Genomic DNA, 72,089 nt, shown 5'->3' with positions numbered 1-72,089 from the left:
TTGCAATTTATATGGACTTATGTACTTCTATTCGTATTTCTAATGCTACATGGTCTTCTATGATAAGTATACTAAACCAAACTATATGCTTTTGTTTTTATTTGTGATTTATTCTATCATTCTATATCGAGAAATATTCAAATACTAATTCTTCATTTTGATTACTCTTTTTATAGTATTCATTTGTAAAATTATTATTGTTCGTTTCAATTGAAAGCTGGTTTTGATTATTATTATAATTATAAAATATTTAAATATGTATATTGACTTCATTTACCTTATAAAATTAATTGCTCTTTGTCTATTATAATATGTAATACCATGAAGTATAAACTATTAAATAATGTTACTTTTTAGATTTTTTTTCCTTCTTATTTGCGTAATTAATAAAAAGTATAGACTTAGATTAGTTGTCATTTAGTTGGTACATCAATTCTTTAATATTGATTATGTTAATAATTAGTAGAAATATAGAATATAAAGTTTGAAAAGGGAAAATCGCTATATGTGATAGCTTCCGCTATAGCTATGCTATTCGCAATAGCTTTTTTTTTTTATCTCCCCGCTATGCCGCTATAATCGCTATTTAGAATCTTGCACGCAAGTCATAATATGTAACTGACACGTACCGTACTATTATGTAACATAACGGGGTCAACTCCGACGTCTAATTTTTTTGTACTCTAATTCTATTTTTTTTTTTTCCTAATAAACTGCCCGTATCTTTTTTTTTTTTTTTTTTTAAAGAATAAAGTGCCCATAGACTGGTGACACCGTGTGGGGGCAAATCGTGACTCGAGAGTCTCAGATCTATGTATATTGCATGTGATTCGCTGACGGTTACTCTTAGTCAAATGTAAGTGGGCCCCAAATTCGAATCATTAAATCATTCATTGGCTAGAGAGTTTGTCTAGGATCTTATCATGCACTAGAAATGCCCCTCTCTTGTATCAATACATGTAGCTATTACTTGCTTCATGGTAGCATAGTGACAATTGAATAATTCGGATTCGATTTGGCAGGGTCAAAAGTTTGTGATTCGGAAAAATAATTCGGGTATAATTCAAGAATATTTCAGATTATCTAGATCAAAAATCCCAGTCCCACAAGAGAGCAAAAATAGAAAGAAAAAAAAAACAAAGAACAAAAAAAATTGTTCTCGGAAATAATTCGTATAATTCGGAAAAAAAAATCATAAAATTCACGAATTATTGGCGAATAATTCGGTCAAAGTTTGCATAACCGAATAATTTGGCGTTCATTTTGCCATCACAAAAAATGAATTATTCACGAATCTTGTGATTATGCATGGTAGACTACCTATTGAAATCAGGTGATTTTTATAACCCATGGTCACTGAAATTTGTAAAACTAATGATAATGAGCCATGAGCTTGTAAAAAATGTCACTAAATTTATTGTTCGTCGTGTCGATCTATTATTAGATGAGTTTTAGAACTAACTATTTTAGATTGATCATTCCTTAAAATTCAATGTGATATAATTAAATTTCCATCACTAGAAGGCTGAGGCCACAGTAGATCTGGTCAAGAGGTCACTTGGGTCAAGTGGCATAATCCAGCTCACCGATGCTTTTTCTATTCTTTGACTTGGTTTGAATTCATTCCTATTAGCGCTCACCGATCACGGGCGTCCATTCTCACCACTGTTCTAAATAACGGCAAGTGCTTGTCGTACGCATGGAATATTCGATATGTCGTTAATTAATAAAAAAAATTGTGGATAATTTTATATTTTTATTGAAGTTATGTGGATATATTTATGATTATTAAGAATAATTAATTTTACTTATTAATAAACTTATTTTAATTTAGTTTCATTGTTAAATAAAAAAATAAAAAAATTGTCATGTAGAAAAAGACAAGACAACATAAAGTATAATACATATAAAAGATAACTAAAAAAAGAATAATAAAATTAACGAACCAACTAATTAGCCGTATAAATGAAAAAAATGATTAATAACGGTTTGATCACTGCCAACGAATTAATCGATCTATTAGTCGGACTAAACAAACCTTTTTTATAACATTGGTTTGAAGTTGAAGGTTTATCCAGCTAACTCCGAACCTATAGCGCTGGTTTTAAGTTTAAGTTTGAAGTTTGAAGTCGAAGGTTTATCCAACTGGCCGGTACTGATAAATTTAATTAATGATTTGGATTTATATTTTTGCGTTTAAAGTCTAAATTGTTAATTTGAATCATATAACATGCATGATCTTCATATGAAAATGTACTTGCATATATCATTTGAATCATTTTTGTAGAAATTTTTTTACTATTTTTTAGATAGTTCGAAAATCATTTGATTTGAAAATACCGGACCATCCAAGAGCAGATGTTCTCTATTTTTCTAAAAAAATACCCAAAAAATCTTAAAAAATCATGAAATTTTCTCTCGAAATACATTTTCATATTGACTATTTAAATATTAAAAACAAAGATATAAATTTATTAAAATAGTCGATCTGTAATATACATATTACCATATTACCATAGCCTCACTCAACCATTAATTATGTTCTCTCAAAGAAAATATTAATTATCAAGTGATGAAGAGATGTGATTACACATAGTACATCGAGTTACAAGATAATGCAAATGAAACAATGAGGTTTATTGTCTCGAAAATATCAAATTAATCAAACTATGAAAGTTTATTGTCTCGAAAATATTAAGCTACAATAAGCTATCACATTGCATTGCTCCAAACGGAACAAATTAGCTCACATTACGGTTGAATTATATATGGAGCAATTAAGAAATAATTCTTCGAAATTGTTAAGCAACTTGAATAAATTAGTGAATTGAGTCAATTTTAATTTGAGGGAATATGTGTTAATTTCTATATTTCTTCTCCTTTATTTTGCTTACAATATTATTAGATAGTAAATCTCAGAGACGAAACCGAAAATTTACTATATCATAGTCTGAATTTAATTCAAAATAATATTCAGTAAGATATATCTTAGATCAAGGTATATTTGTTGTTTTAATTAAAAATAATCGAAATTTTATTTAAAAATAATAAAAATGACACATTAAATTTATAATTATTTTAACTAGAGGACCTGGTCACTCCTGGCCCTTTAAATCGGCTCCTGATAAATTGAGTAATTATACATAAATAATCAGTATAAATAGGTAAAACATATGAATATATGTCTAAGTACAAATAGTCAAAGACATCATCAAGTCTCTAATTTCGACTAAATTATTAATTAACAATCACTAGCATAACTAGAGGTATAACATCTCAAAAAGTCTAAGAACTGTATTTTATTTCGTTATGTAGTATTGCCAAAATTTCTATTTATACCATAATAAAAAAATAAACCAAAACACCTTGATTTGGGGGGATTTTCAAAACTATCTAGACTGCCAAGCCAATCTGCAGCTCCAAAAACAAAGAGCTGCCAAATGTCCCTGCCTGAAAAATGTTTCAGAGTCTTTCTAGTACATCTAAATTATAAGATGTTTTATCTATTTTATTTAAATTTATTTCTAACATATTTAAATTATTAATTATTCTTTCTAATTCTGAAAATTATTAAACAATTATTATTTTCATTTAGATCAAATTCTGAGGTTTTTTGGGTTTTGTCGAGATTCGCAACGCCATTTTGCGGCACCCATTTTTTGAGCGACAGATTGACTTGGCAGCTTGAGTAGTTTTCGAAATCTCCTAAATTTTTTTTTTTGTTTATTTTTTTGGGAATATGGTATAAATAAAAATTTTGGTAGTATTGACTTAATTAATTATAGATAATCACCTCTATAATAAGGAAGTGTCTAATTGTCCACAGCTTTTTGTCCACCATTTGTCCACAGCTTTGACTTGCGCGAATACTGTAAAATTACTTCTACATGCTGTATAATTATACAATATATCACATAAAATATATCAGTTAATCACAAAACATCCAGCAACTATTTGAACTGGTCCCATGATAGTTAGAAAAAGATTGCAACTTGCACAACAGGACAAAATAAATGTACTTTCAAACTGTACTTTCGAAAATTACAGTTATAGAAAGTTATTGGCAGTTAGAGTTAGTTATTAGCGGTTATTGCTAGTTAGAGTTAATTATTAGCGTCCGCACTGTGTTGAATCTTGTATACTGTAAAATTGAATCTTGTATACTGTAAAATTTAATCTTGTATACAGTAAAATTTTCAATTGAATCTTATATAATGTAAAATTGAATCTTCTACACAGTAAAATTTACAATTGAATCTTGTATACTGTAAAATTGAATTTTGTATACAGTAGAATTTTCAATTGAATCTTGTATACTGTAAAAATTAAATCTTGTATACAGTAGAATTTTCAATTGAATCTTGCATACTGTAAAATATATACTGTAAAATTGAATCTCGTATACTGTAAAAAGACAATTAGATGGAAGTGGATAAGGTTGTGGACAAATGGTGGACAAAACCCAGTGGACAGAAACCTTTTCTCCTATAATAAAGCTGCAGTGTAGAATCTCTAATGAAGACTAATTAATTAACAATGCTCCGACTTCACAAATTGCAGATCAAATCTCACCTTCTTAGTAAGGAAAAATATATAATCACACAAAAGCCTCCCCAAGGTGTGAACATGGGAAATTATAACTTTAGAAGAAAGAAAAAAAAATTACAAAAGGAGATGATAATGTACAAACAAACTCAATTCCCTTTAAATTATATATTCCAAAATTGATGGTAGGAGAAGATTGCTTCTTCGGCTATATCACACATGCACAGAATTAGGTTAGAATGCTCCCAAGTGCCAAGTTGCTCATAGGATATATAGGACCATTTTGGTCAAACAAGCATCCAACTCTATTGTGGTTTGACCTTTGTCAATTAATAATCTAAAATAATATGCGTGGGTTGTTATGAGACGACAATTTAATGTATATGTCCCCAAAGATTGACATGTTTAATGTTTTAAAAGTTGTGATCAGCAGATATTTAGACTTAACTTTCAGAGCACGATTATTAAAGAAAATAAAGCAGATGAGAGGCGAGTATGAGCGTAACCGTACTTAATCGATGCTGATTACTTCAAAATTTTGAAGGGGAGTTAAGTTGCGTGTATAAAATTAATAATTTTTATAATACTAGATTAGATTTTATGAGAATAAAATAGTAAATTTAGAAATTACGGTCATTTGACCCATTGTAAATACATTTCTTATCAATAAAATTGTTTCTTGGTATTAAAAACCACTAACCTTAAAAAAAATTAATAATTTTTGTTCATTTTCAATTCAGAATGTCACGGAAGTAAACTCTTGTGCATCTCTCTTCTTTTTTATTCCATTCCTTTTAATTTGTTACGCAACTGATTGTAGAGAACAATCTTAGTATATTGTTAGCTTGGATATGATTAAATGAAATTTGATCCATTTTTTTATCTTGCTCATCAAGGGTAAACGATGATATATAGCTTGTAAAAATTCGAGCATACAAATTAATTGTATATTAGTTCCTATCAATGTATTGATGAGTTGGGATTGAAATGCTTCCGAGCATAATGAAATGATAAAGGTTGCAATGTTCCTATTGTCGCAATGACAAATTGGGTCCACTGAAAATAAAGAAAAAAATATCCTTCATAAACTTAATTTGATATGTTCAATTTCAATCGGACCGTTATAGATCTACGATGGAAATCATATCAAATTCAACTTTGGTCTAAAGTAGATCGGAGTCATCTGATTTGCATTAAGATTCGAACATACAACTTTAAAGTTCATGTGAATGAAATACGCACAAATTTTGATGCAGATTGAACAGCTTCGATCAAACATCAGACTAAATTTGATCTGGTGCCCATTAAACCGCCTCCACTCCACATGAGTATCCCTTGCGGTACTGTAGACGATAGAATACTGCCAGCCAAATCAAATTCACTTTAAGAGCCGTTCAGCAACAAGGGATTAAGCCTCCTTAAGACTTAATCCGCTTTCTTTAGCTTCCTTATCCGCTTAATCATGCCGGCCTCCGAACACTGGTTCATTAGCGCAGATTAAGATCACCTCATTTAGCCTCATTTTGCTCGAATTTTAATTCTCTACTCAGACCTTAATGCATCTCCCTTCCTTTAACTTTCTTAGTTTTCACCTACGGATCAAGACAACTAAACATTGGTTCCTTAGTGCTCCTTAAGCTCCTAATCCCTTATTGCTGAACGGCCAGATTTGAAATATAAGAATCAGCTTTAATTTCTGTGCCAGATTAAAATGGATGATTCAGATCTCATTCAGGTATTGCACTGGATCTGAATTCCATTGCTAGTCCTCATACTATAATACTATATATGTCATAGAAAATATGAAATTGGTACAGCTGGTCAACTGGTTCTGTAGCATCTGAGTCATTACCACTAAGAAAGACAAAAGAACCTGACCATGTAAATAAATTAACAAGACAGATAGAGATATTTATTTCCGATAGAGAGAGAGTAGAGAGAGAGAGAGACAGAGACAGAGACGGAGAATAGAAAAGAAAAGAAGAAGACCGTTGAAAAACGGCCACAAAATCCAACCAAGGGCTGCCTTAATTTTCAACTCCCCTTGTGGAAACTGACCCATAACCTCTGTTTTCTGGCGTCTCCGCCTCCGGCCGCTGCCACCATTGTTTTATATTTTCATACCATTCTTATTTGCAACTAACACCCTGGTTCTAACTTGTATTTGCAAATCAGTCCTTTAAACATGTTCATAAAAGATGAATGCACATACAAATCTAATTTACTAAAAATCAATCTGCAAACAAAAATGGCATGCTCTCTTCATATTTAATAACTAGACAAAACTCAAATAAAATGCTATTTTTTATGTAGAGAAAGTTTGATTTGGCTGTGAAATCCGTACATTTAATTCTATTTGGTTCTTCATCATAAAAAAATGATGAAATGGTACCACATCGCCACTGACAAGGTGAGGTGTTCCTCTTTATTTTATAATTTAAAAATATTATTTAAACAAAAACTATAAAATTATAACTATATTTTTCGTTATATATAGCTGAGGCTTTCCTTTTTATTTTATAATTTAAAAATATTATTTAAACGAAAACTATAAAATTATAACTATATTTTTCATTATATAAAGGTGAGGCTTTCCTCTTTATTTTATAATTTAAAAATATTATTTAAACAAAAACTATAAAATTATAGCTATATTTTTCATTATATAAGGAAGGCGTGCCATATTTCCAAAAATAGATTTTTTTTTTTTTTTTTTTTTTGTAAATGTTAAAGTTGTGCAAACAAAATGCACACTGCAAAAGTGTTCGGGAACTAAACCGAAAATAACAGAAACAAGGGTGTAATTGCAAAAGAAAAGCTTCTAGATTTGTCAACGTTAACTACAAAATTGGAGCATTAACTAGTAGACTAAACCAATAACTATGTTTTTGTGTTATTAATCTATAATTTAGAAGCACGTGAACTTCTAGAAAAAAAGGACCAAGATTTGTAAGCGCTAACTACTAATATGGAAAATGATCGTAGTTTTTTTTTCTTAAATTCTAGTTAGCAATTGTTAATTATATATCAAGTGACTTTACACTGAAATTCTACACAGATGCATTAACTATGTATCTAATGCTACCTCGATGCATTCCTAACTCGATGAGACATCTTTCATTATCATTATCAAAAGGACTTTGATTTATTCGACTTGTTTATTTATTATTATTTTTTAACAAAACGAAGTCTCTTGATAGTAGTGATACTGTAAGTTTTTTTTTATTAAACAATCAGCGTTTTTTAGTGTTAATACCTAGAAGCATTTAAAATATGATGAGATTTACCGAAACATCGTTCCATGTTCTGTTCCAGGGCAGTTATGCATCGCGAATTTGGGATTGTATGGAACTGCTCATTACTCGTGCTGATTTGATGTTTGAAACATGGAACAAATCATGGAATAGATATAAGCGAATGGTGAATGAAATTAAGGGGATTTGGATAACAAGATTTATGATGGTACTGTGGAGTATTTAGAAGCAGAGGAACGAGACCATATTCAAAGGGAAGATAATGTATCCGGTGGTACTGGTAACCAATATTCAAGGCCGTACTGAAGATGTTGAATGGAGACAGTTTGAAATGGGCAATACTATGTGGCAATACTATGTGGTGTAGTAAGATTTTAGAAGGATGTTTAGAAGTTTTAAATACATCTATTTATTGTAATTTGGTATTTGATAGCTGCTGTCAAAGTTTTTAACAAAAAAAAAAAAAAAAAAATTGTTTTTTCCCTTTACGATCGAGAGGACCTGATATAAAGGAATTGGGGGGGGGGGGGGGGGGGGGGGGGGGGGGTCCGGGGGATCTGTATTCTCTCAGGTACCTAATTCAACACAATTGAAACGGACAGTCCAGATTTACTTTCAGCCAGTTCTTTCTCGAGATGGCGCAAGGGACAGTATTTCTTGTGCTTTGAGATTCGTGCTAAGTTAAAAATATCAATTTTGGACCTTCCAATTCAATAGTACTCAGTCTGGTAACTTGAGAGGATGTGAATTCGGTGGTCTGGATCAAACTCGTTCGATTTATATCAAAATCGTCAGGGGCGGATCCAGGATTTTCGTCAAGGGGAGCAAAAAAAATATCGAATCGGGTTTAAATAGCTTATCAGATTTAAACTCATTAACTAATTGGGTACTCGATAAAAAAAATATATATTTTGACTTATATTTTCTAATATCATGACTTATAATTTATGATCATATAACTTATAATTAATATTACCAATCATAATTCAAGAAATTTATTTTGATTTTAACACTAAATTTAATCCAAATTATAAATTAAACATCTAGAGGGGGCAAAAAAAATTTCAAGAAGAGACAAAGTCGATCGGTACTAATAGATCACCACTAAAACTCGAAATCTAGAAAGACGGCTGCCCCCCTCTGTGCTACAGTAGATCCGCCCCTGAAAATCGTGTCTATTTAATCCGCATAAAATCGGATGACTCTAACATGATATGTGATTGAATTTGGTTCCATGCCCATGAACCACACCGATATGAATTTCCTTGGCGCGGGTATATGATCCGTTTGTTCAGCTTTCCAAAATATAAGCATTTCAGACTTTCAGTATTCGATATAAAATTTTCTTGTCGTAGGTTTATGATCCGTTTATTCTCTCAATCGTGTTTGCAAGTAAACTTTGATGACGTGTCTATCTCCAACAATGCATAACTGTTTCTCCTCCTTATTAGATACTATTTCCTTTTTCATGATTTTACCTGTTTTTAGTTGTATCAAACTAACTAGGATTTAGTAACAATTGATGGTAAACTCGAAGATATATTATTTTTCCGGAAGAAAGATGAATCAAAGTTTATGTCATTGTATTATATTTTTCTAGATGAGATGAATCAAAAAAATTAACTTCAATTGAATTTTGAATATACAATCTCTCAAACAAATAACATTATTTGGGATCAAATTAACAACCTCGATATGGCCAACAAGTTTTTTTTCGCTCTTTCGTTGAAAAGTCAAATAAGAAGGGTTTGGAGACAGCCGCGTCACCCCAATTCCCCTCCTCCCTCCGTCTTCAACTCCACCATTCATTGTAGTCTTTATTCTTGACACAACATCTCCCCTCTCTCTTGGTTCTACCTTCTCGAGCAGAGAGGAGAATGAGAGGGGGGAGGAACCAGAGCCAAGCGAGCCGATCAGAGTTGGGAGTGTGGTATCGTCGAAACTCGGAGCGTACGTAGAGTTCATATCTCCATAGAAACACGACGGTGGATAGATTCGGTTGTTGTCGGAGCGCGGCGGTGGTTGAAGAAGCAAATCCGGTTGTGGAGAGAGATAGCGTTAGGGTGATCAATATCTCGATTGAAGTGCGACGATGAATAGATCCGGTCGTTGTCATAGTGCAGCGGTGGTCGAAGAAGTAAATGCGGTAATGGAGCAAGATGACGATTAAAATATTACGGTGGTCAACATCTCGATTGGAGCGCGACAGTAAGTAGATCTGATTGCCGTCGGAGCACGGTGGTAGTCGAAAAAGCAGATCCGGTTATAGAGCGAGATGAGGATTAAAATACTAGATTAGATTTTATGAAAATAAAAGAGTAAATTTAAACATTACGATCATTTGATCTATTGTAATTATGTTTCTTATAAATGAAATTGTTAGTTGGTATTTAAAACCAGTAATCTTAATAAAAAATAACATTATTTGAACTACTAAATATCAGACTAGTTCTCTAATGTCTTATTTATTCCATTTTATTATATTCTTAATAGATAAATGCGCTCAAAACAGAGCTCTATATAGTTAACTAAAAACACTGCTCTGTTTTCTACTCTTACTAACAATAAGCAGAAATTGCTATTTGACCTTTTATTTTGCATCTTTCATTAGTAAAAAGAAAAAGAATAAGAAAACCCAAACAACCCAATTGATCAGGTCTACCTTCTCACCTCTTGATTCCTTAAAAAAATGATGGATGTTGTTACACAAGTCTAATTACACACAAACCCCACTAATTAGAGAGAGGTCAAACTTCAAAGGTCTCACGCTGTTTCCGAGTTAACAAAGCGGATGCCTCCCTTTTTTTTTGGCTTTAATAACACTGGATCACATTAAACTAATCCTCCCCATTGCGGGCGTGCTCCCTCACATGCTTCATTCGTTTTATTTCTCCTCTCCATTTTTTACTCACTGGAGAAGTCCAGTTTTACAAACAGGATTCTGGAAGTATCCATTTTTTAGTTATAAAATGGAGAAGATAAGAGAACATTTCTTTTCGGCTTAGATCCCTTGCTCTATAAAAGCCCCCTCAGATCTCTCCCGCCAACATCACATACTCCCAGTTCCCAATCCAAAAAAATCAACCAATCATCAAACAAAAATTCTCTCTTCAATTTCTCCTTAACTCACTCTCTCTTTCTCTCATCAAGGACAGAAATCAGAGAGAGGTCAACACTAGAAAGAGATGGACTTGATGGGAAGTGAAACTATTTCTTCAATGGATGAGTTCTTAGGAAGTGAAACTATTTCTTCAATACTAGATGTTGATGGAAGCACCGCTACGTGCTTCAAGTCGCCGACGCCTCCACCGACTGATGACGATTCGGATTTGCGAAGGGGGCCATGGACAGTTGAAGAGGATTTAATTCTCATGAATTATATCACCGCTAATGGCGAGGGACGATGGAATTCACTCGCTCGCTGTGCAGGTACCGATCGAACACATACCATCTCGTTATGAAATTATCTGTCATTAATAATTTCATTGAAATTTAATGCATGGAAGTCATGCAATTATTCCATGGATTTTAGTTCAAATAATTCACACTTGAAAGTCTTTGTCAATCAAGTTCCCATACACACTAGACTAGCTTTTTCTACATGTGCTTATATTGACATAAGGAGAGAGAGTTGGAAAATCTAACTTATACAGTGAGAAAGCACTAGCTGTAGATAAAAGCGCACAATACAACAGAAATGGTTTAAGCAGAATATATTCTCTTTTTATTTTCTTCTTTTAGAAGGCATTCCTTTCTATTATTGTACTGCACTTATAAATATAGTACTTATGTATAATTGACACTTAACTTCATTAAATTTTTTTTTTATATATATAGGTCTCAAAAGAACTGGTAAGAGCTGTCGCCTCAGGTGGCTAAACTACCTTCGCCCCGACCTCCGCCGTGGCAACATCACCCCGCAAGAGCAACTCCTCATACTTGAACTCCATTCACGCTGGGGCAACCGGTAAGCAAATAATTATCCATAATTATTTAGTTATTACATATCAGATACTTAAGAACATAATTGTTTTAGAAACATGTAAATTAAAGTTATGTTTTATTTTTTAATAGGTGGTCAAAGATTGCACAACACCTGCCGGGCAGGACCGATAATGAAATTAAGAACTATTGGCGGACCCGGGTGCAAAAGCATGCAAAGCAACTCAAGTGTGAGGTGAACAGCCAGCAGTTCAAAGATATCATGCGGTACCTCTGGATGCCTCGCTTAGTCGAGCGCATTCAGGCGGATGCCAGTACTGCTTCCTCTGCCAAAATCGACCCAAGCACCAATTTACTGCCGATGGATTCAGCAAATCATGAGTTCGACCAAATGAATCAGAACTTGAACCCTAGCCCTGAAATTTCAACCACAACCGGCTCATCGTGTGACTCGGCCGGAGTTCAATTATGGTCAGCCCCCGTTTCAAATTCATGCTTCACTGACAGTTGTGCCGGTCAGACGATTGAACATAACTACGGTTACGGGGCCCAGGAAACACAGTTCACCGAGAGTTGGTCGGATTCGTTTACCAGTATGTGCGGATACAACGATATCGGGTTGCCCGATTTCGAGATGGCAGGTTTGGGGGACAATTTTTGGAATGTGGAGGATATTTGGTTAAGTCAATAGATTCAATCATTGAGATTGTAAAGAGTATACAAACACATAAAAGGAAAGAAAAAGGTTATAAAAAAATAGGAGAAATGGGAGGGTGATTGGATAATTAACTTTTGTAGAAAAAAATTTATCTCTGTGTTTTTTCTTTTGTATTTTTGGGAGGTTGCGGAAACGGGGTAGACCGGTTTCCTTTACTTTGTGAGATCATTAACGGTCTTTTACTAAATTCTTTTGATTAGATGTGTTCTTTAAATTTGTAATAAATAGCCTGGAAAAGATTGATTCGGATAATCTATTGATAGTTTCACAAAGAAGACAAAAAAGAAATGGTGCAATTTTTGTGTGTTTACGGCTATTAATTCTTGATGGTACATGATAAAAGTATATATGACTACTGATGTAGACTGAAACATTACTCAATTATATGAGACCACAATTTGTTCTTTTTAATATATGTTTTTCATCTAACAATATTTTAACAAAGGAATCTCAATTCTTGTTTATAAATTATAACCAGTTAGAATTGTATTAAAATTATTTTGGCCCAAAAATATCCTCAAGTTACCACAAGAATATTGTAGAAGTTAGATTCGCCGAGGTAACTTTAAATTTGAATCTAGATCGTCCGATCATAATCAGCACAAATATTAAAGGGATCTAGTAAATTTTAATCTGAATCAAATTGATCCGAATTTTAATCGGATGGTCCAAATTCAAACTCAAAGTTTGAGTTACCTTAGAGGGTCTGGAGCCAAGCTTGTACGGACACAACCAATTGGATAACTCAGATTTTCCTCTCTTTTTTCCACATTTTTAATACCTGTCAAAATTAATAATTTCTAAAAAAATTTAAATAATGAGTTCGTATTAATTATTGGAGACTTGGAGTGTTTTATTAGCGCAATTGGTGGAGGTCTCAATCAATCTTACTGTGTACATCATGATTGGGCGCATGTAAGTTGTCTTTATTGTTTAATATAGGCTAGTTGTTACTTGTAGGTAATGGAAAATGGCAACTTTTGCCTTTTATGCGTTAAAAGTTTCCTGTTTAATTTCTTGTCACAATATTAGGTAGATTCACAAATGATGTGATTAAGAGTTTACGAAAAAACAGTTTGCTATGAGATATTGATGGAAAAGCATTCCATAGGATGTATGTGGATTATTATTATTATTATTATTTTTTAGCAATCTGGACATACCAAAATATCTTCAGATAATTGAGAATTTATTTATAATAACTTTTAAATACCTCTTTATTAATTTGCGCTTTCTATTTGTACATATGGAAAAAAAAATTAATTAATAGGCTAATAGCTTTTTAATTTATACGAGGGATTTGAATCAAATATTTTTATGGTCAGTGGCAAAATGAATCAGACCTGTTTAACATTTATTATTAAAATAATAATAATGATTTGCATCCAATTATTCATCATATACATATTTAAACGTACAATCAGAATAATATATAGTTTTCAATTATTAACGCACTCAAAAGTAATTTTTCAATAATAAATTAATAATTATAATAATAGCATTAAATTGAGTTCTTTTTTTCATATAACGAAGAGTTGTGTCACAATCTTTGATCGCTGAATTAATATTTAATGCAAATTATATTTTCTTTTCCGAAAAAGTAAACCGGCAAATTATTTATTTCTATCTACTAAAATGATATATTTCTTAATTTTATATTTTTAATCGTAAGATGTATATACAAACATAAATGCATGTTAGAATTACTTTAAATTTGAAATGTTAAAAAATCAAAACAAATATTAATACCATTTAAAAATAATAAAAAACCAAAATAACCCTAAAATTGAGGAATTCCAAAAATACCAAATTGGGGAATCAGTATATTACATTGCATTTTTTGGTTTTTAGGGAGGGGCTCCAATTCAATTTGTGGCCCTTCAAGAATGAGACCGTGGATTGAATTGGCGGCTCCGATATTTTTAGAATGTTTTTATTTTATTTTTAATATGGTATGAATACAAATTTCGGGTTAAAAAAAGAACAACAATTAGACATTAATTGCCGGAAACCAAGTCAAGTTAAAGTCGTTCCATTTACAAGCAAATGTCAATTGATTGAAAGCTGGTAATTTGGCATCTAACACAATCAAGTACGATTGTAATGATGCTCTCCATGAATTTGTTTAGTATAAAATTGATCCGCATAAAATTTTGATGGGAACGACCTTCAAAAAAAAAAAAATTTGATGGGAACATTTATGAGCATATCTCTGTTGAAAACCTTACATTTAATAATTTGGTGCTTAAATCTTAAGAGCTAGGGATCATGATATTTCCTTTCTTCAGTGTTTTATAATGCATCTACTTTATTTAAAATATTTGTTAACAGAAAATTTCAATAGTTAAATATGAAAATAAATTATCAAATATACTACGTATTATTTTACCTGTGAAGGTTAAAAATTGAAAGGCTTTTTTTTTTTTTTTTGCTTGGTTATGATTTGAATCAAAAATATAACAATCCTAAGAACCACACTTAGCACACTGATTAAGCATAGGTGGATTTAAGTTATAAGAACAGAATCAATTGACCTCTAATTTTTTGTATTTATATATAATTTTTTATATAATTTAGAATAAAATATCATAAAATTATAAAACTGATTCACATTCTCAGTAGAAATTTTTTATATAATTGACATTCATGGTTTAAAGGTCTGACTCTGTCCCTCTGTAAGGCATTGTTTTTTTCTCGGAACCACACTAAAAATAATTTCAAAACTTGAATTCATATATTATTCGAAAAAAAATTCATAGAACTTCCTAATAGACGTCAAAATGAAATTAAAAAGTAATCGTCTCTTAAAGAAGTATGCAAAATGATATAAACAACATTTAACTATTCTAATTTTTGACATGTCGTTATATAAATTTAAATTATATATATATATATATATATATATATATATATATATATATATATATTTAAATAGAACTATAGTGGAAGTTAAAACTTAAAAGGATAAAAACAATGGAATGGAAGTAAATTTTATAACAATTATAACATATTCCCAAACCTATCTTGCGGCCTACGTTGGAGTATACAAAATCAAACCGTATCTATTTCAAAAGGCTTCTAATCTTATCCCTTAATGGTCAAATACTAGGTATGGTTTAATTTAATATCTTTTCTGACCATTACCTCTGATTTCTACTTAGAGAAACATTATTAGAATTCATTGAAGTCGGTGAATTGGCCGAGTAGCACATGAAATTTCTCCAAAGGGGCACAAAATATCAAACAAAGATAAAATGATATTTTTAGTGTACCTCTTCTCTGTCTGAACAAGAAAAAGAAGGAAGATTTATGTAATTGCGGCTGTTTAGTTTTGTACTTTTGTTATCATCTCCGATTTTAATCTTGACTTTGTCAAATATCAGGGGACTTCACGTGCCAATGGATTGATTATAGTCACAAGATTTGCAAATTATTTGTAAATAACTCGCAAATTTTACAAACTATTTCCGAATTATTCAAATTATTTCTGAATTTTTCCTGAACTTTTTCCAAAACATTTTTTTTTCTATTTTTACTCCCTTGTAGGTATAGGATCTCTAATCTAGATAATTATGAATTTTTGATCCCGTTGGATCGAACCCGAATTATTCAATTGTCATAGTCCACTTATTATTATTTATTTTATCTTTTTACCTAGGTCCATAATCAAAGAAACAACATCAATATTGGTTATCTTGAGTTCGTCGCGTGGCATCCTTTTATTTTATTTTATTTTGCAAAAAGTTCTTGTAACTTTTCAGATATCAGATAGTTAAGGTTTAATGGATTAAAAAGAGCCACATGCAATTTCTAAAGAGTATGGCACGTCTCTCATGTGGAGCCTCATGTCGCAGGTTTATGCCTTTTTTTGTATAGGTTGATAACTATATCTTTCATCTTCACATCTTATATGCATTAATATTTATTTAATTTTATATATTTAATAATAAAAATATTATACATCACGTCATAACAAAGTATTTAACTTAATTTTTTTAATAGTTATTACGACGAAACTACAAAAGTGACAAACACTTTGTGTATTAGGTATAAATATTTTCTTATAAATTCATATATGAATAACTTGTATATTGTTAAGTATAAATATTTACAAATATAAATAAAAAAGGTGCAAATAATAGTGCAAGAACAATTTCTCTTTTCAATGTGTTGCATCTCTTGTAGGGGTGAAAACTGTATGATAATATCCGATCTATATTCGATTCATATTCGAAAAATTAGATATGGATATTCGATATCTGAATATTCGTGTAGATAAGGATACTGATTTATTTTTATGTTTCAATTATTTATATCCAAATAGTAAATATATACCATATCTTTTAAATATATTATGAAAAAAATTATGTTATTCGCTATTATAATTAGATAAATATTATGAATTTTAATATTTTTAATACTATTTTATATTATTTCAACAAATATTCGATCTGATTTGAACCCGTATCTATATCTGTCTGATATCCACTCATCCATATCCGATAGATGAAAAAAGAATATGGATGTAGTTTTACCACTATCCGCTCTGTATTCGCTCTGTTTTCACCCCTAAATCTCTTTAGTTGTGAGAAGCTATGTTGGTTTTGTCTAAAAACAAAAGGCTAAGATGTTGCACCATAGTCACAAGATTCACTAATTATTCGCAAATAATTTGTTTTTATTGTGATGACGAACTTCGACCGAATTATTCGGTTGACTGAACTTCGACCGAATTATTCGCTAATTTTACGAATTTTTCCCGAATTATACAAATTATTTCCGAATTTTTCCCGTAACATTTTTTTTTATTATTTTTGCTCCCTTATGGAACTGAGATCTCTAATCTAGATAATTCTGAGTTATTTCTGAACTATACCAGAATTATTTCTGAATCACTAATTTTTTATCCCGCCGGACTGAATCCAAATTATTTAATTGTCATTATGCGTTGCACATCGTTCAGTGTATTCCAACATGCAACACTCATGGATGTATGTGCAATGCAGCAGAAAATCATGCAATCTGTCTCTTCAAAATCAGTCAGACCTAATACACACAGTGTTTGAACTTTCCATTATTTATGAACAAATTGCTAATTTACCCCCACCAATATCTCCAACTTTTCAATTTCCATATTAAAACTTCAAAATACCCAATTTCTTTATTACAATTTTAACATTTATCGCTTTATCTTATTTTTCATTTATTTTAATATTAAATTTTATTACTATTTAAATGGACTTGTTTGCCGTTCCTCTACAACATACACAATATGTTTATTAGAAATTACGCATAATACTCTATTAATAAATAAAAAATTCCACACCACAACAAATAGAAAATTAATACGAGTGTGTTCAATAAATGTATTTTTAATGCAGTATCTCTTATCATGATCAGTTGAAGACTTGGAAGTTCTTCTATGTATAACGCAATAATGATATTGTTGATACTGCTTAATTAATTAAGACATTCCCTGTTTATAAATCTCTATGTTTTCCTTAGTCTTGTTTACAGGGGTGGATCCAGGATTTTCGTAGGGATGGCAAAAAAATGTCGAATCGGATTTAAACCCATTAACTAATTAGGTACTCAATAAAAAAATTATGTTTCAACTAATACTTTCCAATACTCTTATTTGTAATTTATAATTCTCTAACATATAATTCTAATTACCAATCACAATTCAAAAAAATTATTTTTATTTTAACCTTAAATTTAATCCGAATCCCGCCCCCCCCCCCCCCCCCCCCCCCCCCACACACACACACACACGAGTCCGCCCCTGGAGAATTACACTCTTAATGTTGCATGTTATTTGCATTTAATTCTTCCATTACTTTAAAAAAAATTACCTCAAAAGATTCATATATACTAATGTAATTAATCTAATGTGTCAACTCATTTGTTCCAATTTCTCTATAATAGAAGTCCATTTACTATGCAAAACCATGGGTTTTTCACGCTAAAGATATGCCTCTATAAATGAAGGGATATTGGTCCTTTCATTCTCTATTAAAAAGGGTAATGTTAGAAAAAGTGAAGAAAGGGATGAAAAAATATTTAATTTTTATGTAGAAATTGAATATTTTAATGTTTTAACATAAATATTAGGAATTTTGAAATCCTAGATGCACACACTAACAACTAACCCTTTATTTTTTTCATAGCTTTAAAAATAATCAGAAAAACAATAAATGTTCTTTATGAGTGAGATATACCTTGCGCATGATTGGTCCGGACTATGAATTCATACTTATATATATAGAATCTATAGTCGATCCGAACAACTTAATATGATCTCTATGAAAAATATACTTGCGTATCAAATTTGACAGTTTTTCGGATGGTCCAAAAGTGAGTTCCCACCTATCTAGAAAACAGTTAGAATATTCTAAAAATACAAAATTTGATCTCCAATTAAATTTTCATATAAAAATCATGTTGAGTGGTTCCAATTTTGAACTTTAAAAACAAAAATATAAATTCATAACATAAACTTATGTGTACATTGTAAAGTACCATAGCCTCACCCCTCATCCCTCACTCATCATTTTTTTCTACTTTCCCAAAAAAAACCAAATGTTTATATATTGATCTACCGAGTAGTATTTTTTTTCTCTATTTAATCGTTCAATATAAAACGTACAAACTAAATTAATCCAGTAAAATTATTAAAAATAACCAATAAATGTAATTTATCCAAACTAAATTAAATGGTCTAAACTTTAAAAGGAAGTCTCAGATGCTCTTTTTAAATTGGTAGTGAAGAAAAGGCGTGATATGACTCACATGCCATCACTTGATCACATCACATTATACGATAAAAAAAAATCATGTCATGTGATTAAAATAGTAAAGAACGATCACATTACTGGAATAATCACATGATATGACTAATCATTAAAATAGTTAGTCTATTGAAAATAATAATAATAAATTGTAAAATAAAATTAAAATAAAGAAATAATGTCGAAAAAACTAATCACGTAATCTGACCACGTTAGTTTGTATAGTGTATCGTATCATGTCACTTTCGATTAAATATAGACACATCATACCACATGTGACTCCACATAACTAACACACATAACACGGCGTACTATGTCATATCCTTGATATATCATAACAAAACTGATAATAACTGACTAATTGTTTTCAATATAAATTATCACAGTGACATTGTCTGAAATTGGACGATAAAGTTTATAATTTTGTTGTGGGCAAACATTCCCTTGTGCTTTTGCTTTCCATGGTTTTTGACTTTTAAGCCATAAAATGCTATAGATATAATCATTGCTCTTAAAATTGGAAAAAAAAATCTCAGGCAGGAAAAGGGCTTGGGCTGAGGTTTAATTTGATCTGCACTGTTTCTATTATATTTAAATTTGTAAGATCCACATTGCACAACTAGTACACATCTCTAAAAGGGCACTTGGTTCTAATCTAAGTGGAATGATGGTAAATGGTAGGTAATTTGGATAATTTCATTGGTTTATGTCGTTTGGATAAGATTGGAATATGCGTGTAACTATATAATTTGTAGTGAAGAAAAAAAAATAATGTGATGTGAGTAGAATTAGGGTGTTCTTAAGCTCATCAAGGTGTTTGGTGAGCTTAATTTCAAAATCTATTAGATTAGCTTCAAACAATAAATTCAAACCGTTGAAACCGATTTACTTCACTAGTGATAAATTTACATGTAAAATTTTTAGAATTTCAACTTAATTTTGTATAGAGTCAAGTGGTCAAAAAATATTAGAAAAATGAATGCACTAAAATTAATTTATAAACCTTCTAATTTTGACCGCTTAACTTTATACTAAAATAATTTAAAAACTTAAAATCTATGCATGTAAATTCATCACTTGTGAAGTAGATAGATTGCAACGGTTTAGATTTGTCGTTTAAAACCAATATAATATATTTTGGAGTTACATTAACCAAATGCTCTGGTGAGCTCAAGAACACCCTAGTTTTACTCATGTGATATAACTAATATGTTTGACTTAGTTATGTTAATTTCGTGCTCAAAAACTGGTTGCATGACATGATGTGATTAAGACTTGTTACATAAACAAACATATTATACGACAAGCAAGTCAAAGTCATGTCGGTATACATGACATGATATGACATACAATACCATATTAACCAACAATGAGGTGAATAAATTGTTTTTGCTAGTACAAGTTGTGTTTGATTTTTGTCAAGGGGGGATGTTTCCATGTGAGTTTTAACATGTTTTTAGTACGAGGCTATGCTTTTCAGGTATGCTTTGCTTTGCTAGTCGTACCGACTCATTTGTCTGTATAGAAGTTGTGAGTATTGTACCAATAATTTACAACAGAGACATTTTGGAATTTATGTGGAGGCACGCGGTGAAGTGTGACAAGTGTCCCTAGGACCCTAGCGGTATTTAGACCGAATGCCAAGATTGAAGAATTTTTCAAGGAATTGAGGAGATTAGATATAATGTGGAATTAAATAGCATGTAGCTTCAAATAGGGCTTACTAGATATGTTTCTTAGAAAGTGTTTGTAATGCATCCAAGTGTCTTGATCCATTGGTCAACAACAAATTAACATCCAAGGAAATAAAATATTTAAGAGTAGGAAAATTGTGTTGTGATCAAATTCATTTTTTACATGTGATTAAATATTGAGAGGTGATTACGGTACATGAATAATTACGTTACGTGAGTTGCGTTGTAATCAAATTATTTTCATAATTAGACGTGTCATGACTAAATGTGACGTAACCCGTTACGTTTTGATTGCATTTGATTATTATTTTTTGTAATTTTAATTTGTTTATTGAAAAAAAAATATTAAAGTATTCAAAAAAATATGGAACGATTCTTTGAATATTAAAATAAAGAATTAATGTTAGAAAAAATAAGTGTTGAAATTAAAAGTGTTGTTTTTCGTGCTGTGCCGTGTGCCCGTGTTCAAGGCAATTTTTGTGCCGTACTGTGTTTTTTTGTTAACAATTAGTTACGACACACAAATAGTTACAGTAAAGGACACGTGAATCATGACACTTAATCAACACACACAGAACCAGAGGTATGTGAGCACAATGAAAGTCAATTGACCCCTACTTTTTTTTCAAGAATAAGTAACGAAACACAGTTTTTTTTAAATATAAATTATAGTTAAATACTATAGGTATTCCAAATTGAACACCATATTTTTATGAAATGTTATATAAATGATCCTCATAATTTTTTGATCAATTGATTTGGAGACTTGTAGTATTTAAAAAAAAAAAATAATCAAAAAAATTGCTCAATATTGCGTGTGTCTCTCTCTCAAGTCCGACCAAAGCAAGCTCACATGATATCCAAATACATATCATATTGAATAATTTTGGATCAATTATTTAGATTTAAAAAATGGAAGCAGCTAACAGTTCTCCAACTCCAGTCTCCCAAAAAATCTCCGGATATTTTCAACTAATTATGTAAACATCAATACTAAATCCTGTAAACTAATTCAACAAATCCTGTAAACATAAAAACACGTGAAAGCTGTTGAAAACGCGTGACAGCTGTTGAGGACCACCTTCTGTGAACATACACATAATATTCTGTAAACATACACATATTATTCTGTAAAGATACACATATAATCATATAAACATATACATATAATTCTGTAAACATACATATTGTACTTGAAATTATAGCAGTTGAAATTATGGCAGTTGTGGCAGTTAAAAACGCGTTAGAACTAAGCTAAAAAGAGAAGGCTTTTATACACGGGGATTTTTTGGGAACTGTAGCCCGGGGATATTACCTTTTCTTTTTAAAAATAAAGATAATAATATTGGAGCATAATGTATCACAAAATCAATTAGGCATTTTAACCCTACTCAATTAGAAATTTACAAAACAAATCAATAAAAAGCGGATAGTTTTAAAATTCACAACGGACGATTCGAAATCTTACTACCAAACTCAAACTTTAAATTGCTGCGGATAATGCAAATTCAGATCGGATTGGATTTGAATTAGGTCAGATTTATTTTAATATTTTATCATCCGATCTGGTATATTCCAATACAGATCAAAATATCGTGTCCCGTATCTGTTCCGAAACGGATCACAGGTTGGCTCTACCCATTTAATGTGACGACTTGGTAATATACTAATAAGGTCCCGGGGCATTATTTATTTCATTACAACTTTGGTGTTTTCATTTTTCTTTCTCGGTTTGGTTTGTAAAGCACAATCACCTTAGTCTTCTATTTCATGTTAATTTTATAATGTTATTCAATTTAGTCAAAAACAATTAATTTAAGAAACGCACATGTCAACCTTTTTCAAAAAAAAAACTTTGGATGTCCCTTCCACTTTGCAAGTGTTCAGGTGGATAGGCTAGATACATTGCATTATCTTCAAACACCATCAAAATAATACCAAACCAATATATTTTTTCTTTGGTCTGAATTATAAAGACACCTCAGCATAAAACTTAATTAGACAAAATTATTTTAATGATCTATTATTAGTTGGGGGTGAAAACGGTGTGGATAAAATTCAATCTATATTTGAAAAAGGAGCCTGATAATTGTACTCCAAATAAAATTTCCGAACATGTTCCCCAAGTAATTTAACAAAAAAAAACTTTCAATGTTATCTAACTTCATTTCTAACTCTAATATCTAAACATTTAAAGCTCTGTTTATAACATTTTACAATGCTACTAGTAAACATTTAAACTTCTATCTGCAAGCATTAAAATTCTAAATCTGTATAATTTTAAATCTTAACTACTTTTGTTTTCAAGCCAAAAATAAAAAGATTCATTTCACCCACTTTTTAAATTTTTTTCTCTGATCATTTTCTCAACGATCTGTGATAAATTTTGTGAATCTAAAAATATGAACGTTTTTTTACTCAATTTTCTCTTTCAAATGAGATCCATAAATAATAACTTTCGAGTTATATTTGTGTCGTAATTTTTTTACCACTTTAAATCTTTATGACTTTCAGTTTTTCTTTTTTTATTTTGCTTCAAAATAATTTATACATCTGTTTACAAGCAAATAAACCTTATGTACAAGCATATAAACCTCATTAATAACACTTTAAATCTCTAGAATAAAACATATAAACCTCATGTACAAAGAATTTAAATCTCAACAATAACACTTCAAAGCATATAAACCTCAATAATAACACTGCATTTACAAAGCTCATTTACAAAGCATATAAACCTCATGTACAAAGCGTTGAAAATTTTAATGGTTGTAGACTGAGATTTAAAAAATTGAAAATTGAAAGTGCTCATGAGTTTAATTTAAAAAAAAACAAATGACTTTAAAATTACTCAAAAGTATTTCTTCATATATATTATTTGAAAGATAAAATCGAATAGAAAACGTTCGTATTTTTAGATTCGTAAAATTCATCACAGATTGTCAGAAAAATAAATTATAATGATCAGAAAAAATAAATAAAAAAGAGTGGGTGAAAATAATTTTCATTTTTTAGCTTGAAGATAAAAGTAGTTGAGAGTTAAAACTATCTAGAAATGCTTTCAAACATAAGTTTATATTCTTGCGAGTAACATTTTAAAATATTATAAACATAGCTTTAAATGTTTGAATATTAGGGTTGGAAATGGAAGTTAGAAAATATTGAAAGGTTTTTTCTGTTAAACTACTCGGGGAACGCGCTCGGGTATGATGGCTCAGGGTATCAAAACATTTCTCTTTGAAAAAATAGTGTGGATATCCGATATTCGAATATCTGTGTGGATATTGATACAGATATGGTTTTACATTTTAATTAAACGTATTCGAATAGTAGATATATACCATATAGTTTAATATATATTATGAAAAAATATTATTTATTATAATTAGATAAATATTATAAACTTTAGCATTTGTTATTAATATTTTATATTTTTTAATATATATAATATATTCGATCCGATTCTTATTAATATATGTATCCGTCTAATATCTAATCCGTATCCGTATTCAGAAAATTGAAAAATGATATGGATATAATTTTACCACTATTCGCTCTGCTTTCAGTCCTAAATATCAGTATAGTGAGGCTAGTTGCTATACAAATTAAGTGCATATGGATTTATGCAATAGATGTATAGCATATCTCCATTTAAAAAAAAAAAATAGTTCATCAAAACTGCTCAACATGTGGAGATTAGTATTGAGGCTAGTTGCTATACCAATTAGGTGCATATGGATTTATGCAGTAGATGTATGGCATATCTCCATTTTAAAAAAAAAAATAGTCCATCGAAACAGCTGAACATTATCTCCACGTGAAAATGTATTTGAAAATCAAGTTTCCACAAATTTGAAATTTAGAAAGTGAGGGATGATTCAAAAAGCTTAAATTAGATAATTTTTTATTCATCTAAAAAATAATAAAATATTCTAAAAATATTAATTTTGATCTTACTATTAAAGAGTAAAACTAGGGTGTTTTTAAGTTCACCAAATTTCTTGGTGAACTCAAGTTTAAAACTTATCGAATCAATTTTAAACGATAAATTTGAATTGTTGAAACATGCCTACCTTACGAGTGATGTGTCTACATGTAAAAAAATTTAATTTTAAAAATAATTTTGCATAGAGTCAAGTGGTCAAAAAAGGCTCAAAAAATAAATACATTAAAATTAATTTATTAACCTTCTAATTTTGACAGCTTGATTTTATACTAAATTAATTTAAATGTTTAAAATTTTCACATGTAAACGCATCAGTCGTAAGGTAAGTGCATTTCAACGGTTTAGATTTTTCATTTGAAGTCGATTCGATAGATTTTAGACTTGAGTTCACCAAGCGGCTTGATGAACTTAAGAACACCATACTTCTACTCATCTTTAAATATATATTCACTAGGAGATTATACTAAACAGTTGGCATAGAGTATTTAAACTTTAACAATAAAAATATAAATTTATAATAGAGATCAATACGTATTATGTGTTGTGACCTCTGGATCTGTAGTTAATCGGGTTAGTCTCGAAATAGACTGAACCAATTAACTCGGATGGAATAAAATATTGGGTGGGGTTTTTGTCCAAACGGTTTTGAACAAAGTTCCATCTAAAGTATGATCTAAATTGTCCGATCTGCATTAAAATTCGTATAAACATTTAGATTCAAAGAGTCACTTAAATTTTTGCACGAATCTCAATGCAAATCAGATGTTTAAGCATGACTTTGAATAAGACTTTGTCCAAAGCCTTTGTACAAAATCCAATCCCTAAAATATTAGCACTCGCAAGTCCTAAATATGTCTATTCGATATTATATAAATGTGAGCTGATAATAGTACCCGCGCTACAGTACTCCACACTGTACCCGCAGGGGGACCACCAAAAATTAAATGTTAAAATATAACTTTTTGTGGGGATTGCAAAAACTGCACAATTCGAATTTTTTTTTCCTAAAGTATTAATACCTATGAACGGAAGTATTTATACTTATGATGTGAACAATTATTTATTATGTGGATTATGTAGCGCCAAGATAACAATACCCGCGCTACAGTACCCGCACTGTACCCCGCTACAGTACCGCACAGTACTCGCGCTACAGTACCCGAGGACCATCGAAAATTAAATGTATAAATATAACTTCACATGGGAACTACAAAAACTCCACAATTTGATTTTTTTTAAGTATTAATATTTATGCAATTTTCTCTTTCAAATGAGATCCATGATGACGTACTTTCAAGCTCGTCGTCACACAAGTGTTTATACCTCGCCGTACAAATATTTATACCTACATTTGTAAATATTTTTTACATATGACACTGAAAGTATTAATATCTAAATATTGAAAGTATTTATACTTATACACTGAAGTATTTATACCTATGAGGTCAACTATGTTTATTAGAGGAAAGTTGACGCGGGAATGATTGAAGAACTCGAAAAGAGATTATCATAATAAGTTACGCATCAAAGTATTAACATCTTACTTTTTTAAGTGTTAATATCTTATCTTCTAAGTATTTATAAATATCTAAGTATTTTTTACATATGACACAAGAAGTATTAATATTTAGACACAGAAAGTATTTATTTTTATGAGATCAACTATTTTTGTTAGAGAAAGGTTGACGCGAAATTAGTGCCGGAATTTTAAAAGGGAAACCATATAATTAGTGGGGACCATAGAGAAAGAGTACGGCTGGAATTTTAGAATAATAATTAGTTGAGATTATATAATATATTTTTAGAATAATAATTAGTTGAGATTATATAATATATTTTTAGAATAATAATTAGTTGATATAATATAATTAGTGAGAACTATAACACATTTATTTTTTAACTCCGGATACTGTAGCATGCTACTGTAGTGCGAGTAAAAAAATAATTATTCTATATAAATACCCCTTAACACTTCATCAGGTGTCTTTCACCATAATCAATGAGAAATTACCTCCAGTTCTTTTCGAAATGGACAAGACCAGTCCTTTAGCTGTCGAGCACTAAGCGGCGGAAAATGCGGAGTGCGTCAGAAAAATGACACATGTCAGTCAAAAATGAGCCTTTTGAGTCAAAGATACGGACCCCACCTAGAAGTGGAGCGGTCCATTGGTCTTCGGTCTTTGCGTAGGCTGCGGGGAGTCAAACAATTGGGTCAACGAGACGAGATAAGATTTTAATATTAATTTATCTCCCTCGTGCGGCATTTTTCTTCGCTAGAACGCGTTTAAGAGATAATTATTTGTTACGTAAGCCTAATTGGCCGCACCTCTATTACCTTTGACCACCTTTGTCTTACTTAAATTATTCTAATTCTAATTACTTGGACTAATTGAACTGCTTAGTGATCAAGCTCAGCCTAGGCCTTCTAGCTAGGCTTGTAGATCAAGTTTGCAATTAGTATCGCAAATTTCGCATTTAATATTTAGGTTCTATTCAAAGCAAATTCCATCAAGTTATTACGTGTGCCTTTTTGGATTTATATTAGACTATCCTTTTTGTACATAATGTTGTGCCAATGTAAAATCAGCACTTGTTGCGATTAGATTGAATGCAGTGTACGACTTCGATATTTATTCATTACGATGACTAGATGTTTTGCACGTAGTTCATATCATCATAGAAGGCATAGACATGTTTTCATCAATCACCTTTTTCTATATACTAATTAAGTAATTAACTATCACATGTTGTAATCTTCAATTTTTAAATTGATGTTTGGTGGGTACTTAAATTTAAATTCAAATAGGATTAAAAGTGCGTACTCTATTTTACTCTTTATATTTTGTCAGAAGGGCTCAAATGTCTCTATTTTTTGTGCCATCATCGTACCTTCATTTTTAAGAACTTTAATAATTGAAAATTTTACACTTAAAAGTTAAAATAAAACTGTTAGATATGATCTAAATCATTTTTATCAATGCATATGTAAAAAAAATTGTGACATTTAAACTTTGTTTTGATTGTCATCAAGAGCTTATAAAAACGTACTAATGTGAATAATTTTCTAGACATTGATTTTTCCAATGATTGATTCATATAAAAACAAAATCGAAATACAATTTCTTTTATGAGTACATAGAGAAAATAACATAAATCGCATCTAACGATTTTATTTTAATGTTTATGATTTAAATTTTTATTTAATAATATTTTTAAAAATAAAAACATAATAAAAGCACCAAAAATAAAAAAAGTATGTGAACCCTCCTCGTATGTTATACATCATTTTTTAACTTAAGTCATGAATTAAATTAATCTAATAGTAAACTCTACTGGTGGAATAATTTTCCGTTCCGACAGATAAAATTACTCACTTTAAACTAACTCATCTTTTTTTTTTTTTTTGAAAATCTTCGCAGAAGCTGCGAAGTCGTGAGGAGAAATCGAACTCTCAACTTTTGAATACAACAACTCTAGAACTTATTCCTAGCCAATTGTTTTACCTCCCGTTTCAAACTAACTCATCTTTCAATTCATCTTATTTCTATTTTACTTTTACTTGTTACTAGTAGTGGTTTGCTAAACCCCTAACGGGTTCAACCCGTTTTGCCCGGCCCGTACCCGTTACCCGAGCTACCCGTACCCATTGCCTGGGTACAAACGGGTAGACGGGTAGGGGTAATAAACGGACCGGACAACCAAATTTGAAAAAAAATCCGTTATACCCGTACCCATCTACCCGCCTACCCGTACCCTCCTACCCGTACCCATCTACCCGCATACCCGTACCCGTACCCGTTACCCATACCCGACCCGTTTCACTTCAAAAAAATTTGAATTTTTTGAAAAAAACAGAAAAAAAAAAAAAAACCGGGCAGACCAGACTTGTACTCGGATACCCGTACCCGTCAACCCGCAACGGGTACGGGTAATAAACGGACCGGATAGAGGTTTTGAAAAAATTACCCGTCTATCCGTTACGGATTTTACCCGTACCCAACCTACCCCTTTACCCGTCCTACCCGTTACCCCTAACGGGTAACCCGTTAGCAAACCCCTACTTGTTAGTTATTTGACTTAAAAATAGTAACGGCCAGACTCAAGGATAGACTTAAAAATTTACTTTTTAACTTGTGCTCTACAATAAAAAAAAATTGTACTAAATTGTAATGGCCGGACCCAAGGATGTTTTTGCTTTCAGAAGTTGAGACTTGAGAATAGGAGCACATAGAAAGTGTTTCAACATGCGGCCCTCTGTTTCCAAACAAAATGGACGCTCCATTAACTAGAAAAATAATTTAAATGTAGATTAGTAAAACTTCATTATGATTTATGACTGTTCTTGAATAACACCTTGAGTATATTATATGCAAAAATTATTACTTTGGTTAGCCATCCAAAATTGAAAGGGTTAGAATTTATTCTCATTGATAATGGTTAACTTTTGCAATTTTGATAGTGTTTCGTAAATAAGGGAAAAAAGTCTTGAAAAAAAAAATCATCGACGTGTTACTAGCATTATAAATAGTCATGAATTATATTTGTTGAAATATTTAAATAATTGGCATACCGAATAGAGTTGCTTCAGAAGTTAAAGATATATTAGAAAATAATAAAAGTCGGTTTCTTAAATTTTGATTTAGATAACATATTAGTTTGAGCTGATCGTTTGTATTAGTTTGAACTATTATATTTCAAACGGAATACAAATATTTTAAAATAACCGAACTCTGTCTCCAATAAAAATTAAATTAATAAAAAATACAAAAATTCAGACAGAACGCCTCCATATGCCGGTCGAATTTCATACTCATCAAACCTAAAAAATAATTTGAGAAAGCTCGGATGTATAAAAAAATTTAAAAATAAAATTTGTGTGTGCTAACATATGTGGGCCCTCTCAAATGATCTATGCAAATTAACAATCAGTAGCGGAGCCATCATGTAACAAGAGTAGACAATTGCTTATCTCTAAAATTTTAAAATCGGGTATGAAATAATATAAATATGTTGACATGCCTACTCCTGAAAATTAGATTGCTTACCTCTGTCTATTGACAATTCAATACTGCAATCCAATCGAATAAATTAAATTGCAAATTGCAACTAATAATTGACTAAAATTGTTGAGTGCTAATGTTTTTTTTTAATTTCTATTTAAATATGATTTAGAATTTAATGAGATTGATTAAAATGATTCAAGTATATAAGTTAATTTTGCCCACTAACCTGGTAACTCAATAACTCGAAATTTTTTCCAACTCCTGACTCAAATCCTGACTATACCACTGTTAACCACCCCCATTATCATCCGGAACTTTAAAATTGTCAATAGATCCCTGTGCATCCGGTGATTTTTTCACAATCTCAGTTGAACGGTGATTTTTTCACACCAATCATAGTAGATGCACAGGGATCTTTAAAATTCGTATCAGGATATTTAAAATTAGTGCAGATTACAACGGACAATACAGATTCCTCATTCTATACGGTAGGATACTCTATTGGATCGAAAGACATCATCATCCAAGCATCTAATATTTGTTTTCCTACCCATTTGCATTGCTTGGTACAAACTCTTCCAATCACATGCACTTAGGTTATGTTTGATTGTCACTTAAATTAAGAAAGAACTAAATAGCCTACTCTTATTTCTCGTATATTATATTATGAAGATGTGAAATGTTGGAAAATAAATCTATAGCTATGACAGTTGGCCCTATAAATAAAGTATGGAATAGATTAAATTGTCTGAAGAGATAGTTTAACTTACTCATTATTATTCCATTTTAATTCACAAGCAAACCTGATCTAAAGTAATGAACAGTTGAATTTCTGATTGCTTCCTGTTGTATAAATCTGAAAATGTAAAAGTAGAGGTCACCATCGGCAAATATTCCTTTCTTGCAATTTTGAAGTTCCTATCAGCCATTGAACTAGAAAATGGATGGACATTTTATTGGAAGTCTGTGATTTGAGTTCATGATGTGATTATTTATGACATGACTGATCTCTTTCATAAGCCATGAACCTGATTATTTTGGTGATGAGATGTTGATGTATCATGGCAACCATTATTATGTCATAAATTAAATCAATTTGTTTCAAATTTTATCTTAGCATGTCATCATTCATCAAGATGAGTTGTTATTAAATGTTTCCTTTTTATAAGATTAAGAGATTGAAGATTAATGAAACAATCAAATTAATTCATTATTTGATCTTGTAATCTTACATCAAACAAACTTATAAAAATTATTAATATAGAATATAAATATTGTTGGATTTTGAGGCTTAAGCTGCGGAAAGACCGTAAAACAAAAAAAATTACTTCTAACTCAAGCCGTAGATTTCTTTTTTTTTAAAAAAAAACTCAAGCCGTAAAATAAAAGGGGTATGCCAGAAAGACCACCAAAAGTGTCCATTTCCAGTCTTTCATTGCAAAGACCATTTTAATCCTTTAAGATATACTCTTGATTGATTTATAAAAATTAAATAAATTAATATAACATTTATACCTTCTTTTCAAATTACAATTGGAATGAAAACTGACTCACCTCGGAGCATCAGACGTCTAATGCCTCTATCAGTTATCCACCAGGACTAACCAGAGAGCAGTTTATTTCTCTTACTAGAAATACCGTAAACCGCGGTATTCACAAAAACACTATTCACTAAAAAGGCATAATAACATTATTCACGAATCTACGGTTATTCTGATTCACTAATAAGTAAAAACAAAAATATCACGAAATTCAAGAAAACACTATTCACCAATCCCGCAAACACTATTCAACAACCTGCAAAATTATACGTGAATTATGAAGATAAATCGAGAAAGAGAGAAAATAGAATACTGAATCGATTCGGTATGAACTCAGAAATTAGTACCTTCTCTCTCTACACCCTCATGCCTTTATATAGGCCATAGTGTCGGTTCCCAAATGACCAAAATACCCATCTAGGGTCAGTTATGGGGTGAAATGACTGAAATACCCCTTGGCCCATTAAGCTTTGAATTGATTTGGACTTTGACTTTGGGCTTTTAATCTTAATTAAGGCTTTAATTCTAATGGACTTTAAGCCCAAAATATTAATCCATAATTAATATTTAAAATCCAAATCAAATATATATAATTGCTCTCAACAATTATATTTCTTTTCGGTTGTTGTTTCGGTAACTTTTATACAACGTACCGTGTACGCTTATAAATTAACCTTTGTTTTTGTTTGTCATTTTTACACGACATTTATAATTTAATTATATCACATATAATTAATTATAACCATCTTATTATTAATCATAATTAATTTATAATTAATCAATAAGATTCTCCGAATAGCTCCTATACGGTGTGACCTGATAGGATCCGTGTTATGTTGGTAAATAAAATTAAAACTGTTTTAACTTCTTCAAATCATAAGGTGCACCTGACAAAATGCATTATGATAATCCAATTACATAGATGATGTTGTACTGTACAATATCACGATCCAGTAAACTATTTACTTGTGTCAATTCTTTTGTCTCATAGATATCAGATCAGTTTCAAGGTAGGTGCGTGTCATCCTTGCAAACTTGATCTTAAGTAGATTATCAAATATGATTACTCTTGTTATCATACCGCATGCAGATAATCTAACTCTACCAAGGGGCCCGTGATACTATAACTCGTATAGAGATACGGAGAAAAATAGTACTTTTGGTAAGCCATCTCTTCCTCAGCATAAGTTATGTATACCGAAGTGCTACCGTTATAGCTGTTTTTTACGGACAACGTTAGATAACACTCACACATACACATCTCTTAGTAGAAAAGATGAATATCTCATACTGTAGAACTTAACACTGAATAAAAATATTAATGATACGAACACAATTCCATTTAATGTTTCATTCGAGGTCTGTCAAATACCATATTCCTAGAACATGTATCTATGTGATTAAAATGACATCTCTTGTCTATGGTTTGTAAAACTTGACCATCTTTTAATCCACATACTAACCTTATAATGGTTAATTAGTGTTCCTTCTAATTACCTCGGTTAGAGACTTTTAAGAGTATATATCACATATATTATGAAGTTTCACAATTTCAGTAATGAACTCGAAATGATTCATAAATGCAATAGTACTCAAGACAACAAAATGACATTTTATTAATCACTCAATTCATGAACATAACATATATAATAAAATTATCATATTATTGACTTCTAAATTATTACACACTAACAAATATTTGACTCATAAAGTACGTAGATTGAAATCAACAATTAAAATTCGTCTCAATCAGTTCCATAATTAATTAACCTTTTGATATTAAACTCACCAACTCATTTAATATCATTATTAGGACATAAAATCTTTTTTTTACTAAAAAAATCTATCTAATAAAAAAATAAAACATAGAGAGATTCATCGGTATCATCTCGATTATCTTAATATGAGAATAAATAATGTGTAGAATTTAAATAATTTTTTGATCATCATCGAGATGGCTAGAACTCCATTCATTTCTTTTGAATTATACATATAAAGGGACATAATCAGAAAATTGAGATTGAAGACAAGGATGGTTGGAGGTATATAATTTCATTTTATGAAGAAGACTAGTAGTAATAATTTTTGTAAAATTACAAATTAAAAAATATATATATATAACTTTTGATTTAAAGTAATGATAACATACAAATTTAGTTTCTTTATTTATTTATTTTTCTTTTGAAATACAAGTTAGAATGGATGGAAGCTAGCCGTCTTAGTCACATTTAAAAAGAAAAAGGCAAACTTTAAAATATAAAGAAAGTGCAAATCCTTGGTTAATATATAAAGGAAGTGCAAATGCTAAAATGCATATCTGTCAGTGTATTCAGCTATTGTATAGTTCTTTTATTTTTTGGAGAAATGTTTTTTACCATTATTTTTTTTAAAAGAAAAATGAAGATCAAGCCTTCAAATTTTATACCTTTGTTATTACAACAACAAAAAAAATCCTATCCGAGTATCTTTACCACCAGTTATATATTATGGTTAAACTAGAAATAAACCCAACAAAGAGAAAATTGCTGAAATCTAAATCAAGCCAGCAAAACAAAACCAATGACCAAAGCAACCTCTACCAAAATGTGCCGAAATTTTTATTAATATCGAAAAAAATTAATAAATTTTAAATTATATCTACTTGATGCATGATTTTGAAAATTGCCTAAACCAATTAAAATCTCACCAATTTTTAACCTACTTTCTTGTTATTTTCCAACCGGTTCTAGAATCCTATAACGGGTGAGAACCTCACCGGTTTTTTTTCTTTCACAAAACAGAAAATTTTATAATTTATTTATTGTATTGAAAAATATTAGAAATATTTAATATATTTATTTAAAAATAGATAGAATACAATATGATTTGATTTATTAGAAAGACTGCGACAAATAACCTGGATCAACATTTTTCAGGTGGAATTTTTCGCGGCTGTAAGAAAAATTAATATATTTCTTTATGTGTTATTGAAAAAATAAATATGCTTTGAATTTTAGTTATTGATCGCGGTTTAAAAGTCACTTCTAGGTAATACAGAAAATATTGTCATCCTTCTAGTATATTTAATTTCTAAAAAGTTGTATCTATTTTGAAAATTCTTTTTGAATAACAATTAAATAACTTAAATTTTTGGTTTTTTTCAAAAATAGATACAACTTTTTAAAAATTAAATGTACTAAAAGGATGACAATATTTTATGTATTTACTTAGAAGTGACTTTTGAACTGGAATCAATAACTCAGAATCCAAGCATATTTTTTTTTCCAATAACACATAAAGAAATATATTAATTTTTCTTACAGCAGCAAAAAATACGGCCTGAAAAATATTGATCCGGGTTAGTTGCAGTCTTTCTAATAAATCAAATTATATTGTATTCCGTCTATTTTCATATATCAAACATTTCTAATATTTCAATACAAAAATAAATAAATTATAAATTTTTTTGTTTCGTAAAAAAAAAAACACACAAAACCGGTGAGGTTCTCACTGGTTATAGGATTCATTCCTTGTCCGGAAAAAATATCACCAGTTAGTTTTCTTGAAACCGGCAAGAATCTCACTAGTTTCAATTCTGGAACTGGTTGGAAAAAATTGGAAAGTTGGTTAAAAACCGATGAGATTTTGACCGGTTTGAACAATTGTTAAAATCCTTTGTAAAAGTGAGTAGAATTTGAAATTTATTAAAAAAAATTAATATTAATAAAAATTTCGGAAAATGTGCCCATCCCAGTGTGCAGTAATTTTTCTCCTTAAGGGCCTGTTCGGCCGACAAATGGGAATGGGCGCGGGCACGGGATTTGAACTGAAAAACACTGTTCCCGTGGGAAAAAAAAATTCAGTTGAACTGAATTTTTTTTTCCCATGTGAATAGTGATCTGGCCGAACAGGCCCTAATGTTTCCTTTATTTTTCTCCGCCTAAATTTTAAGCATATGAAGTTATTAACGTATGAATCGAAAAAAGATATTATTAGATTAGTATTGTGTACGTATGTTATAACGGAAATATATTATAAGATAAAAAAAAATTCATACAAAATAATATATTTTTATAAAAAAAATAGACTAAATGATAAATAACATTTATTAAATAACATATAAATGACATCTACACGTAAATAAAATTCTTTTAATGACATATTAAATAATGTATTAGACGACATATTTTTCTTTTAAAAATTTCAAATAAAATAGCATATTAAATGACAAATAGAAAATAAAAAAAATAAAATGAAATGAAAACATGATCAATCAATTATCAATCAATTTAAATATTACTTAAAAGACATAAAAAATAGAAAAAAAATAATGACCAGAACATTTGATTAGGACTAATATTCAATCCAAAATCTCATCTTTTAATCAAAGTTATTGGCAGATCAGAACATCTACGTACTTAATATAAGAATGAGGATACTGATTAAGAACTAATTATATATGTAGTTGATTTTTAACCCCTTAAGCATTACCTTATTTGTATTGAACAATTTAATATAATATTTTATCATGATATGTCCATAGTATATAAAAACTTATATTTATTGGTTTCTGATCTTAAAAAAATAAATTACCAAGTAAAAAAAAAGACATCATGATATTTAGAATAATTTATCCAATCATAATTATTTTTTTGAGGGGTTAGCAGAAGCTGCCAACTATAAAATTTTATTGAAACAAAAACTTATTTACATGCTCCTGACCATGTCAGGTATACTACTTACATTCACATCATTCTTATTCACAACCTATGAAATTGAATCCCAGTTCAACAAAACCTAAACCACATCCATCCAGTATGTATTACCCTCTCCCCCAATCCAATCATAATTATTAACATTATTTAATTAAAAGAGTGAATAATTATCAAGAGTGAGGCTACAGTACTATGCATAGAGCATATTGGTCCGTATTGTAAATTAATATTCTTATTTTTCAAATTCAAATAGTCAATGTGAACCGTTCAATATAAGTGAAAATCACTTGATTTAAAGTTTTTTTTTTTTTTGAGATATATCATGTTGAATGTTTAGATCTACTGTTTGGACTTTTAAATTGATAATATTAATCCATAGTACAAACCAATATACGCTATACATCACTCAGTTATCAATATTAGATTTTGTATTCAGCAATCATCATATAAGGTCAATAATTTAAAATAACTTACGTTCATATCTTCATCTAATATGCTAGTTAAAAAAAAACAACTACTGGTGTACTTGTTCAATAGGTTCATGAAAAAATACCTTTATTGTTGTACAGGTCAGAAAGCCGGTTAAACGAGTTTTATTGACACAGCTAGCTTATAAGTATCTGTCAAATTAAGATTTTTTTTAATATGGAGAAGTGAATATAATTATGTTAGTAAAAATTAAAGGTTAAAATTGTAATACATCAACTAATCACATGTGTCTCTCTCCACATTCCTAATAAAATTATAAAAAAGAAAAAAGAAAATTGAATTGCAAAATGTAGGTGTTTGTTGGATGTTCCTGTTTTAGTGATGCACATGTAACTACAAGCATGTTACCTACAAGATTGTACAAGGCAGAGAACAGTTGCATTCCCTACCAAATAACAAAACAACTTACTTAGCTAATGGCTATCCTTTATTTTGCACTTTATTTAGAAAAGGAAGCTTTGGCAGGGCATTGTACCAATTATTGCTTTACTGTAAACGATGGAGGCCAAACATTTAAGTGGTTGTGCTTCAATTGAGGAATGGTCTCCCACTAGGAGTCTGTTTGAGAGGGAAGAAGCAAAATATGTTCCTTTGATGGAATGAAAGAAATGGAACTTGATTACAGTTGGCCTTGATTTGGATGGACTTCTAATTTATGGGGGAGGTACAAAAGCCAGTGCAAACTGTGTACCATGTTACCTAATTGCTAACAACGTGTCTATATTTTGTAGGACCTCATGTCTTTATAAATTTTTTTTACTTTGTAACTAGAATTTCTAAATTTGCATTCTTTTGAATTTGAGATAAAAGATATCAACAGAGCTAATTTTACTTCATACAACACATAACCAGTAGAAACAAAAGGGAAAAAAATATATAATCAATGTGCTGCATAAAGTCAAACTAGCTTTGTCAATATCTTTATATGGGAGCAGTGAATTGGAAAGTTTCTCTGTTGATCCATTCCCGTTTTGAATAAAATACTGAATTTTGTGTGGTTTAGTACTATTTGCTTAACTATTATGATTCTGAGTAGAACTAAGGTGTTTTTAAGCTCACCAAAGTATTTGGTGAGCTTAATTCCAAAATCCATCTAATCGGTTTCAAATGATGAATCCGAACCGTTGAAATCCGACTACCTTACGAGTGATGCGTCTACATGTGAAAATTTTAAACATTCAAATTAATTTAATATAAATTCAAGTGGTAAAAAAATATTCAAAAAATGAATGCACTAAAATTAATTCGAATGTTTAAAATTTTATACTAAATTAATTCGAATGTTTAAAATTTTCACATGTAGACGCATCACTCGTAACTCGTAAGGTAGGCGAGTTCCAACAATTCGAATTCATCATTTAAAACCGATCTGATGAGTTTTAAAGTTAAGCTCACCACACACTTTGGTAAGCTTAGGAATACCCTAGCTCCAATTTAGGAGCACTTCCTATTAGCTCTCTCTTCACTCCGTTTTCACTACTCTTTTAAATTCGGCTTGGTTCCTTTAGATCTTGTGCGAAGGTGACTCGGTAGACTTGCGTAGAATGGATCACGACCGTGAAACACAATCGAATGAATAGACTATAGAATATAGAGTATAGACTATAGAGTATAGAGGCTGGCTTCTCTTGGAAACATGAAACTCGTTGCTTTAATCTTCTCACGAGATACGAGATAGTGGTGGAACCACTACATTTCGCACTCCTCACGACTGGACCCCACAAGAAATGTTCAGGTTATCTTCACAGGAATGAATATCCTCTGCATTAACTCAAAAATGAATCTTTTGAGTTAATGAATCTCAACCGTCTGATTTTAAACGAAGCTAATTCAGTCTCTGCTTATGATATAGGAGCTCTTTAACATTAGTGTGAATTTAGTCTGCACAAATCTTAAAGCAGATCGGATGGTCAATATTCATTAACTAAAAAGATTTCCTTTTGAATTAATGCAGAGGATACAAATTCGTCTTCACAGAGTCCATATCGTCTGCATTAACTCAAAAGATTCATTTTTGAGTTAATGCAGAGAATACGAATTCATCTTCACAGGCACTCTGATCCTCGACGAGTGCGTATCCTTTGAGATATTTCATATTTTGTGTGACCGACGTGTCCGTTGCCCACTGGGGAATATTGCAGAGGGCAAGTATTATTGGAGTTTTGAGATTCGTGCAGAACGTATTTGAACAGTTAAGGTTTTCCAATAAGTCACGCAAAATATGAGATATCTCAGGGGATGTGAATTTGATCCTCGACTTTCATCCGCTATTAGGTGTCGTTTACCGTTTTCTGTGCATTTATCCATGTAGCTTGCGTGTAGAAGCGCATAATTCTTCTATTTTATATTTGACAACACGAATAGTTATATGGTTAGCAATAAATTACCGCTTGAGAAGCACTGGGTCATGTCTAAGTCATGCCAAATCTATTAATTATGATCAAATTTAATCGTACGTCTAAAAATTATTTAATTTTCTTATAAATGATCATAAATTGGGAGTATAATTAATTTAATTGTAAGGAATTAATTATTTTAAAGTGTGGTCTTAAGTTGAATTTTTCGTATTATTTTTATGTTGTATTATTTGATAATATTCTCAATTTACATATTAAATTATTTTGTTAGTATATATATTTATTTTCAGAATGAAAGTTCGAATAAAGAATTTTTTTTTTTTGAAAGAAGTGGCTTAGCCACTGATTTTCATAGAACCGAAAATCATACAATAACCAATTTGTACCAATCAGGCAAGAGCAAAACAACACATATAAACCTACTACAACTTAGCATAACCAAAACAAGTAATCAACAAAGTAACAAGCTATAACAACACCACAAACACCATAGACATGCCAATAGACAAAAAAGACCCTGTACGCCTAATTGGCAGAGGATATGGAGGAGCTGGAATCTGACATTTCATCCATCAAAGCTATCCCTGGTCCATACATATGGGTTAAATCATGTGTAACCTCCATGGAAACCATAGTGGAACCTATCAGGTCCTTCAAATCAGAAGGTGAGATTATATTAAGTTGAGATATAATATTAGACTTTTGATTCGTAGCCCAAAAGTTAGCTACAGCAATAATCTTGGCTCCTAAAACCTGTACAGCGGATATATGACCTGCATTAAATAAAATTATGTTTTGGTCCAGCCATATATTCCATAGAACAGCCCCCCTGAATTATCTCAACAAGATTAGCATCTTTGAGAGGGATGCAATAATCTAGATCCCATAAATCAACAACAGAAGTACATACAAAAACAAACCTATTATGCGTAGCAATCCAATTCCATATAGATATAGCAAAATGACAATTAACAAATAAATGATCAACAGACTCCATCTCAGAACAGTAAACACATTGCAAATTACCAGACCACCCCCTTCTACTAAGGTTATCTCTTGTTAAAACCCTATTTTGCTTAACTAACTATAAAAAAAAATTAATTTTGAGGGAATGGTAGCAGTCCATATACTCTTAAATTCAAAATTAGAAACCCACCATAGTCAAGTCAACTATACAAATAAAGAATCTTAATTGTCCTAATTTCTACCTGCGAAATATACAAATGAAATAATGAGCACCACACTGCCCCCATTTTGGAAACCAGAGGTCTTCCTAATCCCATCTCGCCATAGTGGTAAAACCGTAAAGCACATACGAAAATATCTAATGCAAATAATTCAGTCTACTAGTGGGCTAAGAGAATATTTGTGTTATTCGTTAGAATGGATATGGAACGTTTCTTCAAGGGCCGAAGTCCCAGAAATATGGCCTGGTAAATTGTTGGTCCCATTAGAATTAATCCTTGAAACTGAAATTCAAGCCCAATTTTTAATTTGTGAATTGAGCCGGAGGTTGTCTCACAAATTCGCAGCAGAAACATAGGGGTAAGCCCCGGATCCGTTAAGAATTTCTCCATTGACAAATTCGGATCCCTAAGGTAGTAACTTTGAGTTTGGATCCGCAAAGTCCGATCAGAATCTGCACGAATCTTGAAGGGGTCGCGTGAAAATAGCCTGGACACGATTGGTCCGGATTTGGATCGGACAGTCCGGATCTAATATCAAAGTTTGAGTTGTCTTACAGGATCCGGTCCATTGACATCCATAAGCCCACAAGTTTAGGTTCGAATCCGGATCCGGCCGTCCATTCCTCCCTTCGCGACATTTGCACGGTAATTTTTTACTTTTCTCCTTATCGGGTTATGTAAAGTTCGCTAATCCTGGAATCCACATCAGAATCGTGCATTTGCTTCCGTACACTATATGGGTCCCATCTTTCATGTTTATTTGAGGTTTCTAGAATTACCGATCCAGTTGTAGGAATCCAGTTGTAGCCCAATGTATCCCCTCCACGGCTCCAAGAGTGTGTATCCTCTGAGATATCTCTTATTTTGCGTGACCGACGTGGAATCCATATCCTCCCAGGTACCGTATAAGGGAATCTTTTACAATTACTAAATCTCACCCATTCAAACTAGCCAACGGTTGGGATTAAATAAATTAAAATATCATGTGCCTCTCACGTGCAAAAACGAATCACCCTCTCCAGTCTCCATCCCTTCTCTCTGACTCCAAACAATTCGATGAATTAGAGAGCGACTTCCACTTTCCCGCCTATTTACAGCCAGATTCTTTTTCTCCTCCGCCATAACCTCTCCGTCAATCCATCTCCGCTCGCTTTCGTGAATCCGTCAAAGCCACAATGTCACCTGAGTTCGTTCCCTATGCCAAGATAGCCCTAACATCTCCACTGTCCTCAACCAATTTCTTATATGTTCTTAAGCATGGAAGCTAATAGTGGATCAGAGTGGATTCCTCGATTAGGTATGGAATTTGAATCAAATGAGGATTAGGTATGGAATTTGAATCAGATGAAGAAGGATGAGAGTTTTGGAAAAAGTATGGGGAAAAAATAGGTTTCACCAGTAGAAAACACTATACCAATTGTAGTCACATTGATGGTCGAATTACTTCAAGGAGATTTGTATGTTCGAATGAGGGCTTTCGTAAAAAGGATAAGCGAGATGATCAAACGCTGCAACCTCGACATGAGACACGTACTGGTTGTATGGTTCGATTGGTACTGAAATTAAATAGAAAATCCAACAAATATGAGGTTAGAGAGTTCATCGATGCGCATAATCACATCCTTCAACTGCCACAAGCATCTTATCTATTGCCTTGCCTGCGCAAAGTAAGTTTTGCCTAAAACCTTACTGTAAAAAATATGCGAATATTGAATTGATAAATTATAAATGAAAGTTGGACAACTAAATTTGTAGGTAACTGAAGTTGCAGCTTGTGATATTGATTTAGCCGATGCGTCTGGAATTCGGCCAAAAGCAACCTACACGCTCATGGGTCAGCAAGTTGGTGGACTTCGAAGTCTCGGTCATACTCTCTTAGATCAGAATAATTATTTTCAAAATAAGCGAAAACGTGCTCTAATTCATGGTGAAGCTGTTGGTATTCTGACGTACTTTTGTCGACAAGTTTCAAATTATCCTTCTTTCCAACATGAAGAGCAAGTAGATGACTAACAAGATATTAGTAATATTTTTTGGGCTGATGCACAAATGGTAATTGATTAAAACATGCTTTGTAGTTTATGCCTTGAGTCCTTGATTTAGGGGTTTGATCTTTTATTAATCAAACTCAAAGTTATACTGGTTCATACACTTGTTTTGTACATTATATATCAATCAGTAATGCTGGTATCTGTATCAAGTTTTCTAAATTTTTTTCTTCAGATTTTTCTAATAATGAAGATATATGACGGTAAAGTAATATGAACCAAAATACATGTATTATTTCATTTAGAAAAACCCCAAATAAATACTGTAAAAAAAACTGGTATCCACAATAATTAAAACATGCTTGTAGTTTATGCCTTGAGTCCTTGATTAATTAACAAGTGTATCTATACTATTCTAAAAAATATGTCATGATGTAATATAAGTTATTGATTTAGTTTGTTCATAAAGGTGGGTTCAAGTGCAGATGCATAGGAGGTTTCATCAGAGAACCATGTTTCGTCTCAAACAGAATCAAAATTGGAGCTTATGCATCTATAAGCATTTGTTTTACTTAATGGGAATAGAAGCTTATGCATCTATAAGCATTTGAGGTTTATTTCAATTAAAATTCTACTTCTTTCAGTCAACTTTATAGTTGACTTTTTCCTTTTATTTTCCAAATCTAATTTATTTTGCTAATTTCTTCAAATTTGTTACCTTAAATATTCCATAAAAATTAGTAAATGAGCATCTAAATATTCTTTATATGATATGAAAATTTTAGAAAGAAATTCAAAAGGATAAAAATATATGATTTTTTTAAGAAAATGGACAACAATGCCCCTAGATGAACAAATGGTTTGTACTATAGTAACTTATCAGTCAAGAGAGAATTGAAACAAGAAATAGTAACTTAAGTACAAAAGATTTCACAAACACGATATATTTCAAAAGAAGCCAAATATTTTATTTTATTGAATCAAGAAGTAATTTACAACCTCAAATTGTTATCCCTCTAATTACAATATAAAAAATGTATCTTTTTTTTTCACCCCTGTGCAAGCATCCTATATAAGCTCTATGTAGCAAATTTAGCTCGCAAATTTGGGGAATGTCTCAATTTGGCAAAGGACCTTCTCCAAACATCTTGTACCGTATCCCCTTGTACCAATATGTTGTAACCCAACAGATTATGCAGTCCCAAATTTCTCTTGCATAAGCACACTCAAAAAATAAATGTAAGGCTGATTCAAGTTGACAGTCATCACAAAGCTCACATCCACTAACCTGAAAAGTGAAATTTATTCGCAACATTAGATAATATAGATGATATATTGAATAACACGATATAGATAATATAGATGTCCACTATATCATAAAATAGTGCAACATAACCATATAAATGCATGTCAAGAAAAATCCCTAGTGTTATTAGAAACATTAGATCTTCATTGGAGTTAATATTATTACTTATAAATATATTAATCTAGCAGTGTTTGTACAATTATGCAATCAATGAAAAGAATATACATCTCTTCTAATTAAGCTTTGAAAAAACATCTCTTCTTTATTGCTTATCTATATGAAGCTAATAAGTGAAGTGCTACTATGCTTTCAAGACAAAATATTGAGGCCTAATTGCTAGATTGGGCAAAAAAGTTTCATCTCAAAAGTTCCTTTCGGTGAGAAACTGTATTGACATGAACCAATCAAATTGCAAATTGTGAGCTAAACAAGAAGTAAAATAATTCACTAAATTAAAAAACAGAAGATAAATGACATACCTAATTCCTCCGGGTTGAAAATTGATAGCTTGATCTTAACAATTTCTGAAAATTAAGCAAAAATGACTACAATTGTAACAAGCCGTGAGAAATTAGACACAAATTCTTTAAAAAAAACGTTACACACCTATTGAAGAAGAGTGCGAGGAAGCATAGTGCTTAGGTGGAGGAGCAAGTTATTGACAACGAAGGCGGAGAGGAGCAAGCAATCCGGCTCAGTCGATATGCAGCAAGAAAGATAGAGAAGGCGGAGAGGAGCGATACGAGGTGCTTGAACAAGCGCTGCTTGAAGAGAACGGGAGGGTGGAGATGCGTCGGAGGAAAATGCGCTGATCGAATTTGGAGTCGAGAGAAGGGATGGAGAATGGAGAGAGTGATTCGTTTTTGCACGTGAGAGGCACATGATATTTTAATTTATTTAATCCCAACCGTTGGCTAGTTTGAATGGGTGAGATTTAGTAATTGTAAAAGATTCCCTTATACGGTACCTGGGAGGATATGGATTCACCGACGTGTCCGGTTCCTATTCGGAGATAGCATAGGGGCAAGTATTATTTGAGCTTAGAGATTTGTGCAGAACGTAGTTGGACTGTTGAGATTTTCCAAAAAGTCACGCACCATATGAGATATCTCAGAGGATGCGAATTCCGGCTCCACCGGATACTTGTACTTCTGCATAGCATCTATATATCAAATTGGAGTAGCGATTCTTGTTCCAGACGGGTTAATTGGAATACAATTTTAAAATAACTCGTTACATGAAGCATTCAAAACGAATTGATACAGTGTGACTGCTCTCTATTATTTCTCTTTCCGTTTAATTAGTTTTGTTTTTCTCACAAGCTATTTCTTCTTCTCCAATCCGTACATTTTCCTTCTAACCCGCTATGATTGCTACACGTCTCCGCCGGTGCACACAGTTAGCCGCGTTATTCCCAAAATGCCCCGACTTCCGCCTATTCTCTTCCTTTGCCTCCGCCCCGCCCCTTCCATCCTCTCGCCTTCTATCTCCGTCCTATCCATCACAACTGACAAGGGGTACATGTGTAATTTTCCCTAAGCACCTCTTCTCCACCCTGAGCGACACCGTGCCCTCCACTCCCGATAAATCCACCTTCGAGCGTCTGTATGTTCATGGCGTCGTCCAGCCTCAAATCGACCGTGTTGTGTGTAACAATGAGAGTAATTCGGGCAAGGATGCAGAGACTAATCCGGTCAAGGAGAAAGATAGCGAAATGGAGATGTCTGGAGCGGAGAAGGAAGCCTGGTGGTTGCTTAATCAATCCGTGGTTAATTACTGCGGTAGCCCAGTCGGTACTCTTGCTGCTAATGATCCTGGATTATGCAATCAGATGTTAAATTATGATCAAGTTTTTATTAGGGATTTTGTGCCGTCTGCCATTGCTTTTCTTCTCAAAGGGGAAGGGGAGATAGTGCGTAATTTTCTCCTTCATACCTTGCAATTACAGGTATATACAACAAGATCCTGATGAAAATTGAAATTGATTGTATGATTGTCATAACCAATAATGCTGTGAAACTTCGGTACATATTTCATCCAAGGCTTAATTTTTTGCCAGTATATGATGGCAACTTCCTGACTGATAGGGTATGATATTTCACCCATTTGACAGAACTTGACTGTCATATGATATTTCTGAATTCTGATATCTAAATGTCATAAAAAAAACCTGTAAGTCCAAACCTTGAAGGAATTTAGAAGTAGTAGGTTCATATCAATGCTGAACCAGCACATGTTTGATGCCCTTGATACAATACTGGTATCATACCTAATTGGCATAACATGAAGTACCTGTAATGCTTCCACTACCTGATGGCTAACACATGGTCCTTACTGCTTGTGTTTCTAGAACATAGGAACAAATATATCAACCATCTGATAAAATGTACCATTTAATCTGTTGAAAACTTAAATGGTTTACTTCATAATGTGTGGTGATCTAGAGTTGGGAGAAGACGGTGGATTGTTACAGCCCAGGACAGGGGCTGATGCCAGCCAGCTTCAAGGTGAGAACTGTGCCGTTGGATGGAAACAGTGAGGCCTTTGAAGAGGTTCTTGACCCCGATTTTGGTGAATCTGCAATTGGTCGTGTCGCGCCTGTTGATTCTGGCAAGTTATTTTGCATAGTTCTTTGTGAACAAACTAAATATCTTTACTAGCATTAACAATACCAATATTAATATCAATGATCCTGTTTAGAACTAGTTATTATGATCATTAACAACCAGTGATTGACAGATGTCAAGTGTATCGGTCTTTGAAGTTAGGAGACCAATTAGTAGAAAAAACTATTTTTACTCACACAGAATTACAAATATCATGATTTGATACCAGATTTAGAATCAAATTTGGATATCAAGTATAATGGGCCCAACATCAATTTTGGATATTTTTTGAATGATGATTTTGCTGACAATTGTTGTTAGCTGGTAAATGGGATGAGCAATAATGGAAACGATTGAAGGTGTACAGATTTAGTTATTAGTTATAATGAGGAAATCTAATGTAACATACTACTATTAACTTTGTTAGCTTAGATGGTAATAACCATAATGGCAACAACGCATCATTTATCCTATCTTTGGAAAGGCACTTTTCAGCTTACTCTATATACATTTTCTAAGTGATATCCTTTCTAGAGTAAGAAACTACACCATGTCTACTAGTCCTACGTCCCACTGGGTTGACGTGCTATGCAGTTGTTAACAACAGATCCTTTCCACATTGCTATCTTTTGTTGGCTATTGAAGTTAGTAAATATGCAACCAAGAATAGAAATATTGTCTTTGCACAAACTTGCATATTTTACTCCTCCATTTAGATTGAACATCAAATTTGGATATCAAGTATTTAAGGAATGGATACAACACGAAATTTGGAAATATTTTGCACAGAGAATTTTGACGAATTTTTTTGCTATAGAAGCAGATAGGATGAAGCAAAGGACACAAATTAAGGGTGTCGTAGAGCTGTGCTTATTATCAATAATTAGGATAATTTAGGTAACATACTAATGGTACTTTTGCTTTTAGGCATTCGATGTGATGGACCACATGCTATTCAGCTAAAGTTGCTGTAATAACTAGTAACAGCAATGATGACAACGGCATCAATTATAACAATTTTTAAAGGACGAGTAGAAAGCTGGTCCAACTATTTTTCATTTATAAAGATACCCTTTGTCAGGATGTACTACACTGGTGAACAATAATACTGGTACTGTTCAATTATATAAACATTCATAATAGTAATGATCATTAGGAAGATTCTCTCCCATGTAGAAATAAGGAGATCTCATTTCCAGTTATACATCAAATTTATCTCTATTAGAGAAAATAGTAAATGCAAATGGAATATTACTACTTGCTTTGTACCATAGAGGTAACAGCTGCATTAACACTATCGTTGATTTTGTCAGGACTCTGGTGGATTATTCTGCTAAGAGCTTATGGGAAGATAACAGGAGATTATGCATTACAAGAGAGGATTGATGTACAAACTGGCATTAGACTGATACTAAACCTGTGCTTGTCAGATGGATTTGACATGTTTCCTACCCTCCTGGTCACTGACGGTTCGTGCATGATTGACCGTCGAATGGGCATCCATGGCCACCCTCTCGAAATCCAAGTAATTCAGATGCTGCTTATCTTTTTCTTGTATTAATATGGTTCTTTTTCCTGTGAAAATAGCCAATTATTAAACCATGATTGTTTAGGAATTAATAAAAACCCAAAGGTAAAAATCTCGAAGGAGCCACCAGAAATGTTAATTTTACGTAAAAATTATCATATTGGTCATTGAAGTTGTTAGTAATACCTCGGATCTTTCATCTTTCAAGGTAAATGTTATTTTCTTTATTAATTAATAAGCTGTACGGAAAAAGGTAATGTCGAGTAAATCAGTTACATGCAGACATGCAGCACATTTTGAACATACTAACATTATGCAGGCCAGCATCTACCACCCTAAAAATGGGATTTATGAGGCAAGTATCAAACAAAATTAAAATAATTTATCTTTCATCAGGCTCTGTTCTACTCAGCACTGCGCTGTGCCCGTGAAATGATAATAATCAACGACAGCTCGAAAAACCAGGTGCGTGCCATAAGCAACCGGCTGACTGCACTCTCCTTCCACATACGGCAGTACTATTGGATCGACATGCGAAAAATCAATGAGATATATCGCTATAAAACCGAGGAATATTCTCATGATGCCATCAACAAGTTCAACATCTACCCCGACCAGATTCCTTCCTGGCTCGTCGATTGGATTCCAGAGAAAGGTGGCTACTTGATTGGGAACCTACAGCCGGCACACATGGATTTTAGGTTTTTTTCCCTCGGCAACTTGTGGGCTATTGTGTCGTCTTTAGCAACTGACCGTCAGGCTGAGGGGATATTGAATTTGATTGATGAAAAGTGGGATGACTTGGTGGCAAATATGCCACTCAAGATTTGTTATCCCGCGCTGGAGTATGATGAATGGCGTATTATTACTGGAAGTGACCCTAAAAATACGTGAGTATTTATTATTATAATTAATTCTTTTGTCTTACTTCTGTTCGATTTAGATGTACTGAGTTCAAGTAGTTTGGTTTAAACCTAGGATTACGTATTATGCAAAGTTTGGTTTAGTTCTTGTATGTTCTTGTGATGTTCACTTGTCTGGAAATAATTGACGTCAAGGTTAAACAGTCATGAAGTTGCAATTGAAAATTCAATCAAGACTCCGTACTTGTCTATTTAAAATAGAGTTAATAATTTCATGATTACCTTCGATTGTTTTAGCTTATTTTGTCTAATTTAAGGCTAATTAATGCAGCCCTTGGTCATACCATAATGGCGGTGCTTGGCCCACCTTACTATGGCAGGTAATTTTCACATCCTTTTCTTAAAAAACTTTAAATCTATCAATCCTTTTATAAAAAACCTACCCAATTAATGTTTCCAAATTTCAGTTCACACTAGCATGCATCAAAATGGGGAGGCAAGACCTTGCACATAGGGCCCTAGAAGTGGCAGAAAAGCGTCTCTCAAATGACAAATGGCCAGAGTACTACGACACCCGTACCGGTCGTTTCATTGGTAAACAGTCTCATCTGTACCAGACATGGACGATTGCTGGATTTTTGGTGTCCAAAATGCTTTTACAAAACCCTGAATTGGCTTCCATTTTAATCTGTGAAGAAGACCTTGAGCTTCTAGAAGGTTGTGCTTGTGGCGTCAGTAAGAGTGCGCGCACCAAATGTTCGCGCAAGGCAGCCCGGTCTCAGGTCCTTGTTTGATAACACCATCTTTTAGGTGTATTGATTTTGTAAAAGGACGAAGAAGCATATACTTGTATATAACACGAGTGAAATTTCCTCTGTTATTTGTAGGGAATATTTCAGTTGCTAATTGACATCCCTGTAGATTGAATTTTTTTATGGAACTATCATCAAATCGATGATATATGGGATTGAGAGGATTTATGCTATCTTGGGTGTTTAATTAGTATGTATATATAATACATTAATGAAGGTTATGCCTATTTTTATGCATCAAATGGCTGTATAACGGATTTTAGTTAAAAATATACTAAAGGTTCAGTCGTAATGTCCTCTTGTGGCGGCATAAAATAAAATGTTTTGTGTTTTGGTCTTATTCAATTTTTTTTTTTATGTTGTTTCTGTTATTTGATTATGTTCAATGACTCGGATAAGTAACTTCGATGGATATTTCCATATGTATCTTTTTGCATGCTTTTTTTTTCAAATTCTACAGTATAAATAGATTGTTACACTAACCATTAAATTGAATTAATAATTGTTCAGTACAATATGTTCTTAACTGTCCAAGTTAAATGTAGTCCCAGAATATGCGGGTACCTACAGTAAAAAGGTATAATATGATTTTCTGATATAATCTGATATTCTGATTAGTGGTACAAAGTTACCTTTCAACACTTCTATGATTAGCTTTGAGAACTGAATTCTGCAATCAATGACAGGCTAAATCCAAAAGCAATTAAGGTTGCAGGTGGGTCTACTTTGCAAAAGCCCTCTGAATTTATGCCTCTTTAGTGCAAAGCTCTGTTTTGTGCATTTGGGGTTCTGCTATAGCACCCCAACTGGCACAAAGCGGTAAACTAATGACAGTGTATAGATTGTCATTGTAAAAAAAAAGACAGTGTATATAGATTGTCAATCACTGGTCTAATTTGTTCTTTTAGTTTACGCACTAATCAATAAATTATTAAGCCATCCTTTTCTTTAATGTCGTTTTAGTATACATTCATTTTTTAATGGTATAGTCATTCGATGTCTATAAATAGAAGCTAAATGACTTTTAAAATACTCTTAGTCTCGTCTAAATGAAAGCTAAATGACTTTTTAAATGGTCCAAATTCCAAGAACACATGTATAGATTAATTTTTTGTTTAAACAATATTAAGATGTATCCATTAAAAATAGGGGTACGCTAAATAGAACTACTCTTCTTTTAATTGAAGTACATTATTATCACGTGGAAAACCAACCATTTAAAAAATGTCCAATTTTTTAGTTTTGCTATAAGGATTACCAGTTTCTACAATGACTTGAGTTCAAGACAGAGACATACGATATCTGCATCAATATGGATTAAATATTTCTACAATAACCTTTAGGATTATTGGATAAGTTGAGGGGTCAAATTTGTTCATCATTCCAAGCTACAGATAAAATATTAGAAAGTTGGATTTATTTTTCTACAACATAAGAATATTCCCAAATTAACGGCTTAATTGTAGTTAATTTGGTCTGATGAACGCTGTACTCAATACTTCTTTGCACAAAATTAAATTTAAACTAAACCTCTATAATATATATAGAGAGAGATAGACTACCATGCTCTGCAAATTAAAACGGATGTTTTAATTTCCGTTCATATCTCTAGTTTTAAAGTTCAAATAGTCAATCCGAACTTCTCAACATGTTCTTCATATTGAAATGATAAAAAATTCAGAAAAACACTGATTCTCAAAAATTCTAAAAAAATAGTAAAAAAAATTCCAAAAAATATAAAATTTGGTCTCCAAGAATATTTCAATATGAAGAACATGTTGAGAAGTTCGGATTGACTATTTGAACTTTGAAACTAGAGATATGAGTGGAAATTAAAACATCCGCTTTAATTTGCAAAGTATGGTAGCCTATCTCTCTCTCTCTATATATAGAGAGAGAGGGGGGGCTACGATGCATTGCAATGCATGGGCACCCTCCGATTCAAAGTCCAAATGACCGATCCAAAGCGTTCATCTTGTTCTCCATATTAAACAGTAAAAACAGTAAAAATTTCTGGACCACCGGATTGGCGATTTTCAAAGTGGCTTAATAAATAGTAAACAAATTCCAAAAAATGTAAAATTTGGTCTCCAAGTACATATTAATATGGAGAACAAGATTAACGGTTTGGATCGCTCATTTGGACTTTGAATCGGTGATTTATGATCCAATGCACAATGATACCTATGCATTGCAATGCACCATAGCCCATCTCATATATATATATATATATATATATATATATAGGGTCTGTCTAAATTGCTGCTGGCAGCATTTCGGCAGAGGTGCTGCCGGGGCTATATTTAGTCGTGTGATGTCCAAACAACAAATCCAAACCGTTAGATGTTTAATCTATATTATAATCTACTTGGAGACCAAATTTTACATTTTTTGGAATTTTTTTACTATATATTAAGCTGGTTTGAAAACCGCTGATTTCAGTAAATTTCTGCAGCATTGAAATCAGCGGTTTTCAAACCAGCTTAATATATAGTAAAAAAATTTCAAAAAATATAAAATTTGGTATCCAAGTAGATTATAATATAGATTAAACATCTAACGGTTTAGATTTGTCGTTTGAACATCAAAAAATAGAAAAAACAGTGGCAGCACTGCCGGCAGCAAATTAGCCACAGCCTATATATATATATATATATGCATTTTATATTGGTTATGTAGAAAAGAGTAACATCTAAATATTAATTGAAAATACAATTGATCCATATGATGGGGCAGCAAGAAAATTATGTATATATGTTGCATGACTGCTCTTCACAACATATTTGGAGCTGTCAATACCAGTGTTTTAAAATGCGGTTTTGTTCATGTATGCGAAAGGCCACTACATATATGCAGTATGCGGATGCATATGCAGATTTTAAAATAAAAATTCATGTATACATATATGCAGTATGCGGACGCATATGCAGATTTTAAAATAAAAATTCATGTATATATATACATATATAAATCCAGCTAAATTGCTGCTGGCAGCAGTTATGCCCAAGTGCTGCCGGAGCTATATTTAGCCGTGTGATGTCCAAACAACAAATCCAAACCGTTAGATGTTTAATCTATATTATAATCTACTTGAAGACCAAATTTTAGATTTTTTGGAATTTTTTTACTATTTATTAAGCTGGTTTGAAAACCACTGTTTTCAGTAAATTTCTGCAGCATTGAAAACAGCGGTTTTCAAACCAGCTTAATAAATAGTAAAAAAATTCCAAAAAATGTAAAATTTGGTCTCCAAGTAGATTATAATATAGATTAAACATCTAACGGGTTGGATTTGTTTTTTGGACATCACACGGATAAATATAGCCCCGGCAGCACTTGGGCAGAACTGCTGCCAGCAGCAATTTAGCCGGACTCTATATATATATATTCATATTCATATATTTGAATTTATTTTCACATAATGACATAACCAACAATAGTTTTTTGACTTTTTTCACATAAATTTTAATTAAAATACAATCAAATTATCAAAACCGCATGGAAGGACTGCATGGCCGCATATTCGGACCGCATGGCCGCATTTTTAATCCGCATATGCGTTTTTTTATTCCGCATGATCGCATATTCGGACCGCATGGTCAAAACCGTATAGACATTCTGAGCACAACTGCCGACCACAATTGCATATGCGGCCGCATTTTAAAACACTGGTCAATACTCAACACCGGTACCAGCAATAACCAAGTAACACACCAAGTCGCCAATCGTGGGAGTGCCACATGTTGCCAATGTGTGGGGACAGATAGTGATTCCTGATACCTGTCCCCATTAAATGCAGAGATAGAATAGCATCTTTTTCAATTTTCATCCCTTGAATGGATAGATGTATGTGTACACTCAGCTACCCAAAAAAAACAGCTGTTGCTCAGAGTGCTTCAACCTTCAAGCATGATAGCTTTTCATAAATGTATCCGGTTACTCCGGTATGAATTAATGTTTTTTTATCCAAAAAGTTTTCAATATGGAGGCAGCAGGGAAGCATTAAAGTGCAGCAATATATCCGCCCAAATGAAACAAACTATGTCATTGTACTACTGTTTGTATAACGTCATACGAGAAATAAATAAATATACCTATCTATTGCAAGGAGTATAAATGTAGTTGGAGACATTCAGAATATTGTGCAATTAATATGAATAGAAGTTTCATTAGTGAGATCTTTTAATCCTTAGAGAGAAATTGCCAAGAAAAACTCTAATTCTATGTATCAATTTTTTTGTTGGAATTCTGTGATTTTTTTTTTTTATAAACCAACATGATTAATTATTTTTTTTACAAATTTATGAGAAACGAAATGACGTTTCGGTCTGAACTTTTTTTTTCTGGACCAAATTGGTAATTTAGCCCGGGGTGGTTTCACAAGTTTTCAGAAGAAGAAAAAAAAAGTGTAGCCTTCAGTGTAACATCTATGGACCGAGATGTCCAATGTTTTTTTTGTCCGAACTGAAATAGCAACTCGGTCCGAGTTGTTTTTTTTTTTTTTGTTCTTTTAAAGGTTTGCTTATTTATACCCTTCTACTCCCTCCAACTCTTAGCCACCATTTTTTTCTTCTTCCAGCTAAAAACGAAAGTCCGCAGTTCGAGTGTTAGGACTTAGGAGGAAGAAAGGAGAAAGAAGAGAAGAGAAGAGAGTTCAGGTTTGGTTCAACGGGGTTAAAAATTCGTGATTTGGGTATAATTCGGTACAACAAGGAAAAAAAAACCCAACCCCCCCCCCAAAAAAAAAAAAATTCGCATTTTTTTCGCGAATAGTTTGTGATTGGCGTTTATTCACGAATAAAATGTATTATACATCTTTTTGCGTTTTATTCGGAGTTCAGTTCAAAAACATCAAAAAAACGAATAAAACGCGAATTATTCGCTAATTTATCGCGTATATTGTTACTATGCTTAAAACCATATCAATTAAGCTCTCAACTTCATTACCACACAATATACCACTCAGGCCAGCGTCATAGAAGAACCGAGAAAGGACATGGCTTAGTGGCCTCCCTAAGGCTAAGAGGAGAAGAGAACCAGCGAGTGCGAGTCTACATCCTTTGTTATTTCTTAGAAATTGTACTGATATGCAATAAATATTTTGCCTGTGTATTGTGTATATAATTGAAGCTGATGAGCTATAATTTGGGCGGGAAAAATTATGAAGCCAGAATAATTATTGCTTCAGAAATATTTCATTCCCACATCCATATTTCAAAAGTAACGGATGGGTGAAATACATGTATAATATACTAAAGGGAAAATTGTCAAAATGGTAATCACTAATAAGGTCATATTTACAATCTCATCTTAGAAAATGGTAATCACTAATAAGGTCATATTGTTATTTTGTCTAGAGAAATTAATTTAGCATCTTTCAAATAATGCAAATAAAATTTTATGTTATTATCTACTTAGGACGTGAATTAAGTGGAAAGAAAAGGAAATGGATCACATTGTTCTTGATTAATAGTTGCCTTCCTATTTGGATCACATTGGTCTAGTGGCAAAGACTGCTCTTTGTATGGAAGGTTTTTATAATTTGAAATTCGGAAGGAACAATTCTTTATATATATTAAATGGCATATGACTGGTGCGTTGCGTAAAGCTCAAATAGCTCCGTCAATTAGATGTTCAACCGATCCTTCTCCCCTTAACTATCCGGTCTCAATCTAAACACAACCTTAATTATAAAACTAGTAAATTGACAGCTAGTTATAAAACAAGAAAATACGATGGAAGCTGAACAGTTAGTTTCTAAACATTTCAGGAGCATTTTAATTTATACTGTTCTTTTATTTTCTCCAACAATATCTACTATATATTCTATCTTAAAATCAAGAGCGGACCCATGTAGTTTCAGGGGAGGGCAGCTGCTCCCCTCTGGATTTTGAGTTTTATTAGAGATTTAAACGTTCCGATCGACTTTGTCCTCTCTGAAATTTTTTTTACTCATCTCTGGATGTTTGATTTGTAATTTGGGTTAAATTTAGAGTTAAAATTAAAATAAATTTCTTAAATTTTGATTGATAATTAAAATTATAGGTTAGAGAATCAAAAATTACAAATCAGAGTATTGAAAAGTACAAGTTAAAGCACTGTTTTTTATCGAACTATCTAATTAGTTAACAGGTTTAAACCCGATTCGATATTTTTTTACCTCCTCACAAAAATCCTGGATCCACCCCTGAATAAAATAACTAAAAGATTTTCTCTAGTGTATATCTTCACCTTCCTAATTTGGCTATCATCATCATTATTATTATTATTATTATAAAACACACACACACACACACACACACACAAAAAATTGCAACTGTGGTTATTAACTTGCTATAGAGGATTTCTATAAACTCATGAAGGGAAGGAGAAGAGAGTTGGGATATACAGCATGAACGCCAATCATACCTTATACATAGCCTTTATGCTCTACGTACTCTACACCTCAACGCTATCAAAACTAAACTACCACCGTAACCTTTACCATGTGCTATGCAATAATATCTCTTCATGCAGATCTGACATGGAACAGTACCTTTCGAACATCTTTTCCCTGCAATGGGCTCTATTTCTTTCTGTCTTTCCATACTAAGGTTTGTGATGTAGGCCAAGTTAATGCTAAAGGAGGGAGTAGGTTGCTACAATTGATGTGTTTCAAGGATAGTTTTCCCAAGGGAAGGGATAGTACAATTCAAGTTGAGTACACTGCACCAGCTATTTGCATGGCTTACGATGCACTGATTGCTATAGTTTTCTTTGATAATTGGGAGACTGGAGTAGTATTGCACTAAATTATTTGAAACAAACATATGGTAAATAATATCAAAGGGTGTGGAACAAACGCTTCGTTTTTTTTTATATTTTTAAGGTTCAAACAGTCGATCTAAATCGTTCAATATTTAATCTATAATAAAATGTGCTTAGAGTTCAAATTTTATTTTATTTAATTTTTTTTTACTATTTATTAATCTAGTTTTAAAATTACTGATTTCGGTGATCTATAAATTTTTCACTGTTTATTAAAATCAACAATTTAAAACTTATCTAATAAATAGTAAAAAAATTTAAAAAAAATATAAAATTTGGTCTTCAAGCTCATTTTAATATAAAGATCACATCTAATTATTACAAGAATGGGACAATATCCATGAGAGATATTGTCAGTATACCCTCGCGGATACTATCGTCGCTAATAGAAAAAACACATTTCTGTCGATATACCCTCGCAGATAGTCACTTTTTACCCTCACGAATACTATCACATTCTTGTATATAACAGTTTGAATCGACCGTTTGAACTTTGAAAATTAAAAAATTAATTGATTACACCACAGCTCTGAAACAAATGTTTTGATATCATAGACAACCTCTCTACATATATTAAAAACAATGTATGTACAGGCTTATATATAAGACAATTAACAACTTATAACATAAACGGTGTTTATTTTTCAAATCATGTCAAAAATAATTTTAAAAATAGAAAAAGAAATACGTACGCACTTTCCGTATTACTTTGCATTTGATATTTAATTAAATATCGTTAAATATAGACCATTATAAACTTGATGTCATTTGATTAAACTTGAAACTCACATTAAATTTCATCATTTTTTTTATTAATATGATACGCATAATATATATTTTACCTGTCAGATTTTAAAATTATAAATTATTTTAACGGTCGTCAAACTAATCTGTTACAATATCCAGTCATATATATACATGAGTTCGTATCCTCTCGGGTACAATACTCGATACAACGAGTCCCCAGTCAGGCCAAAAAGAATTTGGGGCCTAATACTGTAGATACAGGGGTCTGCAGTCTGCTTCAAGATTCGTGCCAGGTTAAAACTGATGACTCAGATCTCATTGTACTTCGGTATATATTGCAATGGATCTGAATTCCTCGTATATATATAGTATAGCTTCTATTAAAAATATATTAGCTAGGCGTATACGTGTGCATATGCATATACATTGTACAAGAATCGATCACATATGTGTATTTATTATGACAGACTAGTGAATGACATGACAATTAAACTAAGAGCAAAGAATCAATATTCCTGTGTGCACTATTTGAGAGAACCTTTATTCTGGAGCACAACAGTAGAAGAGAGATGAGTTTGGTTTGAAGCCTTTATTAGGGAATTCGTGTCACCTCAGATTGGTCGAGATTCTAATTAGACGGTCTGGATTTAAACAGAAATATTATGTTACCTCAGGAGGCAAGCAAGAGACGCCACCAAATTGCACATATTCTTTACCACAACTTTCCAGGTGAAGGTACGAAATGACCCAATTGGCAGCAACCAATAAAACCTTTCAAGAGAGGCCTGTACTCATTGCACGACTCCTCAAGCTCTAGATCTATTCTCTTCCTCAATGAAAGCTTTCAACTGTTTGCTAGCAGAAAGCATGTGCCAGCTGAAAGTATAGCTTTTTTGCTTTACAACGACCAATTCCAGTACATGTGTTATATACACACACAAAACAAGATTAGGTATATTTTGCTGTATACCACGTACAGTCAACATGTTGTTCGTGTTCAACTTTATTTGTGATCATTGAATGAAGAGTAATTGATAAAGCTCAGAAGTGTTTTTTCTAAAATGCAGCTCAAAGTTGTTTAATATTAATTGGTGTACTGCAGTAGCTCACATTTTGAAAAGAAAATTGATATTGTTTGAGTTGGTAGTTGGTACATATAGCTAGCATTGAAAGAACTCAAAGATGTAAATGGACATATATATATACGACAATGCAGTTGTTTTCTATACGTCGGTATATATGCAACCATATTCTGATTTAAGATCATCCTAAATAAGCGTTTAATTAAAAATAAGTAAATTTAGGGAAGAGAAGGCCAAAATTCGCAACCAAACGGATAAATTACTTGAGGCATATTTATAAAACCTTTCACCCTAGGTCCCTAGCTACTAACTATACAAATCTTTAGCATGTGTTTATGATTAATCTCAAATTCACTTTGAGTCTTTGAGACCATATTTAGAAGCAAACTGGCATTTTTTAATTCAGTTATTCTGGTTTTTTAGTGAATTTGGATTTTACAAATAATACCTATGAAAAGTATAACAATGGAGATTAATACTTCAATAAAATGATATGTGTGTTAGACTGTTAGCTAGTAGCTAGCTCTACGTATCTGTAGTTAATTGTATGTCAGATAATATCATGAGAGATACAGTTGCAATCTAAAATACTACATATGCAGAGAATATTAATTCATCTAATTAATATCTGTGGGACCCATAATGCAGTGAGTAGGTCCATTTAATCCAAACACGCCCTCTATGGTCCCATTCAGTAACCACATCATATTGTCCCAAGAAGAATATTTCACTGTCTCATCCTTTTGCACTCAAACATCGAAAATTACACTTTTTTTCAAAAGAAACAAAAAATAAAAAAAATACAAATAAAGAGCTAATCAAACTTCAACATAAATAGTTTGACGGCAATTTGAAATATAAAGCATCCTAAAATAGCATTCCTTTTGTACAAAATGTGTAGATACTTCAAAGTCTATGGTGAAAACCAGCTCAGGAGGGATAGACATGGTAGCGGAGGTAGAAATTTTGAGAAAGAAAGAGAATAGGAGAAAGATAGAATAGGTCTTACAAGGTCAAGAAAAGGTCTTACAAGGTCAAGAACGGGATAACACAGGTTATATTATAAAATAAAAATATAAAATAAAATAAAAAACTGACGGTGGAGAAAAAGCTCAATCAGGATAGCGTCATTTCAAATCTAAAAGTATTGAAGAACATTTAAGCTAAACATTTTTTGGTGAATAATGAGACTCCTAGAAGCACCTTTGGGATAATTCAGATATTGTAGAACAGCCGGTTCTGAGTGCATAGCTTCCTAGAAATAGCATCCCAAAAAAAATTGGTTATTAACATCAGAAGAAACAGAATCTTAATTAATGTAGTCAAATTGCCTAGTCCAAAGTACATTACAAAAAAATGGTTATATATGCTTTGATTTGTGATTCCATATGATATTCCTTGTAATGTGTGACAGTACTGTTGCTAGACTATTTTGGCTACGACAACCACAGAACCACTCACATGGTTCCATGCATGCACATAGATGAAGATGCATGTTTGTTCGTTTTCAGTTGAATACATAGGATATATATGCAACAGAATTTTTGATGAAATAAGTAGACAAAGAAATGATATATAATAGTTGTTTCTCCTTCATTCTTTTTTTTTTGTAATTTGTTTACACTTACTAGGTATTTGAAGAAACCGATGGAGACTTGCATGTTTTCCATCCGTCGTGCTTAAGGGACGGTAAGATTTCAACAGAGAGAGAGAGAGAGAAAGAGCATAGGGATAGTAAGATATATAGATGGAGGTGTACAAGGATGTAATACAGATAGCAACCTTGGTAATATATAAGGTTAATTTTACATGAGAGAGAAGAAACAAAGAGACTTCACATCAAGAGCGAAAAAGTCAATGCCAGAAAGAGTGGAGAGAGAAACAAGGAGGCACACCACAGTGCTCACCTTGTAGAGAGAGAGAGAGAGAGAGAGAGAAGGAAGAAAGAGGTGAGGGAGTAAAAGCCAAGAGATTTGGAGTCAGAGGCAGCAGCTGGGAAATCTTTTGAGGTAAATGGTGGGTAGTGGTGGCCTTTAACTGCGTTTGAAGAGTCACTGATTTATAATAGGAGATGGTCCAATAAGGTGATTTAATATTTATGAACCAAGTACCGCTCTGTATTTATATTTATATTTCTCTAGTTTAAAGTTCAAATATTCGAACCGTTTTATATTTTCATATGAAACAAATGTGTGTGTGTGGGTGGGTGGGGGAGGTGGTCAATGAGCTTAAATATATATATGTAAATTTATATATGTAGTATGAAGATGGTTCAAATGACTCAATTTTCTGTGTTTCCACTGTGCCTTTATTTTTAAAAAAATTAATAATTCAAAATTTTAAACTTAAATGTTAAAATAAAAAAGTTGGATATAATCTACAACATTTTATCTATGTACGTGAAAAAAATTATGATATTTCAATTTTATTTTGGTTGTCATTAAGAGCTTGTAAAAAATGTACCAATTTGGATAATTTCTAGACGTTGATTTTTCAACTTATTGATTCACATAAAAAAAAAATTATTATAATTTTTTTATGAGCACATAGAGAAAATAACATAGATCACATCTAACGGTTTTATTTTGACTTATTAAAGTTGTAAAAGATGGAGACATGGTGTAGGCACAAAAAATGAAGGCATAATAACCCTCCTCATTTAGTATATACCCTCAACTTTTGTTATCTTTATCGCTTACAAAAATAGTATATATCACTTTTGAATTTTGAAATAAAATAAAATTTTATAGCTTAGACTCGTTGCTTAGTTTTATTTCAAGTATAATGCGGAAGATGAACTATAATAAAGTTTGACATCTAAATTTTGTGGTAGCAAAGCTAGATGATTGGTACATTCTTCCAAAAAAACAAAAATTGTTGAACTCCAAATATTCTTTCAAAATGAGAGGAAAGTTAGATGATTGGTACTTGCACCACTCGGCTTGAAAATATCAATAATCAAGCGCTTACAATGCTTTTTCAAAAAAAAAAAAATATCGTTTCCAAAATAATTAATAGCAGTATATAACACCCAATTAGTACACATTCCAATTTCACTCCATTTAACTTTTTTTTAACAAACAATAACAGATTGGCTCTCATGATTTAGTGGCAACAAAATTGTACGGTCTTGCTCAATTCTTGAAATTCCGAATCCAGTCGTCAAACTTTTTATGTGCACGTATCTCAAAACAATTAATTTTTTGCACGTATCTCGAAACATTTCAACGACTGAATTCGAGATTTCAGAAATTTCAGGATTACTGTTAATAATCTCGAATTTCAGCAAAGATTTGGATCCATATTATAATCGTTAGGAATCTCAAAAGAGCCAAAAGTTACAAGCACAATGTTTTCTCAGTTGCCGTGCACAATGATAGAATAGAAGCTGAGCTGACGTGGCAACATATACAAATATACAATGGATGTTTCGTGCACGAACTTTGATGTCATTTATTTCGTATTAAAATCCTTGCTTTAGTAGATGCATAATTCTGCATTGGTATTAAAGCAAGCGTGAAGCCGCTTATAGGAAGAAAGCAGTAACTAACTTGAAAAAAAATGTTTTAAAAGCAAAAAAAAAGCAGGAACCATTCTCATCTCCATTGTTACGGAAAAATGGAGAACCGTAGCATCAGATAGCAGGGGCAGAATAGAAAAAATGAGATTTAAAAGGCTGGATGAATAAATTTCATATAATTTTACATGAGGAAAAATTACTAGTAATAATTTTTGAAAAAAAATATTAAAAGGATATAAATGAAAGATGAGGTATCATAATTATTATCAATGTGAGTGTCTATTCTATTTATTTTAATCGATGCAACGATCATTTACGGACAAGTTTATATTATTATTATATGCCACAACTATTATCATAGAATTTACATTATTTATTTTAACATTTTTGTTTCACCTGTACTAACACTAACAAGACAATATAATTTTAATTTTATAATTTTATTATGCAATACTGATCTTAAAACTTCATTGAATGGTGACTAAATGATGTTTATAAATACTGAATGACAAAAAAAAAATCAAAATTATTAAAGACTTGTCAAATGAGAATTATATAACTAAAAATAAATTATTAAAATTTCCATTTGCTTTGTCAATAGAACTCGGAAAGTTGTTGTTAGTGGAACAAACCATTGGACTGGTAAATTACAGTTCAAAAATGTACTGGAGAGGATCAACGAGGGAACAAGTGCCACGGTCTCCTAGAATAAACTCATTAGTCAAAATCAAAGGGGGTCACAAAACGAAATGGCTGACCTCTCGATCCTTGGCGAGTGTCTTCTCTTTTGCCTAAATCACGTAAAAGATTCATAAAGTAAACCTTTTCTTTATTTCTAGGTAGTTAGCATTAATTATTTGCCATAGAATTAAGTTTTATTTTCTTATCTAATTGCTGTATGATGTGCACTGATATCATCTCCAACTAAATCCTCAACCTTATTTATTCTTTTTAATTTTTTTTTTATAATAAAAGTAACAAAACCAAGGTTGCATTTTAATTTCACACAAGGCAAATTTCTTAATGCAATACTGACATCAAATTATAATTGATAGGATGAATCCAAACTATACTTTGTTTTGTCATACAAAGAGATCGTTGTCGCATAATCAAGACTGATTCATAATTTTCATCAGGGTTGGCAAAAAAATAACAAATTGGATTTAAATAGCTAATTAGGTTCAAACTCGTTAGCAAATCGGATACTAGATAAAAAAAACAACAATCTGACTTCTAATTACTAATTCAAATTACCAATCAGAATTTAAGAAATATATCCTGATTTTAATCCTAAATTTAACCTTAATTACAAATTAGAATTCCAGAGTAGGCAAATAAAATTCCGAAGTGAGCAAAGTTGATCCAAATCTATATATCTCTATAAAAATTTAAAATTCAACTAGCTCTTACTGGATCTGCCCTGCGCACAATCATCACTAGGGGTGTCAATGGGTACGGTACGGGTCGGGTGGTGATATTTTCATACCCATACCCATTAAAATTGATCTTATCCATACCCTACCCTTATCCATTAAAAATTGACCTTACCCTAACCTACCCATACCCGCTAATATTATCGGGTAATGAAACGGTAGCGGGTGAATAACGGATAATACTAATATGATAATTAATTTTATTATATTTTACAAATAGAACATTAAAAACTCATTCATTTCACACATGTGTAATTGAATTAATAATAAAAATAAATAAATGTGCAATCAATTCTAATTAAATTGTTTTCTATAAAGCAAGAAAATTCAAAAATACGAATATAACTTCAAACAAATTCAATTATTTAACTAAATAGCAAAATATGCAAATAAAAATAATATGTTTAATATTTTTATAGCAAAAACATACAATACTAAATAACAAAATTACATCATTAATTAATTATTGCTCAAAAACACATTTAACAAAAGAGAAGCAAAAAAAACCACTGAATAATAAAAGAGAAACAAAAATATATAAAATAATTTATTCAAGCATAGTTCAACTGAGACATAATACTTCTGCCAAAAATAATTACATTGTTCACGAACCAATATATCTGAAATAAGTACCGGGAACACTGTCAGAGATTAACAAGCAACACAACCTTAATGATATATCAATCATCAAGGAAAAAGATGAATTCTCATTCTAGGAGGAAAAGACAAAACAAACATGAAATTCACAAAACTAACGTCATATCAAAAACTTTGATTTATTATACTGTAAAGATTTTCCAAAGTTCAGAGGAAATTGAATTGGAAATGAGAGTATTCTCGCAGAGTTTACTTTTCATCCTTATGATTGAATAAAAAGACAAGAAAAATATATAGGAAAGAGTAAATTTAGGTGTTGGAATAGAAATACACAATTAAAGTGCGCTAAAATAGAAAGGCACAATTAAGAAATGCTGAAATGGAAGAGTAAATTTAGGTGCTAAATTGAATATATATAATTTAAAATTTTGTAATTACCCTATAGGGTAACGGGTACGAAATAGCTATTATCCGTACCCTTACCCATTTGGCTAACGAAAGAAAAATCTTACCCATATCCATACCCAATAAGTTATCGAAAACAAAATCTTACTCATACCCATCTTATCGAATACGATACGGATCGGGTAAACGGCTATAAAGGTACCATTGACACCCCTAATCATCAGCTAGTTACGATGGAAATAATGCGTGAATTTAGAAATTGGTTCAATATAAATTATACGACTAATTAATGTAAAATATTCGTTTTAACCTTTTTTGTTCATATTCTTCGAATTTTGTAAAATTTGACACCCCGTGTAACTTCATTAATGAAATTTGGATGCTAGATTTCTATAATAAAATACTTGCATTTAAAAAAAAAAAATACACTTACCATAGTTAGCTAGCTAAATATTGCCCTTCATACTAAAAATTAAAAAATCGAAATTCAGCACATATCACTAAAATTGATTTCTGAACTTTGCCAACCTTTTCATCCTGCTAAAAAGAAAAATAATAAAAATTAAAATTCTCGGCTGCACTGTTAATTAGAATCAATTCCAACACAGCACCGTTCAAACCACGTGCAGAAAAAAGCCAATGTGCTTAGCCATGGACAAAAAAAAAACAGCCCCCGCAAAGCTCTGAGCTAGCTTGCCACACAAAAAACATGTGCACGGACTGCCGCAACAAGACTCAGTTCCTAAAAAAAATTGTGTTTAAAGCTGCAATTTGTATGATTTTTTGAGAGAAAGCTGCAATTTGAATGTTGATATATGATATAACGGAAACACTTAAGCATCATTACTTTTTAAGTGTTCATGAACATTCGTTTTTCTAAATTCAATTTATTTAACAGTAACCTTTGCCGTGCGCTCATAACGAGGCACGCTCACTGTGATTCTTTGATAATCACAAATCTCAAAACGAATAAATTGATAGATTTGAAAAGGCAGGGTCATGTGTGGGGTGTTCAAACGGTTCCGTTTAATTGGTTTTGGACCGAACCAAATTAGTTCGGTTTAAACGGTTCAGTTATTTCGGTTTATTTGATCGGTTTGGATGGCTTTTTAAAACCGAATTATAACTTTGGTTCGGTTCGATTTGAAAATTTTCAAAACCGAAATAACCGAACCGACCAAACTTTCATATAATATGAATTTGATCGGAACCACCTCGGTTTATTTCTTAATCAATTGCTTTAAATACTTGGTTTATTTCTTAATACTCTGGTTTATTTCTTAATATACTTTGCTTTATTATAAATCAATTATTTTAAATAAAAGAATTTAATATATTTCGGTTTGAACCGAACAAACCGAAATAAAACTTCAGTTCGGTTCTATTTTTAAAATTGAATTATAACTTTAGTTTGCCAAGTTCGGTTCAGTTTCAACCGAACCGATGAACACCCCTAGTCATGCGTTTCTCAAAGAATCACAGCAGATATGTTTACATCTCATTAAATCTAGACTTAGGGCCTCTTAGGCTGTCAAGCAGGAACAGAAATGGGCTTGAGTTCGAATTTAATTTGAATGGTCAAAATACTGTGCACGTGGAAAAAAAAATTCACTCTGAGTGAATTTCTTTTTCCACGGGAACCGTTGCGTGTTGAACAGGCCCTTATTTTCTAGAGTGAAATTATTTGAGAATTATACCTATATTGTCAAATATTTATAATTTTTGTGTAGTTTATTTATATTTAGTTTTCTAGATGATTATTTATATTTACATTGTCTAATGTTTTATATTATAATAGAGTTAGGCTGGGGTGCTATGGATAGCATAGTGGCCTCTATGCTACGGCTCAATATTCGAGTTTTCAAAATCCAAACGGTCGATCCGAACCGTTCATCTTATTCTCCATATTAATATCTGCTCGGAGACCAAATTTTATAATTTTCTGAATTTTTTTACTATTTATTAAGCCACTTTCAAAATCGCTAATCCAACGGTTTTACTGTTTTGTGCAGCCACCGTTGGATCAACAATTTTGTAAAATACTTAATAAATAGTAAAAAAATTCAGAAAATTATAAAATTTGGTCTCCAAGCAGATATTAATATGGAGAATAAGATGAACGGTTCGGATCGACCGTTTGAATTTTGAAAACTCGAATATTGAGCCGTAGCATAGAGGCCACTATGCTATCCATAGCACCCCAGCCTAACTCATTATAATATATAGTTTTACTGTTATCGTACAACTTGAATTGATTAAACCAGTATAACAATCATTGTATTAAATTGGTATTATTTCTCTTGTGGTATAGGTGATAGCCGTGATAGGTGGAGTGGTAAATTAAAAAGAGATCGGATCTACTATCCACCGTTCGATGGGAAGTTCCTATCCACCAATGAAATCGACCTATTCACTGAGGTATTGCTTGCTCTCTAACCAAAGATAACTCGTGATATCTTCTTAGTATTATTTTTATTCAATACAAGTATGTTGACTAGTGTGTTGCAAATATGTTTGTTTTGTCTACTCAGCAGGCGGATCCAGTATTTTCGTGAGTAAAACAATAGTTAATTAAATTTAAATTAATTAATTAATTAGTTGTTAAAAAAATAATATTTTAATGTATATTCCAATTCTGACTTGAAAAGAAACAAGATGTGTTTTCAAAACACTTGTGTTCCATCTCTAAAATATATGGGCTCTAAGATCATCTCTTTTGTTAGTTTTTGATGCAAAACTCTACTTTCTGGTTTTTTACTTCATTTATCTTTAATCTTACCTTTAGATACTAATGATTTGCATACGCAGGAAATGATTCATTTACTATCAGAGGAAGAGGGAATTACAACATAGGAGGAAGGGAACCAAGAAGAGGTAGGGGTAACCACCCCACTGGGTCAGGCCGATACAACCCTTATACTTGGGTCAAACCTGCCTACTTAGCTTAATAGTTTGCTTTAGCTGTAATAACATAGTTTTTAGTTTTACTTTGCCTTATCTGTTTTAGGCATGCTCTTTTTATATACTTTCTTTTGGTTATGCTTATGTTGGTTTTTTGCTAGTATCTTTTGTATATGCTGAAAAACTCTAGTTGTTTGGAGCTACTCAGCATTTGAACATGTTGGTTTCGTAATGAAATCAGTGGGTACCACCCACTTTCTCAAAAAAAAAAAAAAAATCCAATACTCTGTCTTATAATTTTTAATATTTTAACTTATAATTCTAATTACCAATCATAATTTAAAAAATATTTTAATTTTAAATTTAAATTTAACTCGAATTACAAATCAGAAATTCAAGGGACTAAAAAAATTTTAGAAGAACCAAAGTCGGTCAAAACCAATAGATCTCTATTAAAACTCAAAATTCAAGAGGGGGCACCTGACATAATGTGATCCCTATTAAACATCACATAGATATATAAGAAAAGTGTTTTTAATTTAAAAACAAAAATCTTAAGATAGTGCGTTTTATAATTTTGTGACAATTTATGCTTTGACCTAATATAACTTTCACAATATTTTTGTGAAATCTTTTCGTTTTTTTTTTTTTTTTTGGAGGTATAGTACATTAGTACACATCCTCTATTTTATGCAGCACATGACAAAAGAATCAAGTTTGAATGCACGCCTGTAAAAAATCAAAATCACAGCCCTAGCAATAAAAGCCACAGTAATTACCACTGAGCACTCTAACATGTGCAGTGGCTTTATCAACGCATGATCCGAGTCAGCTTTCTCCTGCAAGGAGAGGTAACCTTTTTCCTCGCTCCGTGTCTCTCTCTACTTCTTTTTTCGTTTTTTGAATTTTTTTGGCAGAGCGTCTCTCTCTCTTTCTCTGAGCCAAGACTCAAGAGATTGTCAATTTATGATGACCAACTTATCTTGCTAGATTTGGAAAATATTTCACGGGAAAACAATATCCTAATGAAGAAAATAAAAGTGACAAAAATTGATAGAGACCTGTCATTAGGTAGAATCTAACAAGGACTATCATTGTTATTTGTCTCTGCGTCTTAGTTTCATTCTAGCAGTATACATCCACAACAAAATCCACGAAGAAGAAGCAAAGATAACTGATATCAACGACAATAATATTATTTGGATTGTTTAGCATCTCTTTGTTTGCACCTGCCAGTACGGTACATGCACCAACTTTTCTAGACCAAATATGAACGTCTACTTCAACTACAGTGAATATATTGTCACAGTATGCAATCTAATTTTTTTTGTTTATTGACTTCATAAAATGCTTTAACAATGGAGATTGCATGAAAAAAGTAGTATTCCAATCCAAGAACTAGTTCATTTTTGCATTACAATGGTAAACTTCTTTCCCCAACTGTATCGCAAGTACAATTCGTGAATGTAAATATTGAAATGATCCACATATTTTGGAGCTATTCTTACCTCTCGCTAGTTGAAAGTGGAAAGATGTGTCCAATGACTCAGACGTCTGCTCTTCTATTTTACTAATGATAAATGTTATATTTTAAGAAAGTGCGCTATTAATTTGACACTTCCTAGCAGATTGCAGAAGGGAACTTTAGCAGACCACACTGACCAGTGACCACATCATATAAAAGTGATAGGCTTTTGTGAATTTTGTATATTATAAAGGTAAAACAATATCATTACCTAACTTTTTATGTTTTTGTTTTTGTTTTTTCTCCCTTAACAAAATGCACGAGTGTTGGCCCACGGGCTAAAGATACATCTATGCGGCTATGCCTTCATCTAATTACCATATAGAACTGCTTTAAAAAATTACCATATAGAACTGAGTAGAACCATCTACTCAGTAAAAAACAACATTAACAATATCAGGAAATTTTTCTTTAATCGCAGCTTTGATCCCACTGCCAATAGATTCGGGTCCAACATATTTCACCAAGCAATCCTCGCCATCCACCGAAAGCACCTCCACACTTCCACCGTAATTTTTTATAGCAGGCCTCAGTATTTCCAGATGGTTGTTCACAGCCTAAGATCATAAATCCGCATGTTAAATTATACAATATGCAATGAAGTCAAACAATGATAATTTTTTCAATGAAGGCCTTTAGTGGAAATTCCAAACAAAACCATTTTGATTAACTGCCTGTATTAGTTTATATGGAGGTGATAAAACTATATCCTAAAAAAAATAAAACTATACCTCATGCCACTGATTGATTGCTCATCTTTGATTACAAAGGGAGTTATTGAACTTTAAATTTGAACTGATCAAGTTTATTCCACCCCTCTTGAAAGTTTCTCTTCAGTTCTTGTTTCACATTTCCTCAGGATCCTTCAACCGTAACCAATTTGTGGCATTAGGTCTAGTTTAGTCACTTATAAATTTATCCAACATCATATGGCATCCGCTTAATGAAGAAAAACAATAACTTGAAAAAGTGACATGTAAGAGAATTTTTTATCCGTAGAAATTAATAAAATAAAAGGTACAGAAGTAGAAAGTGTTTGATTTGCAACAATAATAGATGTATCGGGATCAACAGTCCCGGTCCAAAGTTTTTGGATCAGGATCATTGGTTCCGATCCAAAGTTTTAATATTTTTTTTCTATCAATGATCCCAATCCAAAGTTTTAATATATTTTTTTCTACCAATGATCTCTGTTAAGTTGTGCTGAATTAATAAAGATATATATACTTTGGATTTGTTAACTCTGCCTGTGTAGTTTCTAAACAACCTGTCCCAAGTCAGGAAAAAGTATGGTTGTGATAGGCATGGCGAGCCATCGTAAAATATAGCCTTTTTATGGAAACAAAACCCTCGCTCAGGTTGGGTTTCATTTCTAACCTACCCTAACTTGTCTAGGACTAAAGACTTTGTTGTTGTTGCTGTTGTTGTTGTATTTTGGATTGGGACTGTTGATCCCAATATTTCTAAAAATGTTGCAAACCAACCACTTTTTACATTTTTGTACCTCTTATTTTATTAATTTCTATGGATAAAAAATCCTCTTTTCAGCCCGCTATCGTAATTTGTAAGTTGCAAAGCTCAGGTCTCTGGTAAATAAAACCCCAGAATGTGTAAACTGGGTTGCAAAGCTTTGAAAAAAGGTCGTATAAATGTGCAACTACACTTATACAACAACGCATTGTGGGGATAGTTTTATGACAGGAACAAGTAATTGGTAAGTATATATAAAGTACAGAAAAAGTTCTATGGTTAAATGGGCTCATGCTGTAAGTAAAAAATGGAGTAAGAGGTGGTATAACCCCTTACTCCACACTTAAGCTGCAAAAACGAGGAGTAAAATAGGAGTAAGATGAAGTAAAATTGGAGTTAATCCAGAGTTAAGTTACTCCAGCCAGGTGGATTAACTTACTCCACTGTCATTGACAGAAATTCATTTCCCAATTTCTTACTCCATACGGATTAACATAAACCATGACTTAAGCTGCCAAGCGAAGTGTAAAATTGGAGTAAGCAACTTAATCCTCCTTAAATTTAAGTAGCAACCAAACATAACACTAGTGCTGGATAAGTGGTAACTAACCTCAACAGTAGTCTCTGTTGGTAATTCGTTATCAACTTGCTGGATATCTTTGATAGTATCACCAAATTTCTCCTTCAGCACGCGCTCGATGCCCATCTTCATGGTGGTCGTTGAGCTCGGGCAGCTACCACATGCTCCTATTTTATTATTAAATAAATGTTATCAATTGTTTGCCACTTTTTTTGTTGATACTATCATAATATAATTTGATGCAACAAACAAGCTTCATAAGAGGCAGAGATACAAATTCTCTTAATGAGGATCACCGATCAGCAATACAATTCAGTACATTGTAAAGCATATTTCTAGCTCCAATCAATTATTGTAAAACTATGGGGTCATACAGAGCAATTTTTATAAACATATTCTGGGTCAGTTTTGGATTTTTTAGAGCTTGTATTTACAAAAAAAATTATACAAAGCATTTCACTAATGAAGGTCAATTGATCACCAAATTTGATAATAAACATAGCTCAGTATAGCAAATTTATAGTTTTGACATGCAAAACTTTTGCAATAATAAGTACTAAATGGATTACAACAAGTGTTAATTATAAGATTAAAGTTTCATAGAATAAATTTCAATTCAGATCAATATTCAGTTAACATTGTAAATCAAAGGTTGAGTCTGGTTGGGCATTGTCAATATTTAATATCAGCATGCTCTACTAGAGCCAGATACTGAGATACATACTTATGCTGGTATTAAGTACTGACATCACCTTGTCCGTACAACACCACTGTTACACTGGTAATTTACTAGAAATGCTACAATGAATAGCCTACTGCAATAAAAAGCATCTCTTGGTTTGTTCCAATTTTCAAGCAACACGACTATCTTCCATACTCTAAATATATTAGCACATCTGCATTAACATACTTACCACAGCATACCTACAAGAAAAAAAAAAACAATCAATCTAATTAATTCTTAATACATACCTTGAAGCTTGAGGGAGATGATGCCATCCTCAACGGACACCACATCCACGTTCCCGCCATCAGAAATCAGATAAGGTCTAACGTCATCTAACACCCGATCCACGTTCTCCACCGTCAGATCGTACACCTTCGCAGTGTACAATCCCTGCGTTTGGGGTCCGCTCGCAGACGATCCCTCAAACGGACTCGCCGGAGCAGCGACAGGGTCGGGAGAGGCGGAGGCGACAGCGCGGAGCGCAGTTCGTCCCGTTCTCAAGGAAGTTTTGGGGCGATACTGCGATTGGGAGAGGCGCGAGGGGAGGTGGTGCAGGACACGTGGCGATGATTTGGAGAGGTTAGGTGGTGCACGGTGGGGAGTGAAGAGAGAGGACTCCATTGCTTTGCTAAATTAGTTGGGCTCCAATGAATCGACACAGCTGGGGGGTAACGTAAGGTGAGGTTTTAATGGCCCCCCTGTTATCAAAACGCTGATTAACCTGGCCCAACAAGGTTTTCGTAGGCCCAATTTATCAAAACGGGCTAATTGGAATGTTTAGCTTCTAAACCTGGCCTAGAATTAAAGATGGTAGCCACTTTTGTTTGAAAATTGGAAGTTTAGATAATATTGTTCTTTGTGCCGTAGATACATACGAGCACGAGTAGAACTAGGCTGTTCATTAAGCTCCTTCCTGTAAACTCAATTCTAAAATCTGTCAAATTAATTTCAAATTAAAAATTCAAATCATTGAGATCCGCCTATCATACGAGTGATGTGTTTGCATGTGAAAATTTTAAACATTCGAATTA

The 72,089-nt window shown here is 32.0% G+C and overlaps 3 protein-coding genes and 2 long non-coding RNA genes across 7 annotated transcripts; 2 read left to right on the top strand and 3 right to left on the bottom strand.

Moving 5' to 3' along the window:
* Positions 1-10,854: 10,854 nt before the first annotated feature.
* Positions 10,855-12,715, top strand: LOC144555948 (transcription factor MYB2-like). Its single transcript, XM_078304396.1, has 3 exons — positions 10,855-11,228; positions 11,637-11,766; positions 11,874-12,715. Exons 1-3 carry the CDS (start codon positions 10,985-10,987, stop codon positions 12,430-12,432), a joined length of 933 nt encoding a protein of 310 aa, XP_078160522.1. The 5' UTR covers positions 10,855-10,984; the 3' UTR covers positions 12,433-12,715.
* Positions 12,716-43,040: 30,325 nt separating this feature from the next.
* On the bottom strand, positions 43,041-44,556 carry LOC144555591 (uncharacterized). The gene is made up of 3 exons (XR_013512070.1): positions 44,062-44,556; positions 43,935-43,979; positions 43,041-43,437 (listed from the first exon to the last, which is right to left on the bottom strand). It is a non-coding gene; the product is annotated as an uncharacterized LOC144555591 (long non-coding RNA).
* Positions 44,557-44,687: 131 nt separating this feature from the next.
* Positions 44,688-49,604, top strand: LOC144555590 (neutral/alkaline invertase 1, mitochondrial-like). Its single transcript, XM_078303983.1, has 6 exons — positions 44,688-45,403; positions 45,900-46,065; positions 47,375-47,586; positions 47,986-48,479; positions 48,784-48,832; positions 48,920-49,604. Exons 1-6 carry the CDS (start codon positions 44,822-44,824, stop codon positions 49,244-49,246), a joined length of 1,830 nt encoding a protein of 609 aa, XP_078160109.1. The 5' UTR covers positions 44,688-44,821; the 3' UTR covers positions 49,247-49,604.
* Positions 49,605-58,625: 9,021 nt separating this feature from the next.
* On the bottom strand, positions 58,626-59,909 carry LOC144555847 (uncharacterized). Its single transcript, XR_013512138.1, has 2 exons — positions 59,529-59,909; positions 58,626-59,155 (listed from the first exon to the last, which is right to left on the bottom strand). It is a non-coding gene; the product is annotated as an uncharacterized LOC144555847 (long non-coding RNA).
* Positions 59,910-68,429: 8,520 nt separating this feature from the next.
* Positions 68,430-71,736, bottom strand: NFU1 (NFU domain protein 1). Of its 3 annotated transcripts, XM_078304123.1 has the most exons (4): positions 71,304-71,711; positions 70,362-70,498; positions 68,626-68,838; positions 68,430-68,591 (listed from the first exon to the last, which is right to left on the bottom strand). In XM_078304123.1, exons 1-3 carry the CDS (start codon positions 71,677-71,679, stop codon positions 68,653-68,655), a joined length of 699 nt encoding a protein of 232 aa, XP_078160249.1. In that variant the 5' UTR covers positions 71,680-71,711; the 3' UTR covers positions 68,430-68,591; positions 68,626-68,652. The 3 variants fall into 3 exon arrangements, with proteins under 3 accessions (XP_078160249.1, XP_078160248.1, XP_078160250.1); XM_078304122.1 differs by having other exon boundaries at positions 68,430-68,838; positions 71,304-71,736; XM_078304124.1 differs by lacking the exons at positions 68,430-68,591; positions 68,626-68,838 and adding an exon at positions 69,016-69,144.
* Positions 71,737-72,089: the final 353 nt, after the last annotated feature.

Source organism: Carex rostrata, chromosome 6, assembly GCF_964058835.1.
Source record: "Carex rostrata chromosome 6, lpCarRost1.2, whole genome shotgun sequence".
NCBI lineage: Eukaryota > Viridiplantae > Streptophyta > Magnoliopsida > Poales > Cyperaceae > Carex > Carex rostrata.
The sequence above is the reverse complement of the archived record's forward strand: the minus strand, read 5'-3'. Positions and strand labels throughout refer to the sequence as shown.

What these genes read in the sequence shown, in the direction of transcription:
- LOC144555948 (XM_078304396.1), top strand. Translation starts at nt 10,985, where the DNA reads ATGGACTTGATGGGAAGTGAAACTATTTCTTCAATGGATGAGTTCTTA. An exon ending in TTCACTCGCTCGCTGTGCAG is followed by an intron (nt 11,229 to 11,636) that starts GTACCGATCGAA and finishes TTATATATATAG; the next exon opens with GTCTCAAAAGAACTGGTAAG. An exon ending in CATTCACGCTGGGGCAACCG is followed by an intron (nt 11,767 to 11,873) that starts GTAAGCAAATAA and finishes ATTTTTTAATAG; the next exon opens with GTGGTCAAAGATTGCACAAC.
- LOC144555590 (XM_078303983.1), top strand. Translation starts at nt 44,822, where the DNA reads ATGATTGCTACACGTCTCCGCCGGTGCACACAGTTAGCCGCGTTATTC. An exon ending in TGTCGCGCCTGTTGATTCTG is followed by an intron (nt 46,066 to 47,374) that starts GCAAGTTATTTT and finishes TGATTTTGTCAG; the next exon opens with GACTCTGGTGGATTATTCTG. An exon ending in GGCCCACCTTACTATGGCAG is followed by an intron (nt 48,833 to 48,919) that starts GTAATTTTCACA and finishes TCCAAATTTCAG; the next exon opens with TTCACACTAGCATGCATCAA.
- NFU1 (XM_078304122.1), bottom strand. Translation starts at nt 71,679, where the DNA reads ATGGAGTCCTCTCTCTTCACTCCCCACCGTGCACCACCTAACCTCTCC. An exon ending in CATCTCCCTCAAGCTTCAAG is followed by an intron (nt 70,499 to 71,303) that starts GTATGTATTAAG and finishes ATAATAAAATAG; the next exon opens with GAGCATGTGGTAGCTGCCCG. An exon ending in CAACAGAGACTACTGTTGAG is followed by an intron (nt 68,839 to 70,361) that starts GTTAGTTACCAC and finishes TTATGATCTTAG; the next exon opens with GCTGTGAACAACCATCTGGA.